Source organism: Equus caballus, chromosome 21, assembly GCF_041296265.1.
Source record: "Equus caballus isolate H_3958 breed thoroughbred chromosome 21, TB-T2T, whole genome shotgun sequence".
NCBI classification, from domain to species: domain Eukaryota; kingdom Metazoa; phylum Chordata; class Mammalia; order Perissodactyla; family Equidae; genus Equus; species Equus caballus.
This window is the reverse complement of record NC_091704.1, coordinates 8,839,087-8,911,175: the sequence shown is the minus strand read 5'-3', so window position 1 is coordinate 8,911,175 and position 72,089 is coordinate 8,839,087. Positions and strand designations below refer to the sequence as shown.

Below are 72,089 nucleotides of genomic sequence, written 5' to 3'. Positions count from 1 at the left end.
CTCCCCCCCTCGACCCGGGACCGGCCGGCTGTTCCTCTCCCAAACCCCTGACAGCGGGTAGCTCAGACGCACGTGGTGTGCACAGCAGGCAGCCTCTCTGAGCCTGAGACAGCCGCCAGGATGGCCCGCGTTGCTGGGGAGCGGGGATAGAGGGGACGGAGGCACCGAGGAGCCCCGTGCAGCCCGCGAGCCCAGCGCCCCAGCCCTCCAGTACAGCGCCCCGCAGGGCTCAGCGGACAAGGCGGGCCAGGGCCGCGCCACCTCCCGGAAGGCTGTCTGGGACCCGAGCCCGGGCTCAGGGTACGTCTCCCCTCCGAGCCGCCCTCCCGCTCAGCTGTGGCCCTGCCCGCTGTCCTTGCATCGATGAGGTCTGGCCAGGGCATCCCCCAGGTGCACTGGGCTAAAGGGGACCGGGTAGGAGGGGACAGCTGCGCGGCCCAGGGTTTCCCGCCGGTCGTCTCAGGCGAGCCGCACGTGGGTCAGAACCTGCCCGACCTCACTTTCCCCCAGCTCCACGCCAGGGCACGCCCCGCCTGAGGATGTTTGGCGCCTCCCTATAGGCTGGGGCGAGCAGGGGGGCGGAGTGAGAGAGGAGGCAGGTCCAGCGGGAGGGGTGTAGGGAGCCCAGGGGTGGGCCAGTGACGTGCTGGGCTAGCGAGGAGGCAGGGCAAGCAGGGACGCCGGGAGACAGAGAAGCCAGGGCTGCAGTGCGCCCCCACAGTGTGGGGAGGCCAAAGAGCATGAGTCTGAGTGACAGGCCTAAGAGGGAGGCGGGGCAAGTTGGGGTGTGGCGAGCAGGGAGGGGCGGGGCCACAGAGGAGGCGGGGCAGCGGAAAGCAGCCCTGCGTGGGGAGACAGCGGGAGCGGGAGTAACCGCGTGAGCAAGAGAGTCAGGCAAGTGCGCTGGCTGAGAGTGTGAGGATTCCTGGCCAACAGGATCACCCCCGTGGGGGCGGGGCCCACACCGGCCACCTGCCTGGTGAGAAAAGCCAGGAGCCATGCTCCTCCCGCCCACTGCCTGATGGGAAATGGAGTCTTTTTTTACTGGAAACCTATGAGCTGTGAGTCTGACCTTAGGCCTTTGGGAAATGTGGTCCACAGTTGCACCTTCAGATCAGATGCTGCAACCATCAGGCCAGAAAATCTGAAATAAACATTCTGGGTCATATGATAATTCTATGTTTAATTTTTTTTCTACACAAAATTCACCTTGAGGTGGAAAGTGACTCCATGAACTTGAGTTTTGTCACAAAAATAACTGCATATTTTCCGTATTCTTCCAACAGGAACCAAAACACACTTATTTGGGTAGGTTTCCCAGTTTTCCCTGTAAATCGAGATGAGGCAGTAGATATAGTCATGGGCAAAGACTGAAGAAAAGACACAAATCCATTTCTGTCATCCATGGCCTCTGACTCTGTCTTGACCCTGAAACAGAGGTTTTCAGCATATTGCTGCTTACGAAGACAGAGGCTCGACACAGGAATCTGAACAGCAACAACCAGAGAAAGCTTTGTGTGCTCGCCCCTGAGAACTTCCTCAGGGGCCTATTCTGTTTTTGGATTTTTCCCAGGTAGGAGCCATCCTTCTTTGTCTCTTTGTATGCCTTGGAACTTTTGGCAGAAAACTTACCATTTGGAATATTATGACATGACAACTAGGAAAATCATGTTCTCCCCCTCCCCAGCATTTCTGGGGGATGCTGACTGCAATCGATGGTGATAGTTTCTTTAGGGGATACTCTGATCCAACCCTGAAAGTTCTGTAGTGTTTGTCATGTGTGGCCACTGAACACTTGGATCTGTTAGCCTAAGGATCTTCTAGAGATCCTGAGTTCAATGGGTCTTCGGATGTCCTCCTGGGGAAACAGGGCGAGGGAACACTGTATGTGACAGGGAGAGCGACTGTCTGCTTTGGTGTAGAGAAAGAGCGTGGCAGACTGCATCCAGTTCTCCTTTCATTCTGGCACACAGAAGACTAGGTTTCCTAGCCCTCTTGGTTTTTGAATGGACGTATGGCTACTTCTGCCCAACAGCATCACTTTTCGGCCAAAGGAGAAATGAGGGTGTGTAAGGCCCCAGGTGCTCTTTGTGTCCTTCAGCAGCAATGGAAGAAGGTGTGAGTTTCAGATGGTGTAGCAACAAGGTCATGGGGTCTCCATCAGACTTGCCCAACAAGACTTGGGAAGCAGGGGTCCTTTCACCCCAACGACCAATGTTTGATGTAAATCTGAGAAGAAATACATCTTGAGTCATGGATTTCTTAATTGTTGCATTTAATTTCTTACCAGAGCTGTTGTCCTGAAGATTATAATGACCTACCCTCTCAGATTGTCTAAAAGGTGATTCTCCCAGAGCAGAATTGGCCGAATCTCATGTTGCTATGGTCAGATGTCATGTCTCCTGACGGCTGCTTGTCACAGATCGGGGCCCCACCAAGAGACTCTGAGTCTGATAGGGAGTATTGCATGTGGAAAGTGTATGGAAGTGTTCTGGAGAGATATCCCTATGGGAAGTTAGCAAAGCAGAGATGGTCGCAGGAGAAGCTGAAGCACAAGCTCGTTGCCACTGGGTCTCAGCCAACCCTCAGGGATCTCTGGAGCTGGGACGGCCCTTTGGTGTTGTCCAAAATTGAGACAAGGGAACCAGGCTTCTTACTCCCTTATCTGCCAGACATGGGGCCCTGGCTGTCCCTGGAGAGGGCTGTATCCTCGGGTTAGGTGGTTCCCTATGCTGTGGGGATGTCCTGTGAGGGAAAGAGCTGTGAGCTGTCCTCAGCCAATATTCCCAGGAGCTGTGGGGTGGATGCCTTGGCCTTGAGCATGAGTCTGGGCTGAGTCTCAATGTTTCAATGGCACTGCTCCTTCACCATGCTCTTCCTTCCCAACCCAGCTAATAATCTCCCGATCTGAGGAAGTCCCTGGGAGGACTTACGTAGAGCTCTGCCTTTCCCTGTGATTGGATGAGAGAAAGGCATTGGGGAAGACCAGAGTCTCTCTCTCCAGGATTCAGACCCTCTTCCCTGGGGGCTTCTGGTGAGCCCCAGAAGGATTCTGACCTCAGCTGACCGTGCTGAAGTGGTTCCTGTAATGGTAGCCACAGATTTGCGTAGTCGGGTGCTTGTAGTTAGGGAGAATCTGATTCCCTCCAGAGAGCCAGAACAGGGTGCTCTCCAAAGTCTTGGGGTCATGGGGACAGGCCTGGTAGACATCAAAACCCAGGGGCAGGTTGGCGAGTCGAGGGGCATTCTCTTTGGTCTCCTCAAGGGTGAAGGAGAGGCCAGCCCATGCTGGTAATTCTTCCAGACACACCTAAGCCCAGGGGCAGCATTCGGGAGAATGGTCGAGTCATGTCATTCAGGGACAAATCCTAAGCCAGGCCAAGGGAAAGGTCGGGTTCTGGACTCAGGTTACCCGTCCAGAGATGCTCCTGTCTTGGCAGATGGAGGTGGTGTGAACATGGTTCCCAGCGCTCTGGGACACCCTGGTATGGCTCTCTCACTGTGATGAGGCAAATCGTGTCCAAATCAGCAAGATGGGTTTGCAGGGCACTGTGAGTGGGAGGAGATGGCATTGAGCTGGATGGTGTGGCTGTCAACTGGACAGATTTTTTGTTAGCTTCCACAAATGGAAGATGCATCCATGCATGGACCACACAGCAAGATATTTTCGAGGTCCATGAGTGAGGAGTACAAACGCCGTCTCATCGACCACTTTGGAGAGACTGAGTTGAATTCCACCATGATCTTGTTTTCGCTTGCACTGGAAGCCAAGATGCAAGCATCCGTCCCCACCTTGGACCTGGAATAGTTTAAATGGCACCCGACTTACCAGTTCCTCAAACATTTTGAGCATTTCCTTCCAACACCATATTCACCTGAGGCATTTCAAGGGACTCACATTATTAGATTCTCTTCTCCTAAGTCAGCTCTTAGGAAGCCAGTTTTGGTAACTTCTGTGTGCCTTGAACAAGAAACATTTCATCCATATTTGCTAATTTCTTTCCTCGTGGACTTCCACAATCTACGTCGAATTTGGAAACCCAAAGATGGGATAAATGTGCCTCCTGTGTCCACAGCTGTACTCCCACAACAAACTAAATGTTTCTACGTGCCGGGTAGGCTCTCAGGAGCACCCCAGTCCTGGAGGAGACACTCTTGGGACACCCATGACATCATCCTGGCCCTGGACTAGCCCTGGGACCTGCCACAACTCTTTCTCCTTGGAGGGACAGCACAGCCTTCCCCACCTTCCTCTGGCAAGTCTCTTTCCTGGGTGGCTGTGCTGCATCAGCAAAGACCTGGGCTGCCGGGGACCAGGATTGATCCTCAGCTTCCCGCTGTGCTGAGATGGCCTCCCTGGCAGAGCCCAGCCTGCCGTGTGTCTGAGTGACACTTGCAGCCACCAGGAAGGAGAGGATGAGTCAGAAGTGCCAAGCGATTCACCCAGCCCTTGTCTTTCAGGCTGTTTCCAAGGGACGAGATTGCAAAGGCTGGGTGGTCAGGCTTTCCCTCCTAGTTCTGGAGCTGGTGCTCTGGTTGAGCTCAGAGCAGTGTCTGTTTAGTACCCAGATGGGAAGCATTTCAACATTTCCCTCGGTAAGGCTGTGTCCACGCACATCCACAGATCATCAGGTTGCTCTCATTCCCTGCAGGACCCCTGACTCACACCCTTCTTAGGCCTCCTCTTTCACACCCCCCACAGGAAAGGCACACATCCCCATGACAGAACCACAGCACAAGACTGTGGAAAGAACACAGCCAGCAGAGGGGCTACACGCTTGCTGGGCTCAGGCACAGCAATGACTTTAGGAAAAGTCACTAAAAATACTCCAGATTGTGTAAATTTGGGACTGTCCGACACCACGGGCCTGAGAAGCACACAGGCCCAGAAGTCACCCTCGGCAGTAGGGAGACTGTGGGGTCATTCCTGGTCAGGATGATCATCTATCCTCCTGGGAAAGCAGAGCTCACCTGGGATCCATCAGGCCCAGTCTGGGAGGAGTGGCCATGATGGATCTGGCAGAAAGGCTGGGGGCATCTAGGGAATTTCTGCCCTAAGATACAATTGTATGCAGGAGTGCAGAGACACTGAAAATCCTAGCTCACAAGGAGCACTGGGTTTATGGAGGGATACCAGGCTGAGGCCCTAAAAGCTGCATCCCACAGCTTTCCCCTTAGATAGACAACAAGCAGGAAATGGTATTCAGGGTTAGGGACCAGAAGCCCAGGAAGATCCAGCCTAGGTCAACAGTGAACAGGGAGCCCCTCAGTGGGCCCGAGAAGGCAGAGTCCTGCCTGCCCATGGTCCATCTGCACAGGACCTTCCTCTGGCCTTGTCCTCTTCACAGGCACATTTTGAGCTTTTGACGGTATTTTCCCCAGTTTGAGCTGAAGACATTCCAAAGACTGAATCAGAAAACAAGGTCCTAATCTGTGTGCCAGAGAAACCAGGAAAATGTTCCCTCTTCTGGCAGAGTGTAGAAATGCAGCCACTGTCCTGGGCAGGACATGTGCTAGGGACAGGCATGTGCTAGTTTGAAAGACACACCCAGCTCAGTGGTTGTCGTTCTGCCTGAGAAAATGCCTTCAATCTCTTAGTCCCAAGAGGTCGGAGGGGCCATCTCTTCTCCTGGACAGGGTGAGCCCCACTGCAATGATCCTGTCCTTGGAGGAAGGGGGACTTGGGCATGTCCTTCAGTAGCCAGGGAGGGGACTGGCACTTCTCCAGTCTCCACATAAACTGAGCTGATGACTCTGTGAGGTTTCTAAATTCGAGAAGGAATGTGAGTTTCTGGATCTGGTTTCCATGAGTGCAGGGAGTGAAAGGCACACACCTCCACTCCCAGGATTAGAAAGAAGCAACAATTTAATGTTATACTCAAATGCAGCATTTACCATTGACAACAAAACATGGCCCCTCCAAATAGGGAGATAGGTGCTGGGGAAAAGGGGGGAGGGAGAAGAGGGGTTGGTGCCTTCCATTGTGGTCTCCAGGGGACCCCAGGAAACGGATCACAAAGTTCTCATCAGAATCTGAGGAGATGACCCTGTGCACCCTGAGTGTCCCCACTGTGTACCCACTGTAGCTCAGCTGGTCTCAGGAGGGTCATGGACCACCACCACTGGGCCCTTGGTTGGGGGTCTGGTGTCTGGAGAAAGAGAGGCATTTCCTGAGGGGCCTGCCCTGGACCCACAGCACACACCCCCTCCCTGCCCCCACTGTGCTCTGTGCTCCAGCCCTTTGCTGAGTGGTCAGACAGCCAACAGGACCCCATCTGTCCCTGACACAGGGGCTGATATTTAACATCACCCATTTCACAGAGGAGGAAACCAGTCCGAGAAACATGAGTGCAATTGGCCAGGACAGGACTGCTCAGCAGTGGAGTTGGGACCCAGGGCCAGCTGTCTGCCTCCCCAGGCCCATGCTCAGCCTGAATGTTTCCTGAGCCTGTGGATTCAGCCACTGCCGGTGCAGATACACACTCTTCCCTGAGCTGTTCTTCTTGTCTTTGAAGAAGAGTCGAATCTTTCTGGCCCAGTGGTATCTGGGCTCCAGCTGGCAGGACAGGCTGTAGCTACAGGACAGAGTAGAGCTGGAAGCTCTCAGGAGCCACACATCACATGTGCATCCTGGACCCTGCCAGCAGCTGGAGTCCAAGGGTCCCAGGGTTGGCCATGCAACTAGATCTGAGGCTGACAAGGGAGCCAGGGCCATGGGCTCTGGAGCTGGTCAGCAGAGAGAGTCTGCCCTGCCCTCTCCCAACTTCTGACCTCCCTCCCCTCTCCTCCTCACTCAGGGGCTCCATGGCCTGGAACCAGGCCCCAAAGTGCTTGTCAGGCTGCACGGTGTACAGATTTGCAGCCTCCTGGAGCAGCTCGATCTCCTCCATCAGTTTGAATTGCTAGGACAAAGCAAGCACAGGATGCACACAGGACCTGAGTCGGGGTTCCTGCAGGGCTCTTGGAGGGGGTGACGAGGGGGACAAGGAGCCAGTCTGGGGCCTTTGCCCACTTGGGAACCCTGCCTCCCTGCAATTCCAGTCAGGACTTGCCTGCTCTCACACTTGGCCCGAAATAGCTCCTCATCCAGGAAGGTGTCTTTGATGCCAGCCCTACCCCCACCCACCAATGCCATAGGATCCCCAGCTCTGTATATCAAACTCTACAAATAAATGTGTGACCCTGGGGATTGGGCCAGAGGGGGTCCTGCCCACGGGGGGGTGTCTCTGATTTCCACACCCCCAGCCTCCCCACTGTGAGGCTGCAGCCGCTTACCTCATTCCATTTCTGACAGTTCAGCACATCCCCTGGAAGGCAGACAGCCACAGTCCATCAGAAACAGCCCCCTTACACCAGCACTAGCCCCTGTCCACACCTCTTCCAATGTTGCACTGCTGCCAGTGGGCAGGCCCTTCCAGAGACAGGACTTGGACCTGGGCCAGTCTCTGGGCTCTAGAGCAGGGGCACAGAGCAACTGAGGCAAGAGACCTTGTAACCCAACCCTCTCTGATGAGACATGGGGAGACTGAGGCCTCAGGCAGGAAGGGACAGCTCAGCCATTGATGTGCTTCCTGACTGGGAGGGGCCCAACTTCTCTTCCCTAATTGGCAGAGCCAGAGGGAGAGGCTGAGTCCAGCACAGACACCACCTCCTGCGGCCATGCAGTCAGGCAGCTCTGAGCCTCAGCAGCCCAGGGAACCTGGACGGTGGCTTCTGCAGAGCCTGCATTACTCACTGGGGAGATGGGCCTGACGCCCCGACTCTCACACAAGGTTGGAGGCTCTGCTGAGAGGACCTTTGCCAAATGCAGAGAGCTCAGGGCTCAGGGAAGGACTCTCTACTCCCAACCCTCAGGAGACTGAGCCCCCGGACCCAACTCCAGGCTCACTCATCTCCACATAATCCTGCATCATAGCGTCCAGCAGCTCCAGGGAACTGAAGAATGTCACCAGGGAGGGGACGACACCCTGTGCAGCCATCGGGGTGGGCTCCAGCTCTCAGGTGCCCCCATGAACCCTCCTCTGAAACCCCACACCCCAGCCCCCTGCCCACCCCACACTCCCACACAGAGCAGCCTAGGATCCTCGGGACACCCCAACACACACAATTCCCTCCTCCCCTCCCCTCCAGGAGCACCAAACTCCACCAGTCTAGTCCCAGGGCTGGCTGTTGGCCCATCCCAGGGGGTGTGGTCCCTGCCCCTCCCCACCCCAAATCTGTCCTGTTGCCAGTGCTTCCAGGCCTCCTCCTGCTCACTGCTATTGCAGGCAGGTCACGCTCCATGGCCAGAGCAGATGCAATGGAGGAGGAAGACCCCTCTCCTGAGGGAGGTCTCCAGCTGGAGGGGGAGCCCCCTCTCCTCTGACTCCTGGGACCCTACCCCACAGGCACCCTCACCTGCTGCCCCTGCCTCTCCTGGACTCCCTGGAGGGCCCTCTCTGCAGTCACTAACATGGAGGTCGGCTCCTGTTGGGGCCGAGGACATGGTCAGTGTGCCCATACTCCCCTCCACATGTCCCCCAAGGCCCCTGACCTCAGACCTTGGCCATCGGCTCCAGTGCCCTGCTGCCTCTGCTGCTCCCTCCTCCAGGGTGCTCTGATTCTAGACCAGTCCCGGCTCCAGGACTCACTCCTGTGTGACCTTGGGCCTGCCCAGGCCTCCCTGGACATCTTTCCTCATCTGAAAAATGTGAAGAGAATGTCACCTGCTTCCAGGAGTCTCCTGAGGATTCAGGGTCATCTGCGTGTCATCTCTGTTCTCCCCTCACCTCTGAAGGAGGAGCCAGCACAAATCTCCTCACATTCCTGTCCTCCCTTGGACAGTATCACCCCGCTAGGAGGCCCACACCACTGATCATTTCCCTCCACTTCCCAAAGGAGGAGACCCAGGCCCCCAGAGGTGCAGTGACTGGCCCAAGGACCCACTGAGGAGAGGCTGCCCCTCATCCCAGCCAGAGGCCCTGTCCCCGCTGCCTTCACCCCACCCCCAGCTCCAAATCTGATGAAGACCCCGACCTCTGGACTCCCAGGGTTTGTCCAGACCCCAGCTGAACAGACAGGGAGGGAGAGGCCAGGGTGTCTTGAGGGGCCTGGCCAAGTGGCTCCGGCCTGCCCCCCAGCCTGGGCAGAGCCTTGCCATAGCCTCACCTCCTAGGATCCCCTCAGGATGTTCCCCTCCCCTCTCCTTCTGGCCTCCTTCCAGATCTCCAGCCTCCAGGTTACCTGCAGGAGCAGCTCCCTGCTCACGCGCTTCTCTGCACCACTTCTTCCAGGTTCGAGAACTCTCCTCGTGGGGTTGGGAAAGAAAGAAAGAAAGAAAGAAAAACTGGGATGGCTGAAGGGTAATCCCTTTTATTTGAGAACCCAGCAGATCTAAACTGCCTGGGGCCTGGATGAGGAATTCACTGGGGTGCTCTGAGCTCTAAGGTCCCCATGGGACTGTGGAGGGGCCTCTCCTCTTGTCCCCTGAGGCCTGCATTCCCATATGTCCCAAACAGATCTCTTTGGAACAGTGTTGGTTTCAGCTGCATAGAGACTTCTGTTGCTGCAAAGGAAACACTTGAAAATCTCCACCTGGGCTCAAGCCAGGATGTGGTCTTGAAGGAAATGAATCTTTGGGGCAGAACTGCTGGCCTAAGGGCCCTGAGAGACTCAGAGACCCAGCACCCAGGTCAGTCCCTGTGCCCGGTGTTCGCTGGCTCCCAGGTGGTCTCAGCTGAATTTGGGGGACATGCCAGCCCAAAGCAGGCTGCCTGGTCCACCTCGCCCTCATGGTGCCTGGCTGGACAGCAGCCTAGCCACCTGGAAACTTGTCCCCAGGTCTCTTGGAGATGGGTAATGGCAGGGCTCTGCAGGGCAGAAAGGATGGTGTGGAGGGAAGAGAAGTTTCCCAGGTCTCGGCACTCCTGGGAAAGGGAAGAGATGGAGCCATGAGGGGGAGCTGGAGCTCTGCTACCTCTGGCTTCTGTCCCCTCACAGACTTCTCCTGTCCTGGAGGAGACAGATGCCCAGGGAAGCCAGGGTAGGCACACATGGCACCTGATGAGTAACACTGCCAGGCACAAGGATTTGTAGCTCAACACAAGGAAGGAAGTGAGCTTGTCCACACTGGGACCTCAAGTCAAAGTCAGTGTGGCCCTGGGAGGAGGGCCAAGGGACAGTCCAAGGACTCAGACCCCAGGCTTCAATCCTGAGAGCTGAGAAACAAGAGGCAATTCCCATGCCTCCAGACATGGCCTGCCATGACTTACCTCAGCCACCCAGACCCAGAGCTCCACCACCCTGGCCCTGTCCTGCGCTGTCATGCTCGGGTCCCCAAGGCAAGTGAGGAGGATGCAATTGGCCACGGTGTTGTCATGCATCACAGTGTCACGGACAGTGGGTGCGAGGTACTCGAGTTCCCTGTTGTCGCACTCAGACCAGATGGAGCCGAGGCAGTGGGCGGGCACCAACGTCTTAAACAGCTCCTGAAGAAGATTCGGAGTATCACCCAGCCCTGCTGCACCCCAGCTTGGAGTCCACAGTCCCCCATAGGCCCAGGCAGGGTGAGATCAGAGCTGGAGCTCAGGAAGCAGAGCATGTGGCTTGAGGCTTATGGGAGTCCCTGGGTTTGGCTGTGTTCACTGAATGCACCGAGTCCAGGATGACCCCAGACACAGTACTATGGGGAAGGGAGGGGACATTTGCTCCCAGCCTTGTCTCACTTCCTCTAAGCTCCAGAACGAAGCCCACCAGAAGGGCCATCATCCACCCATCTCAGCCCCCTAGGGTCCCACTCCCCATTCCCATGCACATTCCCCCGAGGCAGGGACAACCAGCAGCTTTGTTAGACTCTCTCCGCTGGAGTCAATACACATCACCTGCCTGATAAGTGCTGAGGTTGTCCAGGCCACCTGCGCAGATGGGGGATCCACCCAAGGACCTGGCAGCATCTCACTGAGTTCCCATCCCCCACCAAAGGGCGAGACTCTGCCCACCTTCCACTCTCTCCCACCTCATTCATCGGCACAGCCACCCTGTGCAGCAGGTGCTCTGAGTGCCCATCTCTACTGTCCCCTGTTCGCTAGGGGACAGCGAAGGCTTGGGGGGAAAGAAAGCTGCCCAGGTCACATTGTTGGTAAGGGAGGGAGCAGGGATTTGGACCCAGATCATGGGAATCGTGAGCAGGGAATGGCAGGTGTGGGGTGGTTCATGGCACCAGGAAGGCAGGGACCACCCGCCCTGTGAGCCCCGCTGCTCACTGCAGCCATACTTGTCAGCTTCTCTGCCACAAGCTGAGGAAGGTGGTCCAAGAGGTTCGGCTTCTCTTCCCACAGCTGGTCCTTGGTGGTCATGGCCCAGGGGCAGGTGGGCTCTGGGGCTGGATCTGGTGGGCTTGTGACTGGTGCAGATGGAACTGGAAGTCTCAGTAGAGCGCAGCGTCCAGTGGGCTCCAGAGCAGGAGCTGGTGCTGGGGCTGCCTTTAATGGTGGCCCTTGCTCTCGTCCTGGAGCAGCCAATTCAGGGGATGCTGGCTCCAGCTCTACCAGGGGTGGCGAGACTGGAGATTCAGCTGGCTCTAGCTCGGGGACTGGCACTGGCTCTGGCTCTGGAAGTGACAGGAGCTTTGGAGCTGGCTCTGGAGCAGGATAAAGAGTAAGTTTCACCCACACACTTGACAGTTCCTGTGCCTTTCCCAAAACAGGAAAGACTCCACTGCCTTTAAGAGAACTCCAGCCCATGAACCTCAGCACAGGCAGTTTTCCCAGAAAGCAGTCCCCTCACCTTTCTGTTCGGCCTCAATGGCCTTGAGATGCTCCAGGTGGTCTGGCAGAAGGCAAGCATGGCCCTCCAGGTCTGAGCCACCAAATATGATGTGAACAGTGGCCAGCTTCACTGTCAAACAGGGAAACTGCAGGGGCTCCCTGCAATCCTGCCCTTGGTCCAGCCAGCTTCCCAACATCAAATAGATAGCACTGGGGGAAGGCAGATGGACCATAGGGTCAGAGGCCTGGCCTTTCCTTCCACATTGCTGTCCTAAGGCACTCTCATTTGGACTGGGACCCTTGTGCCTGCTCCATCCCTTCCAGGGGAAAGCCCCATCCCAGCCTTGCACCCTGCCTGGCTGTCCTGGCAGTGGCAGGCCTGCTCCTGCAGCAGGTTTAACACAGAGTCTGTGGCAGTCTCTTGTTCCCACTGATACTCTTCTCCCAAAGGGCTCAACGTCCACCCCAGCTCTCCATGCATGTGGGTTAATGGAATGAAGAGTCAGGCAGATTTGTAAGCAGCTTGCTCACGCACCATCTGCTCTGGACCTGATGGTGGTGGTCACAAGGGGTGGATTTGGAGAAAGGGTGGCCAAAGGAGCTGGGACTCTGGTGGTGATGGGTCTCTAGGGGACAACTCAGCCCAGACTCCCTTCTGGTTCTCAGGGGGCCTGAGACCCATACAAAGCTCTCTTATACTCCTGTCCTCTTTGAGAAGAAGCTACCAGAACTTAACCCTCCCAGGGGAATCAAAATATAATTGAGACACAGTGTTCTTCCAGGCCTGGCAGAGCCACGGCCCCCATGTTCTTCCCCTACCCTCTCTGCTAGAGACAGGAAACCCTCCTTCTGGACCCATAGACCACTCACTTATTTAGGTCGGTCTGCGGTCCATCCCACTCACAATGGGGGAAGATGCCTCCAGATGCCCAAGAGCATATGAGGACGTCACACAGGATGTATGGTGGAAGGGACCTATTAATGATGTCAAGAGTGACTCTCTCTGACTAGAATTGAGGCCCAGACAGGGTGTCTGCTTCATTCACTGAGTTACGCTTAGTGTCTCCAGAAGTTTAATATGGAGTATGTGTTTAATGCACATTGTTGAGTGAACTCCAACTGTAACCATCCCAGGTATCTGAGTGGTCCTGGGGCCCCTTTGCTGCCTCAGAAATCCCTCATTGGCTACGTGAAGGGCAAGGACCAGGACCAGCTGGATGGAATCTCAAACTCCTTGACAGTGTGCTCTCCAGGTGCTTTATCAAACTCAGAAAGGCCACAAGTCAGTGATGAAAGAGGAAGAGTAAGTTTTATGGGAGACAGAGAAGTTAATCACCATGAGCAACCACAGCCTGTCCCACAGCCCTCTCTGTAAAGCCAGGCACCAGGAACCACTTGCCATGGCTGATTTCATTCATTCCTGGGAGAACCGTATGATGTTCATTGTCTCCCACCCCACTTTTCACAAGACCAAACTGAGGCTCAGAGAGATGTGCTGACATTCCCAAAACTTACAGCTGGCAATGGGCAGAGTCACCACAGTGCTGAGGATGAGGCGGGCACTCACTTAGTAAACAGCTGGTCCAGGACCTGGTGGAATGTGCTGAAGGCCGAGTAGTTGCACACGAAGGTGGTGATGTTGCAGATGATTCTACCCAGGAAGGCTGGGACCATGGACTCTGACAGCTTCTCTATCACAGCTACCTGGAGAGCATGTATCCTGCAGGCCTCGTTTGGATAAAAAGTGGACTCATCTTCAGGCTGACTGGGACCAGAAGGGACATACTGTCAGTGGCACCATCTCAGGGTCCTGGATTAGGAGACCCTTCTGTGCCCAGTCACCTCAGACCAGCCCTGGTCATTGTTGGTGGCCTGTTGCATCTGCTCTCTGTCCAGGGAGATGGAGAAACTGAAGCCATCTGCCATCTCTTTGGCCATCTCCTGTGTGCAGCTCTGCAAAGACATTGCCCCAGGGACAGGACAGAAGGTCTCGGGGGAATGCCTAGACTTGGCTATAGGGAAATTCCCACCACAAATCAGGTACAGAGTGCCTCCCGTCACAAATCCATTGTGAAAGTAAACTTCATTCCCTATTTCCTGAGTCTAGTTTCCCCAAGAACACCAGGAGCCATTCCCTATTCCTGTAATGCAGCATCAGCCCCTACTCCCACTGCCAGAAAATTAGCACCCAGTTTCAAACACCACCAGATCCTGAAGTCAGTTCCTGCTGAGGCCTCCCATCCATTCTGTAATTCCACGGTAACCCCTGAGCTCACCTTTCCCCTGAGACCCAGCTCCCAGCCTGCCCTTGGCTTCTTAGAGGATTTCCTTAGTGGGATTTCTTAGGATTTTCTTAGTGGGATTTCCCAGAAGCACTCCCAGCCTGGGCAAGAAAGGTTCTGAAATGTTCTCTATGTATTTTCCAGGACATGGGATATTGGTAGAAGTCATTTTGGTGTATATATGCAACAGTTTTGATGTAAATAATATCTTTTTCAGACAGAGATCAAAGAGTGGGGCTACTGGGTGTAACAAGGAAATGGATACACTGATCCAATGTTTTCATGGTGTGAAGACTTAGAGAGGAAATATCATGGTTAAGAGCAGAGAATATGAAGCCAACATCTTATGTTCCGATTCCAGCTCAATCACTTCGTAGATATTGGTAGTTGGCAGGATACTTATCTCGTCGGGGCCTCAGTTTCTTTATCTGTTGTTGGCAAGAATGATAAGTGTACCTAATTTGTAAGGACGTGGAGAGAATTAAAGGACTTGATGTTTGAAAAATGCTTGGAACACGTAGCACATTACAAGCACTGTACCTATATATTATAAATGAAAATTAATTCTTCTGACAGTGTAAGATCCAGAGGGGAGAATAGTGCCTGGGTGGACGTAGAAAGCAGTCCATGATATAGGATGAATCAATGAATGAACAGCACTGTTGAAGGCATTACCAATGACACATACATCTTCCTATGGACATTCCCAAGCATAGTCACACCCAAGCATCACTCCTCTGTCCTGCATCGTCTTCTTTGATTCTTTTTTTTTTTTTTTGAGGAAGATTAGCCCTCAGCTAACTACTGCCAGTCCTCCTCTTTTTGCTGAGGAAGACTGGCCCTGAGCTAACATCTGTGCCCATCTTCTTCTCCTTTATATGTGGGACCCCTACCACAGCATGGCGTGCCAAGCGGTGCCATGTCCGCACCCGAAATCTGAACCAGTGAACACCGGGACACTGAGAAGTGGAACGTGTGAACTTAACCGCTGCTCCATCGGGCTGGCCCCTTCTTTGATTCTATCCAGGAGTCATGGAGGCTTCTTGAACCCTAGTACCCACACCCACTAAAGGTTCTCTTCTCTCTGTCAGCAAACCCAAGTGCTTGTCCTAATGGCTGCAGCTCACAGGGTCTGCAGTCTGATCCTGATTTTAGATTTACAGTGGTGCCAAAATATCCTGGGTTTTTTTCCTCCTCACCAAAGACCCACAGTACCTAGGTGTATACTCTAGTTTTGAGCACCTCTGGTCGTGCTGTGTGGGACACCGCCTCAGCATGGCCTGACGAGCAGTGCCATGTCCATGCCTGGGATCTGAAGCAGTGAAACCCCGGACCGCCGAAGTGGAGCACATGAACTTAACCACTGTGCCACAGGGCCAGCCCCCAAAATATCCTGTTTTGTCATAAAATCATAATACCATCAGCAGCTAAGGCATGGGAAATAATCAGATCTTCTCAGGTTGAAGTTTTACAAGGCAGCTATGATGAGCAGTAAGAATATTTGGATGGTTCCAAGCGAATTACTGAGGTCACCGTCCATGGATTCCAGGAACGGTAGGATAGGAGAAGAGAAATTAAGCTGAGGGCATGGTGATGTGGCATCACTTCCGATCTTGAGGAACGGGTATCTATGGTATGAGAGTGTGGGTAAAATCTAGTCATCAGAGATTTTTGGCGGGTTAATATGTTTCTGAATTATTCATTATTGAACATGATCCTTTGGGTTGATGGAAACACCTGGGACAGGGGAGTCAGCCCCTCAGAGTTGGACGGATGATAATGCCACTACTGATTCAAGCTCTAAAGGAGCTACCAACATCAAGTCGCCAATGAGAGACACTATTTGCAAAACATATCCCTAGTAAAGCACATATATTTATAATATAGCAAGAGCTCTTACAACCCAACAGAAAGAAGCCAAACGACACTACCCTGCTTACCAGGAGACCGCAGAGCAGGCGTGTGATGAGCACCAGGAGCCCTGCCAAGTAGATGAGGATGATGGCCCAGAAGGGGAAGTCTAGGGAGATAAGCGCTGGGCTGACCCAGCTCCTGTCATTTCCCCAAGGCTTCTGCTGTCCCCACACTGTCTCACGGTCCTTGACATGTGTTGGCCAGCATTCATCATCATCCAAGACCCAGTGTGCACGGTTCTCTTTGAGGCACAGCATCAAGATATTCCCTCCCCACCCTGGACTAGGGCTTCCTTGACGCTTACCAGAGTTATCAGTCAAGGCATTGTTTCTGTTGGGAGAGTACCCTGGAAGTCAATAAAATGGAATACATGTGAACGTGCTTTACTTTTTTAAATAAAAGTTTGCAAAAACACAGGAAAGTAGAACAGTATTGGAAACATCGATTGACTAGATTTAACAATGTAAACTTCATCCAATTAAAACAGTATTCCATCCAATGTGTAAATTACCCACACTTGCCACCTTTGCTTTCTCCCATATTTTCCTTTAAAAATGTTTTTTATTTAATTATTTTATTGAGGTCATATTAGCTTATAACATCGTGTAATTTCAGGTGTACATTGTTATATATCAGTTTCTGTATAGATACAATACTCACCACTAATAGTCTAGTTTTTTTCCATCACCATAGATATGTACTCCTTTGCCCCTTTTTGCCTCTTCCAAGTCCTTCCCCTCTGGTAACCACCAATCTGTTTTCCTTTTCTATGTGTTTATATTCCACATATTGGTGAAATCATAACGTGTATGTCTTTCTCTGGCTTATTTCAATTAGCATAATACACTCAAGCTCCATCCATGTTGTTGCAAAAGCACAATTTTGTCTCTTTTTATGGCTGAGTTGTACACCATAGTGTGGGCATCTATCTATCTATCTATCTATCTATCTATGTATCTACAACATCGTCTTTATCCATTCATCTGTTAATGGGCATTTGGGTTGCTTCCACATGTTGGCAATTGTGAATAATTAATAAATCTCTGAATTGTTATTTTATGTTCCTTGGATAAATATTCAGTAGTGGGATAGCTCTATGTGGTATTTCTATTTTTAACTTTTGGGGAAATCTCCTACTGTTTTCCATAGTGGCTGCATCAGTTTCCATTCCCAGCAGCAGTGTCTGAGGGTTCTCTTTTCTCCCCATCCTCTCCAACATTTGCTATTTTTGTCTTGTTAATTGTGGCCATTCTGACAGGTGTAAGATGATATCTCGTAGTTTTGATTTGCAATTCCCTAATAATTCGTGACACTGAACATCTTTTCATGTGCCTATTGGCCATCTATATATCTTCTTTGGAAAAATGTGTGTTCATATCCTCTGCCAGCCTTTGTTTTTATCATTTTCTTTTATTTTGGTCACATTGGTTTATAACATTATGTAAATTTCAGGTGCACCACTTTAGGTGTTTCCATTTCTGTGTAGATTCATCATGTTCAGCACCCAAAGACTAATTACAATCCATTACCACACACATGTGCCTAATCACTCCTTTCCTCCTCCTGCCTCCCCCCTTCGCCTCTGGTAACTACCAATCCAATCTCTGCCTCTATGCGTTTGTTTGTCATTGGTTTTACATTCCACTTATGAGTAAAATCATACTGTATTTGACTTTCTCCCTCTGAAATATTTCACTTAGTGTAATACCCTTAAGTTCCAACCATGATGTCACAAATGGCAGGGTTTCACCATTTCTTGTGGCCAACTAGTATTCCATTGTGTGTGTATATATATATATATATATATATACTATATCTTCTTTATCCATTCGTCTCTTGATGTCATCTCAGTTGCTTCCAAGTCTTGGCTATTGTGAATAGCGCTGTGATGAACATGGAGATGTATGTACCTTTCTGCATTTGTCTTTTCATGCTTTTTGGATAAATACCGAGCAATGGAATAGCTGAATCATATGGTAGATCTGTTCATAATTTTTTGAGGAATCTCCATACTGTTTTCCATAGTGACTGCACTAGTTTGCACTCCCACCAGCAGTGTATGATGGTTCCCTTCTCTCCACATCTTCTCCAACACTTATCGTTTCCTGTCTTCTTAATTATAGCCATTGGGATGGGAGTGAGGTGATATCTCTTTGTAGTTTTGATTTACATTTCCTTGATGGTTGATGATGTTGAACACCTTTTCATGTGCAGGTTGGACATATTTATATTTTCTTTGGAGAATTGCCTGTTCAGATCTTTTGCCCATTTTTTAAATTAGGTTGTTAGTTTTTTGTTGTTGAGATATATGAGTTCTGTGTATATTTTGGATATTAACCCCTTATCAGATATATGATTTGCAAATATCTTCTTCCAATTGTTAGAATGTCTTTTCGTCTTGTTGATGGTTTCCTTTGCTGTGCAGAAGATTTTTAGTTTCATATAGTCCCGTTTGTTTATTTTTTCTATTGTTTCCCTTGCCCTGTCAGACATGGTACTTCAAAATATGCTGCTAAGACTGATGTCAAAGAGTGGACTGCCTATGTTTTCTTCTAGAAGTTTAATGGTTCTGGGACTTACCTTCAAGTCTTTACTTGACTTTGAGTTAATTTTTCTATGTGGTGTAAGATAATGACCTACATTCATTCATTTGCATGTGGCTGTCCAATTTTCCAAACACCACTTATTGAAGAGACTTTCCTTTCTCCATTGTATGTTGTTGGCACCCTTCTTGAAAATTAGCTGTCCACAGATGTGTGGATTTATTTCTTGGCTCTCGATCCTCTTCCATTGAACTGTATATCTGTTTTTGTGCCAGTACCATGCCATTTAGCTTACTATAGCTTTGTAGTATATTTTGACATCACGGAGTCTGATACGTCCATTTTTGTTCTCTTTTTTTCAGGATTCCTGTGGCTATTCGGGGTCTTTTGTTGTTCCATATAAGCATTAGGATTCTCCATTCTATTTATCTGAAAAATGTTGTTAGAACTTTGATAGAGATTTCAGTGAATCTGTAGATTGCTTGAGGAAGTATGAACATTTTAACTATGTTAATTCTTCCAATCCAAGAGCACGGAATATCTTTCCACTTCTTGTGTCATCTTCAATTTCTTTCAACAATGTTTTATATTTTTCATCATACTGCCCTTCCTCCTCTTTTATTGTTTAATCCTAGATATTTTATTCTTTGTGATGCAACTGTAAATGGGATTGCATTCTTAATTTCTCTTTTGGCTACTTCGTTGTTAGTGTATACAAAGTCAACTAATTTTTGGATGTTGATTTTGCATCCTGCAACTTGGCCATATTCATTTATTATTTCTAAAAGTTTTTGGGTGGATTCCTTAGGGTTTTCTACATATGAAATCATGTCATCTTCAAATAGTGACAGTTTCACTTCTTCCTTTCCAATTCGGATCCTTTTTATTCCTTTATCTTGCTTGATTACTCAGGTTAAGACTACCAATACTATGGTAATAAGAGTGGTGAACGTGGGTATTCTTGTCTGGTTCCTGTTCTTAGAGGGACAGCATGCAATTTTTCTCCATCGAGAATTATATTAGCTGTGAGTTTGTCATATATGGCCTTTATTATTTTGAGGTACTTTCCTTTTCTACCCATTTTTCTTCAGAGTTTTTATCAGAAATGGATGCTATATCATGCCAAATGCTGTTTCTGCATATATTGAGATGATCGTGTGCTTTTTATTCTTCACTTTATTAATGTGGTGTATCACGTTGATTGATTTGCAGATGTTGAACTATCCCTGCATCCCTGGAGTGAATCCCACTTGGCCATGGTGTATGATCTTTTTAATGTATTGTTGTATTTCATTTGCTAGTATTTTGTTGCAGAGTTTTGCATCGATGTTCATCAGTGATACCGGCCTATAATTTTCCTTTTCTGTGATATCCTTGTCTGGTTTTGGTATCAGGGTTCTATTGGTTTTGTAGAATGAGTTAGGTAGCTTCTCCACCTCTTCAAGGTTTTGTAAAATTTCGAGAAGGATAGGTATTAAGTCTTTGAATGTTTGGTAGAATTCACCAGGGAAGCCGTCTGGTCTTGGGCTTTTATTTTTTGGGAAGTTTTTCATTACTGTTTCGTTCTACATACTGGTGATTGCTCTATTAAAATTCTCTAGTTCTTCTTGATTCAGTTTGAAGGTGGTATGTTTCTAAGGATTTATCCAGTTCTTCTATATTATCCAATTTGTTGGCATATAGCTTTTCATGGTATTCTCTTGTAATATTTTGCATGTGTGAGGTGTCCATTGCAATTTCTCCTTTTTCATTTCTGATGTTATTTGAGCCTGCTCTCTTTTTTCTTTGTGAGTCTAAGTAAAGGTTTGCCAATTTTGTTTATCCTTTCAAAGAATCAGCTCTTGGATCCATTGATTTTTTTCTGTTGTATTTTAGTCTCTATTTCATTTACTTTTGCTCTGATTTTTATTTCCCTCCTTCTACTGATATTGGGCTTTATTTGTTTTTCTTGTTTGTTGACATAGACCTGAATTGCTATAAACTTCCTTCTTAGAATTGCTTTTGCTGTATCCCATAGATTTTGGCATGTCATATTTTCATTTTTATTTGTTTCCAGGCAATTTTTTATTTCTCCTTTGATTTTTTCATTGACCCGATTGTCGTACAGTTGCATTTTGTTTAATCTCCACATATTTGTGGCTTTTCTGATTTTCTTCCTGTAGTTGATTTTTAGTTTCATACCTTTGTGGTCAGAGAAGATGCCTGGTATTGTTTCAATCTTATTAAATTTAATAAGACTTCTTTTGTGGCCTAATATGTGAGCAATCCTGGAGAATGTTCCATGTGCATTTGAAAAGAATCTGTATTCTATGGTTTCTGGATGGAATTTTCTCTATATATCTACTAAGTCCATCTGATCTAAAGTGTCATTTAAGGCTGATATTTCCTTTTTGATTTTCCATTTGCATGATCTATCCATTGGTGTAAGTGGAGTGTTAAAGTCCCTTACTATTATTGTGTTAGTCTCTATTTCTCCTCTTATGTCTGTTAATAATTGCTTTATATATAAGGGTGCTCCTATGTGAGGTGCAAAGATATTTACAAGTGCTATATCCTCTTGTTGGATTGTTCCCTTTATCATTATGTAGTACCCTTTTTGTCTCTTGTTACAGTTTTTGTTTTAAAGTGTATTTTGTCTGATATAAGTATTGCCACCCTAGCTTTCTTTTCTTTGTCATTTGCATGGAGTATTTTTTCCCATCCCTTAACTTTCAGGTTGTGAGTGTCTTTAGGTCTGAAGTGTGTCTCTTGTATACAACATATGCATGAGTCTTGTTTTTTTTTAATCCAATCTTCCACCCTATGCCTTTTGATGGGAGCATTTAGTCCATTGACGTTTAAAGTAGCTATTGGTAAATATGTATTTACTCCTATTTTGTTATTTTTTCTGGGTGTTTTAATAGTTCTTCTCTATTCCTTCCTTCTTCTCTTGCTCTATTCTCTTGTGTTTGGGGACTTTCTTTAATATCATGTTTGGGTTCCTTTCTCTGAATTATTTATATATTTATTACAGGTTTCTGGTTTGTGAATACTATGAGGTTCGTATGTAATAATCTACATATATAGCAATCTACATTGAGTTGCTGATCTCTCTAGTTTGACTTCTTGTTAAAAACTTGACTCTTTTACACCCCTCCTCCCACATTTTGTGCTTTTGATATCAAATCTAACCTCTAATTTTGTGTGTGAGTATCCATTATCCTATTATCATTGAAATAGGTAATTTTAGTTCTTTTGTATTTTGACTTCCATATTATCTTCATGTGTGGTTGCTCTGCTACATTTACTGTATTTTTGCCTTTAACAGTGATTGTATTGTCTTTTTATTTTATTGTAATTTCTTATCCCTTCTTTTTATCTTCTCTTTCCCACTTAAATAAGTTCCTTTAGCATTTCCTGTAAAACTGGCTTCTTGGGGATAAACTCCTTTAATTTTTGCTCGTCTGGGGAACTCTTTCTCTCTCCTTCCATTCTGAGTGAAAACCTTGCTGTGTAGAGTATTTTTGGCTGTAGGTTTTTTCCTTTCAGCACTTGAAATATATCCTGCCACTCTCTTCTAACCTGCAAGGTTTCAGCTGAGAAGTCAGCTGACAGCCTTATGGGCTTTCCTTTGTATGTCACTTGTTGCCTTTCTCTTGTGGCTTTTAGGATTCTCTCTTTATCTTTAATTTTTGACGTTTCAATTACAATGTGTCTTGGTGTGGGCCTCTTTGGGATTATCTTGTTTGGTGATCTCTGTGCTTGCTGTGCTTGGATGTCTCTTTCCTTAGGTTAGGAAAGTTTTCAGCTATCATTTCTTTGAATAGATTCTCTCACCCCTTTGTCTTTCTCTTCTCCTTCTGGGACACCTATAATATGAATGATAATGGGCTTAATGATGTCTCAGAATTAACTTAGATTGTTGGTTCTTTTTAGTTCCTTTTTCTTTTATCTGTTCAGCTTGGGTGATTTCCCCTACTCTTTTGTCCAGCTGGCTGATCCATTCTTCTGTATCATCTACTCTGCTATTGAGTTCCTCTAGTGAATTTTTCATTTCTACTACTGTATTCTTCCTTTCATTTTTTTTTATATTTTCCAATTCTTGGTTGACGTTCTCACTGGGTTCATCAAATCTTATCCCAACATCAGTGAGCATCGTTATGACTTTTTCTTTGAAGTCTTTGTCACGTAGATTGCTTATTTCCACTTCATTTAGTTCTTTTTCTGGGGTTTTCCCTGTTCCCTTGCTTGGAATGTATTCCTTTGCCTCCTCATTTTGCCACTTTCTCTGTCCTTATATCTATGTATTAGGTGGGTCAGCTATGTCTCCTGATCATGGAGAAGTGGCTTTATGTAGGACATGCCTTTTGAGGCTCAGCAGTGTGCTTCCCTCTCATCACTAGTTCCAAATGTTCAAGGAGTGACTCCTGTGTTGGCCACATGTGTCCTTCCCTTGTTGCAAGGTTGCTTTTACTGCAGGTTCCCAAGGAGTCCATGCTGTCCCCCTGGTTGGCTGGTTGTAATTCTCAGCTCTGTGTGCTGCTGTTCTGGACACTTCAGTCACTTTGTTGCATTTGGGGACAGGCAGCACCACTGGCTGTAATATCTAAGAGCACATTCCTGTTGCAGTTTTTCTGTTAAGTGAACAGGACTCCAGTGTGACTGGTTGCTAGGCTCAAGGGGTTACAATTGCTGTAGGATTCCAGCCTGCAAGACTGTTGTCAGCTCTCTCAGGTTTGCAGCTGAGTGGGGCTGGCCCCAGGAACCAGAGCACCCAATTGTTTCAGGCTTGGGAAGGAGGGGCTGATCCCATATGTGACTTTTTGCAAAGCACAGGTCTTCTGTTGCTGATAAGCCCCATGGCCCACAGGTCCACACACACTGTCAGTACAGTCCTGGCCTGTGAACACATCCCTGCTCCCTGGAGCAGACCCAGTCACCACACTGCAGAGGCTCCACACATGCTGTGCCCAATGCCCAACCCACTCCAATGATCCTCACACGTCCTGCCCTGCAGAGGCAGAGCCACTTTCCTGCCTGCAGCAGATCCTGGCACACAGCCTATGCAAGTCAAAGGTTGCTTGAGGGCTTGCTGTTGGTTGGGGCCAGTCCCTAGGGTGGGCTGTCTGCCCTGTCTGAGTTGGATTAAATACTTGCTGTAATGGGTGGGGCAGACTCCAAGACTAACAGGCCAGAGGAAGAACTCCAATGGCATCAGCCAACATCTGTGTCTGCACTCCTGTACTAGGTCATGATAACAGATCCCACCAATTTCTCAGTCCTTGGAGAGCTCTCACATCTCAGAGAGATGCACCCAGAGCTTATCAAGTGAGTCTTTCTTCATCAAAGGACTTTGCACCTTTCTTTCTGTTGATTTTAGGTTGCTTTCTGAAACCTGTGAATGTGTGTGTGGGCCCTTTAAGAGGGCTTTTTCAGCTTATGTCCAATAGCTTTCCTAGGGGTGTTCCCAATTCCATTTACTAGCCAGCAAAGCCAGATATTCTGAGACTCACTTCAGTTATACGGAGTCTGATGGGTGCTTATCACAGTAATGCTTCCCAGTTCAGATCCCCCACTCCTCCAGGGAAGGCTGTGTAACTTAGGGTTTTTCTCACCCAGATGTGAAGCTCCATGGTTCATGAAGGTGACATTTTTATATCCAGAAGGAGTTCCTCCCTCTTCTACCTTGGTCAGAACTCTCCCCTGTTTTGGGGATCCTTTTTATCCAGTTTCCACTTCTCTCTCAGGCGTAATTGTTCAAAAAATGGTTGTAGCTTGGTTGTTTTCATGGTAGGAGGTGAGTTCAGAGTCTTCCTATGCTGCTATCTTGACACCAACTCCTCACTAAAATATTAAAGGCAAGTAGACATCCTGATGTTTCACCCCATTTCAGTTTGCATGTCTGAAAAATTTGGACACTTTGCTACATAGTCCAAGGCCATTATCACACTACAGGAGTGTAACAAATTAAATTAAATTTATACCTCTGGGCACAGAGGACTGAAATTCTGCCAAGCCATCTTATGATGTGGGGGGGGAGCAGAGCACACGTCATTAGTTGGCAAGCCCATGGGACCTGTGTAAATTTGTAAATTCCCATTCAAATGATTTCTTCTCTGCATAGAAACACATTCGTTGCCTTCTCCTTTACCAAGTTGTTTTATATTCATATGCCAGGATTCACCTACAATGGAATTTCCTTTAGGAAACCTTCTCTATTACAGCTCCCAAGTATGGACTGGTTCACATCATATCATTTATAATTTCAGTCACCTATTCTTGTTATTGCCAGCTACACCATCAACTCCACAGGTTAGGGACACAGAGCACTCACTGGGCACTGAGGAGGGTTACAAATCTCACTGCATGTGCAACCTCTCTCCAGGCAACTTCTTAGTGATGTGTTGTCCAATATGGAGTATCAAGTGCCTTTTTAAATAAAAATTAATTTTAATTAAACAAAATTAAAAGTCAGTTACCTTAGTAACATTAAAAACAGTATTGATATAAACCAGTCACGATGCCACCCTTCAATTACTCGGTATCCACATGTGGCTTTGTACTGGATAGCACAGATATAGAACATTTCCATCATTACAGAAAGTTCTAGTGCATCCTTCTGATCTATAGCAGGACTTGGCAGAATATAGCCTATGAGCCATCAAGCCCTTACCTATTTTCATACAGCCCATGGATAAGAAAACAGGCCCATCTTGTCACATCTGCCAAGGCTCATTCACACACAGCTGAAGGTCCTCAATGATCATCTGACCAAGTGTATTCAATGCAGAGATAATGTAGCAGGTGTCCTGACAGGGGAAGTGACTATCCTGAGGCCACAGAGCCATCTGAGAGAAGGCAAGTGCCTGCTATATCCCACTGGGAGTCCTTTTCTCTCCCTCAATGGTGGGCAAAGCCTGGGGGACTATGTCATCTTCTGCCCGTCTGAGAAAGTCAAATGCTGTCCCATCCCCAGGCATCCAGATTCCCAGCAAGGACCCCAGGTGTGGAAGTTGGAAACCACACTCCACCCCAATGTGGAGGGAGTCTTACCATCCATGAGGACACTGTTCTTGTCCAGGGAAAGGCTCAGCAGCTGGGTACCATTCTGGGCAAGATACAAGAATTCCTCACAGATCACAACTCTATCCATTCTGTGTCCCAATGGTGAGAAGTTACACAGGGAGGCCGCCCTATTGTGGTTACTGCAGGGGACAGAGCTGGAAGGGCACAAGGGGTGAACAAGATTGTCTGGAGTTCTACCCTGATTCTAGATGCCCTGCTTCTAGGCCCTGTTTAAGAGAACTTTCAGCAAGGATGTTAACATTTGTGTCCGCACTATCCAATAGAATCATTATTAGCCCCATGTGGTTTTTGAGCACTTAAAATGTGGCTAATGTGTGTGAGCGAAGAACTAAATTTCTCATGTCATGTAATTTAACGTAATTAATTTATAAATAAATAGCCACAGGGAGAACATTTCTGAAATGTTGGAGTAAGGACTTCTGAAAATCCATGCAAACAATGAGGACACTGGTGAAAATGGTAAAAATCAACTTTTGCAGAAGTCTAGAAGTTAACCAAATGCTTGCCACAATCTGAGGAGTGTCTAGTTAAGAAAGACAGTGGAATCTTGGTAAAGGGAATAATCTCAGTGGCATTAAAATTTGTGCTGTTCCCATCCTACTCTGATCATAGCCTTAGTAACTTGGAAAACCATCAGTCTCAGAACCATGGTAGATGTAAAAACCAGCAGCCTAGAAGGCATAATGAGTTTGGAGTTCACAAAGACCCATCCCCATTGAATTTCACCATCTGACCTACCTGTCAGCTCCTTGTAAATGTCCAATTTTAGGGGCTTCTCTTGAGTTGACTCAGAGCTTGCTCAGTGAGGAGAACCTCCCCTAGCATGCTTACCAGAACAATCAGTGGTAATTATTTGCTATTGTAGCTACCTGAGCGAGCTATACTAGTTGAGGCAAGTGAGAGGTGAGCGAAAAACTGAAAAGAAAAATTAGGAGAATGACATGTGTATGAGGGCTCTGAAAAGCTCCAATGTATTGGTGAGGATCTAGAAGGCCACAAGTGTGCAGGGCTCTGTGCATGCCCAGGAAAGACTAGAGAAAGTCTCAGTCTCTCACCTCTAGCTGATAGTGTGGCTTCCTATCTGGAAAATTGATTCATGTAACTGGCCATATTAATAGAATAAAGGAAAAATGCCACTTGACCGTGATACAGACATACAAAAGAGAATTTCACAAAATACAACATCCTTAATAATTAAAAAAGAAAAACAAATAACACTCAACACATTAGGAACAGAAAGGAACTTTATCAATCTAATAAGTAAAATCCTTGAAAACCGACAGGTAATATCACAGTCGGTGGTGAAAGACTGATAATTTCCCCCTAAGACCAGGGATGAAACAATGTTCTTGGCCCTCGTTTTATGTGTTATTCACCTTGAACTAGAGGTTCTAATGAGGGCACTTAGGCAAGACAAATTTTAAAAAGGCATCTAAATTCGAAAGGAATATGTAAAATTATTTCCTTTTGCAGATGACTTGATAATTTATAGAGAAAACCCTAAGAAATGCAAACACATAGTATATGAATCAGATCTAAAATAACAAGAGAGAGTCTCCCTTTGGAGGTTTGAGGAAGGTGTCCCCCAACCAGAACTTGGGCTGATTGTTAAAGAGGAAATAAAATAGAACACTATAAGTAATGATCATTGTAATTCTAAGCTCTGCATGAACACTTACCACTGACAAAAAGGCTGTCCCTGATCAGGTGGTAGAGGTCCCTTGGGGTGACATGGTGGGTCAGCTGTTTCAGCTCCCAGGAATGCTGCTCTTGGTCACACGTGGCCTCTGTCATGAGCCATGGAGTGAGCATGGTAGGTGCAGACAGAATCCACACCAGTGGCTGCCCCATCCTTCTGAGGCCCAGGGAGAGGGGGACTGTAGAGAGATGTCCTGAAACCTCTGATAATGGGGGCCAGAGTGAGGGAGGAGCAAATTGGCAGTCAGTGTGAAGATTGAAAATTGGGGTGGTCACCAAAAGTGGTCATGACTGGCAAATTCTATGAAAAGAAAATTACCTGAGGTAAATCAGTCCAAAATCCATGTACAAGGGGACCAGGCTACTCTTCTTGAACAAGGATCAAAGCTGTGGAGAAAGGAGGAGGAGGAGGAGGAGCAGGAGAGACAGTACTTGGGGAGTGGCTGGCTGGGGCTCATCTTACCAGGAGCTGCAGGCACCAGGGTCTCATCAGGTGCTGCAGGACTCTCCCAGTGGAGTTGAACGTGCCTGAGCCCTTGCTCATGTCTGTTGAATACTGGAGGTTGGAGATGCTGAAGTTGAGGGTGAGGGTCTTCAGGTCGTGCCTCAGCTGCAGTAAGTGGGGGGGGGAGATATGGCCATCACTGAGAGCTGGCCTGCGGCCAGATCAGAGGCCCACATTCATTATAATCATTTATCCTCTCTCCCAGTGGTACCACCACCCACTGATGTGGTCATCCATGTTGAAGCCAGCATTTCTGCTCAGATCTTTCTCCCTCACTTCCTAGTAACACCAATTCCACTTGCAGAATGGTCCTCATTACATTTCTTCTCTCCATCCATGTCCCAGCCCTGTCTTGTCTTTTCTCACCAGAAACAACACCTTAACAGACTCATTGGATGCTCTGTCTAAAGGATGTTCTCTGCCTTGAACATTAGAAAAAAAATTTGAAATGAAAATCTCACTAGGAGCACTCCTGCTCTAGTAACACCCATGCTCTCTAAGGTCTTCAGAATTAAGTTCACGTTTCTTGACCTGGAACTCAAGGCCCTTCCAAATCTGGCTCCTGCTGACTCTTCAGCCTCATTGATTCATTCACTCTGAGTTTGGCTTTGTGCTTCAGGCAAACCAAATTCCTATCAATTCTTCCATACACTATGCTGTTTTTGGATACTGGGCCTTTCCTCATGGAATTCCCTCTGCCAGGAACACTTACCATACCTTATTTTCCTCGGTAACTCTTACTCATTATTAAAGATCCAAATTAGGCAAAACTTTCTGCAGAAAGTCCATCCCCTTCAAATGTTGCCAGATGCCTCTCCTCAAAGCATCCCCCCTTATGTTATATTTGTTTCTTAATTTGACAAGACTAGGGGCTCAAGGACTGGCATCAGATTGAATTATTGGTATAATCTTTGTGATCAGTAGGACGGCCCTAAAACCAGAATTCCATACCTTGGCTTCCCAGCTCCCGAGTAATAATTGACTGGTGGATGTGTGGGGCTAGAGGGCTTCTCTTAGGAAGGAAGAGGGGCCCCATATACTTGTGGTGGCTTGTGGTGGGTCTGGTCATGAGGAAGTAGGCAGGAACATGGTGCCAGGCTCAGAAGCTGTGGAAACAACTGTCATCAAGGGTGGGGGGCCAGGGCTCCACACAGAGTGAAGAAGCCCCCCAGGCTCCTCTGTGTTCCACTAGTGGCTGTTCCAGGACAATCATTCACAGGTGAGCCATAAACATGAGTGACAGAAGGAGTGATTGTGTGAGTAGAGGGAAGAGCAAGACTGTGAATGAGATGAACCTAAGAGAGTGAGTGTGGTTGAAGAGAGAGACGGAAAAAAGAGATAGGTAGAGGCACAGACAGAAAGGATACTTGGATGGACAGAGGAAGAGTGGACAAATGGAGGGTCAAAGGGAAAGCAGGAAGAATAAAGACAAGGAAGAGAAGTTGGAGCTATGGGAGGAAAGAGTATGGAAGGAGAGGAGAAGGATAAACAGGTGAACACGCAGAAGGACAGTTGGATACATTGATATCTGGACAGATGGTTGGATGGCTAGATGGAAGGAAGGAAGGAAAGAATGGATGGAGGGAGCGAGAAAGGGAGGAAGGAAGGAAGGGAGGAAGGAAGGAGTCTGAGAGGAGGGAGAACTGGGAAAATAACATGCCCAAGTTCAGAGGGTGCTTTAACTGTTGGTTAAGCCTGAGAATACATGACCCCTAACTCCCAGGCTTGTGTCCCCCTGTCCCAATGCTGCCTGTTATTACTCATAGAGATAAGCATGTGGATATAGAAGAAACTTTGACCCCTACCCTCACAACACACAAAACTCAATTCCTGGACACTTTCACCTAAAGGTGAAAGGTAAAATAATAAAGCATCGAGAAGACAACATAAGAAAACATCTTCAGGATGACAGGGTAGCAAAAACTTCTTAAAGAAGACCCCCACACACATACACACACAAACACTCTCTCTCTAAAAAAAAAAAAAGATTGGTAAACTGGAATTCATTAAAATTTAGAATTGCAGTTCGTGAAAAGACACATTACAAGAGGCAATTGGCAAGTTGCAGGATGGGAAGAGATGTTTCCAATTCTAGTAGTCAAAACAGGATTCACATGCAGAATACATACAAACTTCATCATTACAATAAGAAAAAAGGGAAACAACCCAATTTGTTAAAAATGGGCAAAAGACTTGAATAGGCACATCACAACACAGCGTGTCCCAATGTCTAACAAGCATATGTAAGTCTAACAAGCCTATGTAAAGGTGCTCAACACTAGTTATCAGGGAAAGGGCAATACAACCACACTGAGATCTCATACACAACCACAGAAGGGTTAAAACCAGGTATTAAAAGTTGAACTATGGCAGCAAGAGGAGGTGAGGCTGCAGAGCAAGTGGAATTCTCACACATTGCTGGTAAGACTATGAATTTGTACAACCACTTTGGAAAACTGTTTGGCAGGATCTATCTAGTGAAGCAGAAATATACATACAAGGTGACCAGCAATTGTACTCTTAGATATGCAGTCAACTAAAATGCAAACATGTGAACCAAGAGAAAGGAGCAAGAATGATTAGAGCATCATTCTCCTTATTCCTCCATAGTAGAAAGTACCCAAATATCGATCTACAATAGAATGGATAAATCAATTCTGGTATCTACTTCATGGTGGTTTTAAAAATTGGCCACAAATTCTTGGAGACACATGCCATAAATATGTGAGGTTTAGGTTCCCTCCTCTTGAATCTAAGCAGGTGTTTATCTACTTCAATCAACAGAATAGAAGTGTTGTTCTGTGGAAGTGGTGTTATGTGACTCCCAAGGATGTGCCACTCTCAGGAAGCTTGCTCAGGGAACCCAGCCAACAAGCTGTGAAGAGCTAAGACCTCACGGAGAATCTCCTCATGGAGAATCTGCAACCAGGGCACAGCCACCTTCATAGCAACTGCTATGCTGGCAATCAGGTGATAAGACTTAGTTCCCAAACAGAAGATGAACCATATGCACTGAGAAAATAGACCACCAACACAAGCCCTGACACACACCATGTCCATTTATACTTGGTATCTCAAGACCAGGGGCCAGGATGAGGAGGCAGGAGTTCATCCCCAAATTCTTGTGATTTTATCCAACACCAGACAGACTATGCTCACCAAGCATTTCCTAAACCTCCTCCCTTCCTCAAAGGAATCTCTGCTTCTAGATACCTACATTAAGTTTCCTCTGGTCATATATGATCACCAACCCCAGTACAGCCTTTGTATCAGCAATATCTGAACACTATTTGATCAAGTCACTTGGGACCCAAAAGTAGCAAAGAAGGAGAACAACTTTCAAGTAGAAGTTTCCATCTCCATTGAAATTGCACTTGAGATGTACCATTGGAAAAATAAAACAGCCACTTTTCAAAACAAGAAATGTAGGTGCCCTTGTGAATGATCCCAGAGGATTTTGGTCTTCAAGACATCCCAGCCAAGGTACCTTCATGTGAGTGAAAGAGCCTCTAAATGATTCTAGACCCTAACCATAAGAGAACAGGGAAATGTCTCCCTCATAAATTTCTAACCCACGGAATCTGACTAATAAAATGTTTACTGTTTCACTCCACTAATTTGGAGTTCCATGTTACACAGTTATCAATAACCAAAACTAATGTGTTATGCAATAATAAATAATCGTATCTACAGAGCTATATAAAAGCCAACAAATTACCTGCAACAACATGGATTAATCTCAGACAGGATGTTTAATAAAAGGAGCCTGGTAGAAAGGAGTACATAGAGTATAATTCTATTTACATGAATTCAAAAACTGGAAAAACTAAGCTACAGAGATAGAAGTCAGAGTAGTGGTTACCTTGGGTGGGAGTAATTTCTGCAAAGGGGCATGATAGAGGCTTCTGGAGAGCCAGAGTAGTGAATGTCTTGATCTAGGGGGTGGCTATTATAGTGTATTTACATTGTTAAAGAAAGTCATTGAGCTAGATACTAAAGATTTGTGTGCTTTTCCCAGTAAGTATGCTATAATTCAAAACTATGTTTTGTCAGTAAAACGTGGTTAACCCAATATATGCGAGATTATGAAGGACAAATAAAAGATGACTACAAGTTTTCAGGCACGATGGACTAGGTAGTGCCATTAAATGAAGAGCTGAACCATGGAGCAAATCAAAACAGGAGCAGAGGCAGAGATCATGTCCTTTTCATTATGTATTCAGGTGTCTACCATATCCTGAATACACAGTCAGTCCACCTTCCAAGATACTCCTCTCCTTTTCACAACACACTATGGCCCACCCCTTCTTGGTGTCTTCTGTTGCCTCCTTTCTCCCAGCTGCCTCTTAACATTGGGATTCCTCAGGCTTCCATCCTAAGTCCTCCTTTAATGCATGCATGCATGTACACACACACGTTTCTCCTGTATTTTTGATCTCAGTTGATGGCATAATCATCTACTCATTTTTTTAAGCTAGAAGCCTTAGAGTCAACCAAAATTAGGATTGTAGTAACCCAATCAAAAGAAACCTAACAGGATAAACATAACTTCCCAGGGTTAGCCCCAAAACTAATGCATAAAAACAGGATGAATGTATAGTTAGACAGATCTAATGTTTTTCTTTTTTCTTTAACTCAATGTATGATGTAGTCATCACTGTATGATGTGGTCATCAAAAGGATAGAGTTCATAATCATATACAGTATGTACAAGAAGAAAGGGAATATTCTTACCTATACTGATAGCAGAAAAGTGCTCTAATATGAGACATGGGAATCTATCTTTTGCTAATCAAGCCATGCCTAGAGTAGTGCATTCCCTTCCAAATCCTACTGTTTAAAAATTAATTGAAACAAAAGAAACTACCAATGTGGTGACCTGACATGAAACCATGTTTTTTAAGGGATGGCTGATGAACTGGAGATGCTTCAACTCAAAAAGTCTGAGAATACTTGACCATCTTCCCATTTTTCTAAGGATGTTCCATGGAACTGGGATCCAGACTCTACTTGTGTCTCCAAAAGACAGGATGGGTAGGAGAAGTAAGAAAGTACACTTCCACTCAATGCAAGAAAGAACTTACTAACTAAGAAACAATAGTGTATGAAAAACAGGATAGGCTGGAGGAAAGGGATGGAACCTACTTAGGCTAATGGAGAAAAGAGGCTGTGAGAAAATAGAGAATCTCATCTATGAGATCTTTTATGCAAATGTAACAGTAACGACTAAACAAAAAATCAGAGCAGAGCCACAATTCATAAATAAAAAGAAAATCTGCAAAACCACCAAAGAAAACCTCCAAAGTGAAATGGCAGTCAGACGTACAAGGGAATGAAAACAGTGGAAACATAGAACAGCTGGAAAACAAGAGATAAAATGAAAGCATTAAGCTTTCAAATATCAATAATAACTCTAAATGTCAATGGATGGAATTCTCCGATCAAAAGACACAGAGCAGCTTAGTGGATTAAAAAAGAAGACCCAACAATATGCTGCCTCCAGGAAACACATCTCAGCTCTAAAGACAAACACAGGCTTAGCGAAAAGGAATGGAAGACAATACTCCAAGCAAACAGCAAATAAAAGGAAGCAAGTGTTGCCATACTTATATCAGACAAAGCAGACTTCAAGATAAAAAAGACAAGGAGAGACAAAGAGGGGCAGGAGACAATGATAAAAGGGATTTTCTGCTAAGAGGACATAACACATTAATATATATGCACTTAACACCGAGATGCCAAAGTACATAAAGCAATGATGAACAGACCTTAAGGGAGAAATTCACAGCAACACGATCATAGTGGGGGCCATCAACACCCCACTTACATCAATAGATAGACCATCCAGACAGAAGGTCCACAAGGAAATAGTGGATTTCAATGAAACACTTGAGCAGATAGGCTTAATAGATATATATAGAGAGAACATCCCATCCTCAAACAGCAGAATACACATTCATCTCAAGTACACATGGAACATTATCAAAGATAGAGTATATGCTTGGACAAAGGGCAAGCCTCAGTAAATTTAAGGAGATTGAAATCATGCTAACCATCTTTTCCAATCACAGTACTATGAAGCTGGACATCAACCATACGAACAAAAGTGAGAAAGTCAGAAATATCTGGAGACTAAACAATATGCTATTTAACAACTATTGGATCACTGAATAAGTCAAAGGGGAAATTACAAAATGATTAGAGGCAAACAAAAATGAAAATACAACATACTAACTCTTATGGGATGCAATAAATGCAGTCATAAGAGGGAAATTCATACCAGTACAGGCCCACCACAACAAACAAGAAAAATCTCAAATAAGTAATCTAAAATGCGCCTAACAGAGCTAGAAAAAGAAGAATAGATGAAGGTCAAAGTCAGAAAAAGTAGGGAAATAATAAAAATCAGAGCAGAAAAAATGAAATAGAGACCAAAAAAAAGGATAGAAATGATGACTGAAACTGAGATGGTTCTTTGAGAAGATAAACAAAATTGACAAACTCTTAGCCAGACACACCAAACAAAAAGAGAGAAGGCCAAATAAATAAAATATGAAATTAAAGAGGGGAAACTACAACAGATATTGTAGAAATACAAAGGATTATAAGAGGATACTATGAAAAAGTATATGCCCACAAGTTCGATAATGTAAAAGAAATGGATGAATTCCTACACTCATACACACTCCCAAAACTGAATCAAGAAGAAATAGGGTATCTGAGTAAACCGATCACAAGTACAGAGGTTGAAGCAGTAATTGAAAACTTCCCACAAAACAGGAGTCCAGGGCCAGATGACTTCTCTGGAGAATTCTACCAAACATTCAAAGAAGGTTCGTATCTCTCCCTCTCAAACTATTGAAAAAAATTGAAGAAGATGGAATGCTTCCTAACACATTCTACGAGGCCAAAATCGCCCTGATACCAAAAGCAGACAATGGCAACACAAAGAAGGAGAACTACAGGCCAATATTGCTGATGAACATAAATGCAAAAATCCTCAACAAAATATTGGCAAACCCAATACAGCAATAAATAACAAGGATCGTACACCATGATCAAGTGGGATTTATTCCAGGGCTGCTAGGATGGTTCAACATCTCCAAATCAATCAATGTAATACACCACATTAACAAAATGAGGAATAAGAATCACATGATCATTGCAATAAATTCACAGAAAGCATTTGACAAGATCCAACATCCATTTATGATTAAAAAACTATCAATAAAATGAGTATAGGAGGAAAGTACAACATAATAAAGGCCATATATGATAAACCCACAGCCAACATAATCCTTAATGGTGAAAAACTGAAAGCCATCGCTCTGAGAACAGGAACAAGACAAGGTGCCACTCTTGCCACTCTTATTCAACATACTACCGGAAGTATTGGCCAGAGCAATTAGGCAAGAAAAATAAATAAAAAGAATCCAGATTGGAAAGGAAAAAGTGAAACTTTTGTTATTTGCAGATTATATTATCCTATATATAGAAAACCCTAAAATATCCACCAGAAAACTATTATAAATAACTACAGCAAAGTTGCAAGGTACAAAATCAATTTTAAAAAATCAGTTGCATTCCTATACATTAACAGTGAACTAGCAGAAAGAGAAATCAAGAATACAATCCCATTGAAAATTACAACAAAAAGAATAAAAGACCTATGAATAAACTTAATCAAAGAGGTAAAGTGTACAGTGAAAACTATAAGACATTATTGGAAGAAATTATAGAAATTATAGAAGATATAAAGAAATGGAAAGATATGCCATGTTCATGGGTCAAAAGAATAAACATAGTTAAATGTCCATACTACCTAAAGCAACCTACAGATTCAATGCAATCCCAATCAAAATCCCATTGACATTCTTCACAGAAATAGTACAAAAAAATCCAAAAATTTATAGGGAACAACAGAAGACTCCAAATAGCCAAAGCAATCCTGAGAAAAAAGAAAATAGCTGGAGGCATCACAACCCCTGACTTCAAAACATACTACAAAGCTGTAGTATTCAAAACAAACAAACAGATCAATGGATAAGAATGGGAAACCCAGAAATAAAATCACACATCTATGGACAATTAATCTTTGACAAATGAGCCAAGAACATACAATGGAGATAATAAAGTCTCTTCAATAAATGGTTTTGGGAAAACTGGACAGCTACATGCAAAAGAATGAAAGTAGACCATTATCTTGCACCATACACAAAAATTAATTCTAAATGTATTAAAGGTTTGAATGTAAGACCTGAAACCATAAAACTCCTAGAATAAAATATAGGCAAAACAGTCTTTGGCATTTGTCTCAGACTCATCTTTTCAAATACCATGTCTACTCAGCCAAGGGAAACAAAAGAAGAGGTTAACAAATGGGACTACATCAGACTAAAAAGCTTCTTCAAAGCAAAGAAAATCAGGAACAAAATGGAAAGACAACCCATCAACTGAGAGAAAATATTTGCAAATAATTTATCAGACAAGGGGTTGATCTCCAAAATATATAAAGAAGTCATGCAACTCAACAAAAAAAACCCCCAAACAACCCAATCAAAAAATGGAGAGAGGATATGAACAGACATTTTTTCAAGGAAGATAGATAGATGGCCAACAGACAGATGAAATGATGCTCAACATCACTAATTATTAGGGAAATGCAAATCAAAACTACAATGAGATATCACATTCCACTGATCAGAGTGGCTAAAATTACCAAGGTAAAAAACAGCAAATGTTGTAGAGCATGTGGAGAAAGGGGAACGTTGCATACACTGCTGGTGGGAATGCAAACTGGTGCAGCTACTATGGAAAACAGTATGGAGATTTCTCAAAAAATTAAAAATAGAAATAGCATATGATCCATCTATCCTACTACTGGGTATTTATCCAAAGAACTGGAAATCAAAGATCCAAAGAGACTTATACACTACTATATTCATTGAAGCATTATTCACAATAGCTAAGGTGTGAAAGCAACACAACTTCCCATCTATAGATGAATGGATAAAGAAAATGTGGTATATATATACACTGGTATACTACTCAGCCATAAAAAAGACAAAATCATCCTATTTGCAACAACATTGATGGAATTTGAGGGTATGATGTTAAGGGAAATAAGCCAGACAGAGAAAGACAAACACTGCATGATTTCACGAGTATGTAGAAGATAAGAAATACATGGATAAAGAGAATAGATTAGTGGTTACCAGAGTAGAAGGGGGTTGGGGGGTGGACGAAAGGGATAAAGGGACACATATGTGTGGTGATGGAGAAAAACTGGACTACTGGGCGTGAGTATGATGGAGAGTATTCAGGAATTGATAAACAACAAGGTACACCTGAAGTTGCACAGTTACAAATCACTATAATCCCAATAAAATTACCTGGAAAAAAAAATTGGCTACACTGTTTCTGTCATAAATTACCTTTCTCCAACATGTGACTGGTACGTGCTAAAGTCTTATTTAATCTTTCAAATAAATGTTTACACTCAAAAATTTACCTCCCAGAAGACAACAAACTGAGTTTTACCTGCTAAGCACAACTGATTTATTATTCACCTCTACTTCTCCCTAACAAATGATCTTTTCACTTCTTAATCTTTAAGTTGGTGTTTGATTTCATTTTTTCTAATGCGTGAACATAATTGTTTTTACCATTATTATACGACCATACCCAATGGTAGTTTTTCAAATCATAATTCATTTGGTCTGATTGTCATCAAAAGTTAATCACCCATAAGCTATACCAGGCACTGGGGTTTTAGTGAAAGAAAGCAATATTGCTTTTTTTGGTGTCTGATTCCAGTGAGGAAACATCTCATTACATAAAAATACAAACAAATAGAGAGTCCAGAAAGTAATTTGTCTTAAAATAAATTAGAAGAGAGAAATCTGTAATACTTATCTCTTTCTCCAAATATTAGATGGAAAGATAAGACGTGGTATTAAAAATCAGAAGGTGTCTTAACACTTGAGACACCTTATCTTTTTTCATACTAAACTACCTACTTGTTTGGTATCTCCAAAATAACTTAGTAAAGTTTGCACTAGCTGGTTTGTGTTGATTGAACTAGATAAATAGACTCTTCCCTTTATGTGATGAAATTATAATTTTGAAATTTTCTTTTTTAATTTGTTTTTTCTTAATGTACAAGTCTTATAAGGAATTTATAAGACAAGAGAATTTTCTTATAAGGAAATTTTAATTATGGAGTTTAAACCACAGTCATGTACTGGAAGTAAACAAACATAGATAAGACCACTTGATTCTTAGTTAGAAATGAAGACCGCTTCTGCAAATTTTAGAAAAGTTATTTCTGAATAAACCCAGGTGTTCTTTAAAACAAACGAACACATAAATATGGCTGACACATTTTTGAAAAGTTTTTACTATAAAATTTTTGGAGTGAGTCTAATCTCAAACCACCTCAGATGTAAGATATGACAAATCCCTATTGGAAAATTTACAAGTGAAAAATATTATGGAATTACAAATAAAACATTAACTAGAAATGAAAGACTCATAAGATAGGTGGGTTACTTACTTTATATTATGCTGCCAATTGTTTTAAAAAAAGAAAATATGCATCTCTTAAAAATTGAAAATAATTGTTTTAGTTGCGGGATTACAAATTATAATTTACTTTCAAAATCATATTACGCCTTAAAAATGTTATCCAAGTGTTATTTATAAAACCTTTGGGAAACGTTGAAGTAAACTTAGTTATATCATTGAATTCTAAATCTACTTCCTAAAGTTAAACATTCATATTTGCATGTACTTAAATTATTACAGATACTCATATATTTATATTTATATTTATAGCTCTATCTACCTATCTATCTCTCATCACCTCTCTATAACTATATTACTCTAAGTAAAATGGTACATGTGTGTTTATTGTTTGGTATAAAAATGCGAAAGGGATTGAAAAAAATAAGGATGCTAGAACAAAAAGTAAGATTAATTGATTTATTTTGTATTCCTCAATTTGCTCAGTGCCACAACACAAAACTGCTAGTCATAGTGTGGTTAGACAGCATTTGATTCATAAGAAGTAACATCATTTTTTACATTGGCAAGGGAGCAGACTAATATTCAAGTGAGAGTAAATTATATTTCTTATAAATTATGAGTAAAAAAGCTATATAAACGTTAAGGTAAAAACTATTTTCTATACATATTGAGAAATTTTAGCAAAGGCTGATAGCTAGATTATTAATATAGGTGACAAATAAATATGGGTGAGCAATATTTAATAAATACAGTGATATTTAATATTACTACATTTGTGACAAATTTGTTTTAAATATCAGTCACTGATTATTTACTAAGGAACTATTTATTGCATATTAATCTATTTACATACAATATATTTAACTGCTTTAATGCTCAATCTTGACAGAATGATCAAGCCACTATTTATAAGAATAACCCATAATCCAGCACTTTATTTTTAGTTTGGGTATATACCTTTATGTATAAATCCTTCGTCTTTAAATACTAGAGGCTATGTGTCCTCTTTATTAATATCCTGTAAGTGATGAATGTATTGAGTTATCTAAAGCTGATGCCAATAAACACAGGTACTGTGAATCCTTTATTTTGGATCTATAATAGAACAATTTAATTTCAATTATCCTTTGGACATCAAATGATAGTTGGCAGAAATCAAAGAACACAATTTTTATTTTTTTGAGGAAGATTAGTCCTGAGCCAACATCTGCTGCCAATCCTCCTCTTTTTGCTGAGGAAGACTGGCCCTGAACTTACACCCTTGCACATCTTCCTCTACTTTTATATGTGGGGCGCATACCACTACACGGCTTGCAAAGCGACGTTGGGTCTGCACCCAGGATTCAAACCAGCGAACCCCGAGCCGTCAAAACAGAACGTGTGAACTTAACTACTGTGCCACTGGGCCAGCCCCACAAAGAATACAAATTTAAAGCTGTTATCTTTTTTAACTCATTATTTAGCCTTGTTCAGTATACCTGATATATTTGACCATCACACATGTGTCTTATTTGAAATGGTTAATATGTTAGCTAATGTGGGGTTTTATTAATAATTCAAGTATATCAGGAATGGCAAACTAGCAGACATTGAGCAATATTCAGAAAGTTCGGTTAGTGAGACTGAACCATCTTTACATACAATTGGAAAAGAAGGAATCCAGTCCTATAGATATACCTCTAAAGTCGTCCACTTTAACTGTGTATACGATAGTGAAACATTCTCTTTATATATTTCAACTAATCTCTATGTTATTTTTTATTTAATATTGATATTCTTAGTCTCTTCTGTAACATCTGCACAGATAGTGCTGCACATTTTCCTAATGAATGGTAAATAAAGATTATTTTAAAATACTGATTCTTGAATCAATGAAAACAGCATAAATAAATAATTGTCAACCATTTGTTATATTTAAACACTGGAAATGAGCTTACTCACTGCCTGATATTAATATTATTACCTTTGATATTACAGCAATGTTTATAAAACAAATTATAAAAAAAAAACTTTTGTGATTGCTATTTTCTTCAAAGAACTATTTGTTTACTTGGTCAATTAATGAAATTATTAATTGCTCAACAAAAATATGTTGGGCTATTGCATTAACATCCTTCCATAGTTTCAATTCAAATGTCATGTCCATCTCTAAAGAATTTTGTTTTTAAGTAAATCAAAGTTTGCAAGGAAATGATCATTTAAGGGAGAATGAGGAGAAGGGAAACATTAACCATGATAGTAAGTACAAATTAGTCACTCTTGAAAATTGTGTGCTCTTAACCTGGAGAGGAGAGCAAATGTTTCACTTGTTAGCTTCTCTAAATTAAGGGCTTCAAGATGATTTAACCAAATTTACCTATACAGACAGTGTTTGTGAGTGTCTTTAGATGAACCAAAGACCATTCTTATGTTGTGTAAACATGTCAGTCACGTTCTGCCTTATCTAAAAGTGTAGACATACCCCTGCCACCACCAATAAGGTCTCTGGGGACAGAGTTTTTACCATCTACTGATGGCCAGTTTCCCAAGGGTAAATAAACATGTAGTAATTTCCAGAACACATGTAAATAGGACCCAGTTAAAATACAAGATGTTAGATCCCTAACACTTGATAGTGGCGACTGAGAATGTAAAGCCATGTGATAGGAACCATCACTAATGTTTTGTTAAATTAGACTATTTAACTAATAGCACAGGTACAAATACCTGTCCTGGGCCACTTCCCAAGAATCTCTCCCCAGTTCTCTGCACACAAGTTTAGGATCCTTACATCCTGCTGGTGGAGTGGCCCATTTATCACTCCGCAATGTCCTTGTTCCCATCGAATTTTTCTCCCGTCAGCCAGCGTTGTCTGAAATTGGTGTACTACTCGAGTTTTCTTTTTAGCATTACTTATACAACGTATACATTATCCTTTCAACTTGTACGGATACTTTAAGATCAACCTAAGAGCGCATATTTTGATTTTATTTTTATTCTAAGAAACTTTGCCTTCTAATGGAGTATTTATTCCATTTACATGTCACAAAATCACTGATATTGGACATCTAGGCACCATTATCACTGTTTGCCACTGTTTGCTCTTTATTCTGCCTGTTCTGTGCTTCCTTGTTGCCTTCTTTGGGTTTATTCATCCATAATGATTCTCTTCCTCCCCCCTCCCTCATGAGCATCTGATTAATATTCTTTCACTGTTTATGCAGCCTTTATAGCATGCTCTCTTGTTTTATAAAGTCCATATCATTTTCCTTGGACCCCTTCATGGACAATGTGTGGACCTTAGAAGCCCCTTTATTTTTCCTGCCATTGGTGTTATTATTGATGTCTTTTTAAATTTCATATGAGCATAAACCCCCAAAGCATTACCATATTGCTTTATACTTTCAATAGGTATTTAGATGTGCCCTCATATTTATCTTTTCCTTCAGTCTGTGCTCTACTGGCAACACTGAGCTGCCACCTGTGGTCAACATCTGCCTTTTGTTGTTGGTACTCAGGTGACAAATTCTCTTAGTTATCTGCGTGGAGACAGTAGTCCAGGTTGGCAGTTCCCAGTGTCAGCACTTTTGTGTACATTTTCTTCTGCGCTTCATTCTACTTGGTAAGAAGTTGGGGGTCGTCAACTTCTGTTCTTTGACACGAATTGTCTCTGCTCTCATCATGCTCTAAGATTTATCTTTGTGTTTCAAAGCACTGAGGTAGTTGATGGGCCTTTCTTTGGATCCATCCTGTGTCATGTTCTTAATGCTTCTGAAATCATTCACTTGGTGTTTTTTTTCTTGTTTGAGAACATTCAAGGCTTCTTCTGACATGTGGCCTGTTTCCTCTCTCTCCTTTTTCTGGGGATCCAGTTACACCACCCCTGATATTCCCTCATGCCCTATGTGTGGGAGGCTCTTTCCATCACCACCCATCCTTGGGTTTCTCATGCATCAGTCTCAGTATTTCCTCTGCTCTGTTTTCCTGTTCACTAATTATCTCTTCAGATGCACAGAATTTGTTTTACAATCCACCTATCATGTTCCTATTTCCAGTTAATATATTTTGTTCTAAATTCTCTTAGAATTTTTCATAGTTTCCAAATTATTTTTCATAGTTTCCAAAATTGTCTGACAAAATTCTCAAAAAAGTTAATTCCTTGAACAAATAAGTTGTAATTATTTTAAAACCAGTGTCTTATAACGACTTGTAAATGTAATATCTAGATCTACTCTAGCTTTTTTTTCTTGTCTTTGTTTTTGTACAATTCTTTTTCTTTGTTCACCTGGTTATTTTTGATGAGTGCAGGGCACTGTGGTGAAAACGTAAGGAAAAATGTGAGGCTCCAGGAAAGTCTCGTCTTCCCCCAGGGTTTCCTTGCCTGTGGTAGGCAAATATTAAACCAACAAGGTATTCTGATGGTGTGACTTAATGGTCCCACCCCTATTGGAACTGGCTTATTTCTGGGACAATTACTTGTAGGATGTCAGGGTCCCCATGAAAGCTTCAGGTGCTCTCAAGACCTTCCCTCTGATGGACGCCCCCTGCCAAACTCACAAGAAGGCTTCTCAGATGGTCCTTTCAGAACTAGCTGCTACCAAAAGGCAAATGTGGATCCATCTCCAGGCCCATGGCTTGGCTGCTCTCCTCCCCAGGTGCTGACCTAGAGGCTCTTGCTGCCAAAGTAGCTCTCAAAACCATCAAATATTTCTTTTTTCAAATTATGTTCAGACTTTCTACCATAAGTAGAATAACCTGGGTGAGTCAGAAAAAGAAAATAAAATGTGAAGCTCTTCCAACCTGGATACCTAGGGGCACAAAGTGGTAGTGATCCCTTTTCTTGTGTAAAAGATGAGCCCATTGGCATCTCCCCAGCATCTGCTAGCCACAGAGAGAGCTGTAGGAAGCACGGCATGATGCACCTGCCTTGTGGAAAGGAGGAAGTGTGTCCTTCCTCTGCATCTGTGATTCATGCCCAAAACCCATTATGCTTCATCTTTAATGGGTTGATTGTGGACTCCCTTTTCATTCATTAACCAGAGGATACAGAAGGAGGTTAATAAAACCAGGGTCAACACCTGCAGAGATGGCCACTGGTGGTGAAATGGAGCTGCAAGACTGGAAATTTCTCGTGCATTTCAGTTTTCCAGGTTTTTGCTGCAGTGACGGTCCCCACTGCACATCTGTGGACAAGAACTGGACCTTTATTATCCTGATGCTGATGAACGTGTGAAAAGAAAACGTGTGATTCACAGAGCAGCTACCCTCAGGCTGCAAGGCTGACCCAGGACGGGCTGGAGGAGACGCAAGCCAGTTCTATCCAGTTCTCAGGAGGCCACTTTCCACAAGCTCACACCTGATCAGCAAGTTTCCAGTTTCAAATTTTTGCTTTAGACCTTGTCCAATTGTAATATAGATTGAAGAATTGCCATAAGCTTTGCACAAGCTTTGTAAATGAACTTTGACATCCTTCAAAAATGTGCATTTGTATATTGAATTCTTTATTCTTTCAAGTATAAATTACCTCTGTAGTTGCAAAAACTTATTAAACAACTTGACTTCTTTTAGTTTCATCTAATTTATTTAGCCATATATGTGCATTTCTGCAAGACTAGATAAGTAAAAAATGAAAAATTTGGAAGGCCTCAATTCACAAAAACTAGATTTTACAAAATAATACAATTTGAGTTCCTCCTGAGTACTATCAGCTTAATTTGAAACTATGTTAATTTCTCTAGAAATGAAATAATTAAGAGTTAATAGGTAATTAATTTGAAGTTATATTCATTGGTGTTTAATGATAGTGATAAAAGATCTATTAATACTCAGTATTTACAGTTTCATTTGAGAATATTAAAAAGATAATCTGGTGTATTATAGTTGGGGCAAATTTAGTAAAAGGTAAAAATTAAATAAAAGTGTTGGCATCTTTAGGAAGTAAAGCTTCATATATAGATTCTCAATTAGTTTTTACTGGACATGAAATGAAACACTTGTTTTCAACTTTAACTTCTTTTTAATAAATCGTCATCAGCACCTGGGCAAGTTTCCCAACCACTTACCTGAACACAGGTGGTTCTGGGCACGGGAGGTCCTGTTCACCGTCCTGTAGGTCTGGGCCAGTGGTGGGACTCACTGGGGCTGCTGATGGAGTCTATGGCTGCTTCATGCTCTAAAATACTTGAATTGAAGTAAAAAATCATCAATTATAAAAGCTTTTCAGACTGTTCCTAATTGATAAAAGTAAGATCAGGAAAATCAATATTTCAATTAAGAAAATTTGAATATGTATTTATCTAAACATAAGTCTATGTCTATGTGTATTTATGAATGTTTATTAAATGTAGAAAATTCTGGGAGACACGGAAAAATGTGTCTAGTGGGTAATGGGAGGATTATGTTGATTTTTAAAAATTTTTCCAGTTTTCTTGCAATAAGCATATGCTATTTTTTATTTAAAAAATCTGCAACTTCTAAAAATAGTTTATTGTTCATTCTGAGCCTGAGGTCATGGTCAGTGTGAAAGTCCTGGGACTGAACCAGAAATGGGGATAACGTAGGATCAAGGCATCTCCAGAGAAAGTACTCTGGTGGAGGGGCCATCTGATGCTTTCAGAGGGTTCTGGAAAGTTCTAAGAAGGCAGTAGGATTTCCGTGTAAAGCAGACAACTCCACAATCCAGGTGTTAATGTGAGGCCACCGAGGCCCAGGGAGTCCTCCAAAATCCTTCCCTTGCTGTCCTCGGGGCCACCCTCCCTGGCCCTCCTCTGCTCTGGGCCCCACCGTGACTCAGTTTCCCTCCCTGGTGTCAGTACAGAGACTCAAAACACCAGGAACAGCTGCCCACAGCTGCTGCAGAGCCTTGGCCACCACGGGCTCTGCAAGACTTCAACCCAGCATCTTGCTGCCCCACAGACCATTGCACTCATGTGAGCTGGCACCAGGTTCCCTCCTTGGGGCCCTCCGACAACCCCCATTGTGTACCTGCAGCCCAGGGTCACGGGGTCAAGGTTGAAAGGCCTGACTACTACAGATGCATTACCCAGCATATCCTGAGGCTGACGGACTTGCTGGACAGTGAGTGTCCTCTGCAGACAATGTGTCCACTCTGTTCGACAGAGAGAGATGAGCCTGCATTTGAGGCCCTACCCAGCTGAGGCCACTTGATCACTGGGAGGGGCAGAGAGGGTGTGCCAGAGGGGAGAAGCAGAGGTTCAGAGAGCTTCCTCCACCACAATTCTTCTTGTTTCCTAAGAAAAGCTGATGGAGAGCACACATGTGGTGTGATGCCCCCAGGTTAGCTGCGTTTGAAAAAATGCAAGACAGAGCCCTGGGCTCTGTTGTTTCCTCAGTGAAGACTCTTGACACAGTCTCCTTCTGGTGTTGAGTGTGTGACATCAGCCTGGGTCTGCCCGGCACATTCCCAGCCTCCAGTCTGCCATCCCCACTCCCTGCTGAGGACCCACTCAGTCTTCTTCTCAAGGGCCATGAAACTTGCTCAGACATGTTCCAGACATCACAGCTGGTGCCTGTTTAAGGATGTTCTACCTGCACGAGGATGGGTCACAGTCGATGAGGTGCATATCTGGCTGCATTTTCAAGTTGTATTTGTTAAGGATCATTTCTTAAATTTCATGTGTAGATACAGCTGGAGGTCACTGTGGTCTAAGACTGCCCTGATCCCTGTGCATCCTGCCTTTCTGAGGTTTTACAAATGTGGAGGACATCACAGACTTCCTCGGGAGTTCACAGGCTGGCCCGTATTTTGGTGTATAATGAAAAAGGCCACTTCAGATTTTGACCAATATCACCAGTTGTCTTCCAAAACAGTTTAAAACAATCCATAGTCCAGTCAAAAAATATGAGCACATGCATTTCCTATACATTTGTGATGTTTTAATATGAAATGAGAAACTATATCTCTTTTATCATTGTTTATAAATTGATTAGTGAGGCTGAGCCCCTTCACACGTTAATTGGACATTTCTATTCCCTTTACTCTGAGTTACACAAAAATATACTTTATTCAATTTCCTCTTGGAATGCTTGTGTGTTTCTTATTGAAATACAAAGATTTTTTGAACATCTAAATATTAATCCTTTGTGCCACTTCTTAGTGAAAGTGTGTCTATTTTATTTTTCTTTAAAAACAATTTAAGGGGCAACCCGGTGGCATAGTGGTTGAGTTCACATGCTCAGCTTTGGCAGCTCAGGGTTCATGGGTTTGAATCCCAGGTGCAGACCTACACACCTACACACCAGTCATCAAGCCATGTTGTGGCAGCGGCACACATGAAAAACAGAGGAAGATTGGCCCGGGTGTTAGCCCAGGGCCAATCTTCCTCAACAGCAACAACAACAGAAAGAATTTAACTTTCAATTTCCTGGATAACGTTCCCATGTCCCTTCAGTCAGTTTCTTGGTCCTAATTCCTAATCAAACACTTGTTCCATTTGCTAGGTCTGTTTGTCCCTTCTCTTTGCTTCTCTTTTTCCTCTTGAGGTGACTTGACCAAGGTCTTGTTTCTCCTTGGTGTTGTTCCATGTGTTTCTGTTTCTCTTGTGGTTGAAATGTGTACATTCCAGGCTTTTTCTTCCTCTGGTTATTCTAAGTGTCTAAAACCAGGTATATTGTAAACAAATATCCTTCACAACCAAGATTGGGTAATTGCCACTATATCCCCTGAGCTACAGAATCACTTCTGCATGATTTGACTCCACATTATTTACCATTTTGAAATAATCTGGGGATTCTAGTCCCGATTGTTTTCTTTTATATCCAAAGTATTATGCTATAAAGAATTTAAGAAAAATGCGCATTTTAGGGTTTTATTACCATGTCCTCCCATTCTTTCATTCTTCTTTATTTTCCTGTGCTTCAGCATTTTGCCTTTCTTGCAATACATTCTGCTATGATCAACCTCTGAAAGGCCTCTATCCTCCTTTCTCTTTGCATGATGGTTAGGTTTGGAATCAGCCTTAAAATCCTAGGAGGTGATGTTGTGTATTCCTCTGATGAGCTTGGTGATTTAGCAATTGAACCTGCAGTCTTGACCATGGTCAGATCGATAGTTATGACTTTCCCTGAATTAATCAAACATCTACTCACTTCTCCATGTGCATCAGGCACAGTGCTCCAAGGGTCATGGAAACCAGATCAATATTTCACAGTTCAAGTCCCCCTGACTTCACAGTGTCAAATCTTTACCACAGATGACTCGTAAAACAAATCTGCTTACAGGGGTTTTCAGGTCTAAAAATTAATACCACATTTCACAAGGAGAAAGGATGGGGGAGTTTAAAAGGCTATTTAAAATTCATTAGCTAAGTTTCCTTGTTGACAAAGTGCAGGTGGCAGAGAGAAGACAAGGTGGTGGTGGACACCATGCCTGAGAAAAAGTGTCTCACCTAAATTTTCTTAGAAAACCCTGGATCTCTGCAGGCCACTCTGTGAAGGTCCTTCCTCTGCAAATCGGGACCTACAGCAGAATATACTAGGCCTGCTTTAGGGCCTGACAAGGCACCCAGATGCTTGTGAACTGTGAGGCTGTGTGGAGCACATTTGTCAAACTACACTCTTTCAGGAGCCATTTATTCCCACACAGCAGGCACGGTGGACACTCACTGATGTGTGTGTTAGATCCGCTTTGCCACCCCCTTGTGTCTCAGCTTTGTTTCCTCTCACCCAAGATCCAGATGTCCTCCAACAGGAAGGCAGTCTCTGGTGATCTGAAATCCAGTGCCTGCTCTGCCCTTAGCAGCAGCTGCAGGTCTCAGAGAAGCTTCAGAGCTGCTTCCATTGACCTGATGTTTAACTTTGGTTCATCAACAGCAGACCCTGAGCTCTGATCCTTCTTTCTGTCTCAGGGCAACTGTAAAAGTCACACAATGAGCTCATGTGTGGGCTCACCCACATCCCAGATTTTGTTGGGGCACTTGGTAGGAGATGGTAGCCTCCATTTATAAACCATGACCATCTCCTCCCTCTTCGTGGAAGCAGAGGCTCCCATCCATGGGGTACCAGGAAGCTCTGTGGGATGTTACACTCAGCCTGAGGCCAGGCCAGGTACATGTCACACTGACAGCAGGTCTAAAATGACAAGTGATGTGTCTGTTCAGAGAACAGACAGTGACAGTCATCTCTGGATTCTGCATCACATCCAACTGTCATGGCAACATCAAAGTTCTCCCAACCCCTTTTGTTACAAGAAATGGTGGTATGGCTGCCACTTTTCCTAACTGAGATTCAATCCTATATGGGGAAAATTATGGAGGCCCTGTGGACTGACCATAACTCCTTTCTGCCTGACAGAGGAGAGCAGTTAATCTCCAGCAGCCGCAGGAGTCAGGAGGCAGCCACTTGGCCACAGTTGCTCCATAAATTTGCAACCTGTCCATGAACTGATGTGCAGCACCCCATGTAGGTGAAGCAGATTTTCAGTAAATCCAGATCAGGGGTGTAATGTAAGGTCTGATGAATCCTTAAAGGGACATCTGGAGAGTCTCTGACTTGGAGGAGGTGTCTCTGAGAAGATTTACACCCTGGATGGGGCTGATCTCCACAAGTGCATGAAAAATAGCTCAGGATCCTAGCAGAGTTGCATTAAAATTCTGTAATTATAGCAACCCTCTCAAATACACCCTATCTGCATGTTGTAGAGTTGTATTTCCTGGAGATTCCTGAAAATGCCATCAGTTGCAACCCCCACCAGTTAATCCTTGTATCTGATACACTGCATAGAAAAGCAGGCCAACCCAACAGCAGCCTGGGACAAGGCTAGTTCTCTGAATTTGCAGTTTTCACCAAATGCTGCTTGACAACAGAAGGAAATAAGAGTTAGAGGCAGCAAGTCTGTGGCCTGACCAGAGATGCCCCTTCAGAAAGAAGGAAAGACAGCTTCCCAGCACCCAGCCTCCTTCCCAGTGGGTATGTCCCAATCCTACACTCAGAAGAGAAACTTATGAAGGGTCAATTCTTTGTCAAGATGACTAGACTTATGTCGATTAAAAACTACTAGTTTGAACAGTATGCAATCTATCTGCTTACCTTTCTCTTCTGGTAAACTCAACTTGCTTTTGAGTTTAAAGAGCACAAATGCTCACGGAAATAGACAGAGCTTAGCACTAATGAAAAATGAATTCATAGAAAATCATCCATAACAAGCAGACAATGTAGGCCTACTGTTAAGTGAGCTGAAAGAAAGCTTTAGGATTACAGAGGGGAAGGGAAGTTGTATTTCAACAGTTTCCAGGAGTTCCTACTCACCAGAGATACGGCTTTAAATTCACTTTGGGTTGAATGACTTCTTTGAGGAATGTCAGTTGCATGGGCTCCTGAGTTTCATAAATATTTAGGAGGAGGTATTATTGATCATGGTCCTGTTTCTGTGGCATAAAGGCCAGGTGAGGCAGGGAAGTGTGGTGGTGTATCCAATAACTGACCTCTAACAAACGTGGTGATGACTTTGTGCTTTGGGGTCCCTTGGAAGTCTGAGGTTGGCCTGTAGGTCATGGAGTTACCAGGGAGTCTACAAAGGCTGCATGTGTGTGAGGACATGAGTCCCAGGCTGTGAGAGACAAAAGGACCCAACACCCAACACCCTTGTGCAGGTTGGCTTCTCTTACGAGTCTCTCTGTGGGACTGTCCAGAACACATTCTCAGGGTCATGGGGTAAGTCTGTCTAGTGGGTTTCAGAGTGGCTGAGTACCCTCAGTGTGCTCTTTGGCTTCAAGTGGCATTCCCTCCCCTTGTGCGTTTGTGCACAAGTTTGCCTTTTTATAAGGACATCTGTCATGTTAGATGAGACTGGATGATCTCATCTTAACTAATTACATCTGCAATGACCTTGCATCCCAATAAGGTCACATTCTGAGGTCCTTGGGGCTATGACTTCCACACATGAAACTGAGGGGCACAAGTCAGCCCATAGGGTTCACCCACACAATGCTGTGTTGAGGTGTGTGGCCTTTGCGGAGCTGATGTGTGAAAGAGACAGTTCACTGTATCACTTTAGTTTCACTGAATTTCTGGGTAAACAGTGATATTTTCTGCTAATAAGTATAGTTTTGCTTCTTCCTTTGCAATGTTTATTATCATTTTAAATGTTTTTTCTAATGTCATTGGCTAGATCTCCCACAAGCTATTTCATAACAGGGATAATAATGGACATTCTTATTTTGTTGCCAAGTTTGGTGGTGACACAACTGATGTCTCAACATCAGCTTTTCATTCCTGTGTATGTTTCAAATAATTCTAAGAAGGTATCCATTTCAGTTCATTCTCACTTAAACAACTTTGTTTAAATAAAAATGGAAAGCTGATTTTTTTTTCCTGAGGAAGATTCCCCCTGACTTAACATCTGTACCAATCTTCCTCTAGTTTGTATGTGGGTCACTGCCACAGCATGGCTGCTGACAAGTGGTATAGGTTCAGGCTGGGAAACGAAAACCAGCCACTGAAGCAGTGTGCTGAAGTTAACCACTAGGCAATGGGGCCAGCTCCAATAGCTGATATTTAAAATTGTTTTTCTCTCTGTTTAGAAAACTTTGCAAGTCCCTCTTTTAAACTACAAGGCCTTCTACCAGTTACTCTCCATCAAGCCAGACTATTTTTCCCATTATTGTCTTTCTGTGTTTATTTATTTATTGACAGCCTCTTGAATTCACTAGAGTGCAGGAGGACAGGAACTTTGCTTCTTGTTCTGTCTATTTATTGCCATCTGGGGATGCAAACCATCATTAAATATGTTTAAGGGCTGAGTGGATGACATGAGGAGTGAGGAGACCTTATAGAGTGAAAGGAGCATCAGCCACCGTGACACATGGCTGAAGCATCTGCAGTGAAGCCAAATCTCAGTGCTTACTGCAGTACTGGTTCAATCATTTAAATGTTGTAGCTTAGGCCATTTGAAGTGAGAAGAGAAATTCGACTAAGACCGCACAGTTATTTAATAATCAGCACACCAAGAGTAGCCTAAGGGTCATCTGCACATCCGAATAGTCCAGCATGTGGAGGCTCTCCTCACATTAATTGGAAGCACACAGGAGATGCTCCCTTGCTGTTAATCAGCCTGGGAAACCAGGTCTTATCAAGCACAGGAGAGGCGAGAAGCAATGCTACTGCTTAGAATAAGGTTGAACTGCAGCTCAGGCAATGACATGCATCCCCAAGAGAATAATTATAAATTCTGGAAAATATTTTTAAGAGAACAATTTGCAGGCAGATGAGGACAAAAGCAGGCAGAAGCTAGAGTGTCACCCTGCGGAAGAAGAAGGCCACGTGGGGCAGGTGTCCCTTTAGGTGGCTTCCTCTTAGATTCCTCCAAAGTTTTAAGGTGTGGAGTAGCCAGAACATGAGCAAAACCCAGTTTTCTCACCTGGAGATGTCTGAGAATGAAGTTTTGACTTGCTAGAGTGGCTGGAACCTGAGGGGGAAAAGGAAAACCATATTTGGGGGCTTCAAATTTTCTATAGGCTTCCCACAAATCCTTAGCTGACCTCTGAACTTTAAACACATGAGGCTGAGTCTGAAACCTGGGTGCAAAGCAAGATCTGGAGGCCTAGGCCATCTGAGCTGAGATTTCAGCTGGTGCCCACCACAGAAGGGTGGAAATTGGAGTTTGAATCCTGCCAAGTTAGAATGGTGAGTAACAACCCAGCTTTGGATGAAACACTGATGGAACTGAGGAGCATGAAGCTAAAATTCAAGAAAAAAATGATCCTTATCTTTTTTAAGTCCAAGGTGATCAGCCAGAAACTTAAGTGCCAGCTATAATAAAACAATGCCTCATCGCTCTTCTCAGGGAGATAACAAAATTCAGTTTCTTCATCAAACCATCCACAATGGTTAACTTACAGTAAAAACAATTGTTAGACATAAATAGACACAGGGAAAAAATGGCCCATGTCAAGAGAAAAAATGGTCAAGTAAAACAAGCCATGAGATGTCTCTGATCTGCAGTTAGCATGTACTAAGGCTAAGCGGCTATTCCAAGTATTTTAAAGGACTTAACAGACAAGATGTCATGATGAATGCTCAGATGAGGAATCTCAGCACAGAAATAAAAAAATTAATAAACAACCCAATGGAGATTTTAGAAAAAAGTTGCATATAACAAATTAAAAAAAAAATTACAAACTCAAAAACCACTTGGAGGTGACAGGTGAAATTGACAGTGAATTGAAGCAGATCAAGAGAAATTATACAACCTGAAGAAGACAGAGCAAGGAAGAATCACAAGCAGAGCATGAGTGACCTGTAGGACACTATCATGTGGTTGCCATGCATATTCTTGGAGTTCCAGAAGAGAAGAGAGATTTGGGCAAATAATTTTTTTTAAATAATGTTTGAACATTTTCCAGTTTCAGTGAAAAATATCAACTTATAGATTCCAGAAACTCCTCAGCAAAACCCATGCAGGTTTAATAAATAGAACAGCATGCCTGGCACATGGTAGTCAAGTAGTGGAAAATCAGATAAAAAGGGGGCATATGAAAGCTGATGGAATAAAAAGACCATCACAAACAAGAACCATGATGACAGCAGATGGCAAAGGAGCACACGTTCAAGTGATGAAAGAAAATAAAAGCAAAATTGAAAATGTGAAATTCTGTATCCAGTAAAAATTCTGTGTGCATTCTAGAAGAAGGCTTAAGGGAAATGAATCCCAGTGGAAACTGGGATCTGCAAGTAGGAAAGAGAAGCACCCAAATGTTAAATATAGAAAACATATAAATAAACATTCTCTTAATTTCTTTAAAGTCAAATTTCTGTTTATGCAAATATAATCATATCACACGATTTATAACATATGCATATATAGAACAGATGACAACTATAGCACAGAACAAATAGAATTCACCATTGCAAAATTCTTAAGTTTACATTGAATAGTATATTAATAACTCTAGGTAGCAAACACAATTTAAAAGGTTGTAGGTAATAGGTTTTGGAGGAACTGAAACAGAATTTTTAAAAAATACCCAAAATGCTAAGAAAGAGAAGTGGAAAAAAAATTAGATGTGTTGAATTGTAACACATAACAAACTAGTCCAGTCATATCAATAATTCATTTAAAGTAAATGGTATAATCTCTTTAATTAAGAGCTATATTGTGAGAAGGAACAGAAAAGAAAGACACAACTATATCCTACCAATTTTAAATACTAAGACAAAGGTTGAAAAAGAGAGAATGGGACAGATACACCGGGCACACAGTAGGCACAAGAAAGCTGGTCAGCAGTGTCGATATCAGACAAAACAGACTTCAACACAAGAGTATTACTGGAGACAGAGACATATCTAATGATGATGAACCATCAATTCACCAGGAAAACATACAAATCTTAAACGTGTGTGTGCACCTACTAATAGAGCTTCAACATATGTGATGCAAAAACTGTCATGACAAAGGTTGAAATAGACAAATACATGTCACAGAGGGCAATGCCAACAGCCCTGTCTCAGTAATTAATGGAACACACAGACAAAATTCAGTGAGGGCACAAAATACATGAACAAGACTATCAATCACCTTGACCTAATTGAAATATTTAGAACATCTCATGCAAAACTGTAGAATACTCATTCTATTAAAGTAAAAATGGAATGTTCCCCAAATAGACCATGTGCTGGGCAATAAAATGTCTCAGTAAATTTGAAAAGGCTGGAGAAGTACATTGTATGCTCTCTGACTATAAAGGAATTCCTATGAGTCAATAACCATGAAACATGTAGGAAAGTACCCAATACTATAAAGTTAAAACATGCAAACGCACATACACATACTCACACACTCACACGCACACCCACGAGCATGCACATAGATGTGAACACACGCAAACACATTCCATCCATATGAAATCTCAAAGCAGGCAAATGAATCTACAGTGATACATTGAGAACAAGGATTAACACTGAGAGTTGTGTTTTCTGGGAAAAGCCAAAACAAAACTTTTTAGGGTAGTGAGACATTATGTATCTTGATTGTGGTGCTGATTAAATGAGTGTATACGTTTTCCCAAACTCATCAAATATATCAAGTTGTGTAATTTGTTGTATGTAGATTTTAATTCAATAAAAATATGAAGGAAACAAACTGAAATAAAAGATGGTTAACTACCATCTCTGCTCCTTTCTCTGTCGGTAATAGAAATAGCCCTTTGTGAATCACAGCTGCAACTGTTTGCCACCAGAAAACAAACTCCATCATACTTCCAGGCAATGGCAGGGGCCAGTCTTGGCTATTGGAGTCACATGTCACTTTCAGTTTTGGGGACAGTAACCAAGGAGTATAGAAAAGAGAAAATACTTTGGCTAAAAAATTCCCTTATCTTCTTTTTCAGTTTTGATTTTTCAATAGAGTTTTAGTATAAAATGAATGAAAATAGTACCTCCACAAAATCTGCTCCAAGTGATTAAACACCTTCTCGCATGTTTCCTGGCTGGGCTTCAGGTTGACTTTCCTTTGCTCTAACCGTCTTCAGAACAAGATCCACATCCTCATGGATCATCCCTTCTTTAAGTTCTAACCCCTCAGATTTCAGCCCAGTGCAAGATTGCTTTCACTTCCTAGATGCTGCTGTCTCTCCAGAATCAAGATAATGTCAGTCCCTAAACTGAGGAACTATAACAAGGATATTGATGCCACATTGTTATGTTTGAGGAAGCTACTTATTCAACCCTGAGATTCCTCAATGTTGATGGAACATTTACCACACTCTGAGTAAGTCAAGGGATGAGGGAACAAAAATGATCATTCTGTGCCCCACACATAACAGAATTTGCCACAAAAGGCAGGTTCATTAAAGCTTATTTTATTGAATGCTTACATCATTATTAATGCTTGAGGAATTTATACCATTCATAAGATTTACTTAATAAACTTACCATAGGAGGGCTCCTGATCAAATAACAACTACACAAATGTTAGCAACACTAATTGATGTTGGAAAACCAACACCTGTTAGTAAGAGAGATTTCTGAGGTCCTGGGTTCAACCCAGTATTCTCGTATATTCTAAAATTTTCCTAGTACTCAAAAATCTCCAAAATTTCTGTTCGAATGGAGAGAGCCAGTGATGTCAGATTTTGCCTAAAGTGAGTTCCCTAGATCTCAAGTACTGAGATGGGAACAGGTCAATCCCAGGATCTCATTCAGTATGTTCCAAGGGTGAGTTACACAGAGTGAAGTCAGTAATTGTAAGTTGATATGGTTCTTCAGCTGGCCCAGCAATTGGTGATCCATCTCAGAATGACCCAGAGTCAATGAAGTGTAGGATTCCCAAAAATGCCCTGCACTGATCATTCCGGTATTGGAAAAGCCAAGTGCTTGGGGACAAAAGAATCATCATATGGCTGACACACGGGCTTGAAGACACTCCTACCAGCCAGGTAACTGTCACTGATGCTTTTCATTGATGAAGCCACCTTAAAGAAAGCTGTTTTACAGTGATCCTCCAAGAAAGTAAAATACTAACAGGAAAGGGAGTAAATATGTAAGTGCTGTATTCTAGAGAGAAAAGTTTGTTGGCTTTATTTGCTGTTATTATTTTTGTTGAGTGTTGGGAATTTATACAGGGGTAAAATGATCATGCTAATGATATTCTTTGTTACTATTCAACCATGAAAAGTACAAAATAAGTTCCAGGGCCAGCCCCCGTGGCCTAGTGGTTAAGTTCAGTGTGATCCACTTTGGTGGCCTGGATTTGGTTCCCAGGTGTGGACCTACACTGCTCTGTTAGCAGCCATGCTATGCTGGCAACATGTGTACTAAAAGATGGAGGGAGATTGGCATGGGTGTTAGCTCAGGGCAAATCTTCCTCAGGAAAATAAAATAAAATAAAATAAGTTACAAATTTCTATAGCTACACACATGTTAACTTGTTCCAGGGTATGGAATGGATTAGAGGATGTACATTTGCATCTTCCAAAGAAAGGCAGGTAAGTCTATAAAAATGTAAGGGCATTTAAATTTCTGACAATGAAAGTAGACCCTTTAGATGGGTCTTTGTTTTCATTGCAAATCTCCTTTGCAAACCAGCCCCGACATTAATTTAAACAGATCTAAGCTTTGAAGGCAGCTTTGTTGAAATGACTTTGAGACAGATGCTACTTTCACCAGTGGAAGCAAGGACAATACAAATAGGCTCCAGCAGACTTCCTTTGTCCACACAAACCGAATCTTCTTTCTCTATTCATGATTGACAGTCTTAGACAAAAAGGGTAGAGCGGAAATTAAAACACATTTTGATAGCAAATGAGCTCCAGTATGAAGAGTGTTGGTGTATATCTGACCCACAGTCTGCAAGTTTCCGGCAGGATGCCGTGCAGCATCATGTGGACTCAGAGCTCCCTCTCACCTGCCGATGGTCACACAGCCACTTTTCTCTCTTTAATCAGAGGAGTCTGGAAGGACAACGTAATCCATTGTCAGTGAAATAATCTCACTCCATTCTAGGGGAAATCAGGAGTCCTGCCTAGGAATCACCTTGCCATGATATGTGGAGCTAACATAACACTTTTTTTAATATTATATTTTTAAGAGAGAATTTCAAACAATCTGTTTCATTCTCTGAACAAAAGAAAAGAAAAAGAATGGAAGAAAATACTATTTTCAAGGAAATAAAGAAATGGCCATGTGCATTCTGTGCATGATATGCCATGAAGAACCACTAGCAAAGGTGCAACGTGAACAGACGCCCTGAGGCAGAGGTCGCACAGGCTCGGGGAGGGGCTTAAAATAAAACGAACCCAAACAGAAGCCTGAGTGATGGACTTGACACTGCCACCTCCATACCCCACACACCACTCTAAACACTAGCAGACAATAAAAGAGAATTAGGTGAAAGTAACAGATAACTCAACAGCAGTGGATCTCTGCATAACTAGCCTCAACACCAACGGAGGGGCAGAACGCAGGGAGGTAAAGAACATCTTCCAGGGAGACACCAGGTGAAGCATCCGGGGACCAGCTCCCAACAGTCTCACACAATAGTGTCTCTAAGTACTGATCAAAAAGAACCATATGCATTGAAAGACAAGCTTATAGAACCATAGAAAGAGATGAAACGGGAGCCCACAGACCTCAGGAAAGAGTGGGAGACAAACAGAAGCTGCAGAGGAAAACGCTGCATTTATTGATTATGATTTAATGATTATAAAAAAGATTGTTGATGTTTCTGAAAAACATGGAGTAGAAAACAATATTTAACGATTTCATTGAATAAATGTTTTGTGAACTAAATTATGTCTCCAAGTCAAAAGGGCATACCTCTTCCCAGGAAACAAGCCATACAACACTTTCAACCCAACAACAACCTGGATGTGTGGCTGAATTAAGTGGGGAAATAATTGTAAAATAAATTTAGAACTCAACATGCAAATGGGAATCCCTGGCAAGTCTAGACATCCCTGCAGCATCCATGACAGAAGAAATGAGAGCATTTTAGACACACTCAAGTTTCCCTAAATTATAGAGGAATTAGATTCAAGCTATACAAACCTGAGAATCTTTGCTAAAATTACTCTAAAAAATTATGTAATAAATAAAATAATAACTAAAGAATAGTGAAATCATGTAAAATAATTGCAAACAAACGTGCACCCATCACTGTGAAGTAATTTAAAGTACACTAAGACTAAACTGTATGAATAATCAGTGCAGGATAAAAATGAAAATGAGAAGCATCTTGAAATGCAAAAATAAAAATGCCAAATGCACAAATCAGAAAAGGAAATAAAGGTTTTGTGGGGGTTGCTTTTTAATGTCCTCACCTGTTACAGAAAATAATCAATAGGCACTTTCAAAATGAGAATCATTTGAAGAAAACAGCTCTAATCACTTAATATTTTGCAGTATATTTTCTTAACTATAGTGAGACCTTTCAAGAAATAATACCTATTAGGGTATTAGGGTAGATGGTTTTTATCAGAATGTCACCAATTTTCTTTTTCAGAATTATTTCATTTTATTTTTTCTGTTAATTCAATTTGAATTTGCAAATTGTATTGAAAAACAAGCCTTAAAATCACATCTCAAAGGTATCTCTGAGTGTTCACCAATCTTTCTATTTAAGCTTGTCAATATCTCTCTGTACCCCCTCCCTCTCCCCTACCTCTTTCTCCATAGACACAGGAAGAAGCCCTGCAGACCTCAGGTCAACTTGTCCAACAACAGAATCAAGAGCTAAATAAAAAGGAGTTTTAAATCACTAATTTTTGGACTGGTTTGCCATCTGGAATAAACTAACTAATGGATCATGTAACTATGCTTTTCCTCAATTCCTCATCTATGAAGCATGGGGTGAAATAGGCTCCCTTAGAGTTGTTAGCATTAAATAAAATGTGCACCCACTTAACATGGTGCCTACTACAGGTGGGGGCTCATTACAGTTTAGTTAGGATTAAGGAAAAGAAAACCAACTGCTTTACTTATTTATTTATTTCACTATGTTATTGAGAACACGTTGGTTTATAACATTGTGTAATTTCAGGAGTATATTATTATATGTCAGTTTCTGTATAGACTGACTTGTGTTCATCACCAATAGCCTATTTTTTATCTTTCACCATACATATGTTCCCTTTTATCCCCTTCACCCTCCCTTCACCCCCTTCTCCTCTGGTAACCACGAATCTGTTCTCCTTTTCTATGTGTTTGTTTATTGTCCACATATGAGCGAAATCATAGAGTATTTGTCTTTCTCTGTCTGACTTATTTTTCTTAGCATAATGTCCTCAAAGTCTATCCATGCTGTCACAAGTGGCGCGGTTTTGTCTTTTTATGGTTGAGTAGTATTCTATTGTGTGTGTGTGTATATATAGATATACGCACACATACGTATACATATATATGTGTGTGTTTACATATATGTACACACACACATCTTCTTTATCCATTCATCCATTGATGGGTACTTGAATTGCTTCCATGTTTTGGCTATTGTGAATAATGCTGTGGATGTGTAAATCTCTTTGAATTGTTGATTTCATGTTCTTTGGATAAATACCCAGTAGTGGGATAGCCAGATAATATGATATTTCTATTTTTAATTTTTTGAGAAATCTCCATACTGTTTTCCATAGTGGGTTCACCAGTTTGCATTCCCACCAGCAGTGTATGAGGGTTCCCTTTTCTCCACATCCTCTCCAACATTTGTTATTTCTTGTTTTGTTTTGTTCATTATGGCCACTCTGATGGGTGTGAGGTGATATCTCATGGTAGTTTTGATTTGCCTTAATAAATGCAGAGAAAGAATTTGACAAGGTCCAACATAAATTTATGATGAAATCTCTCAATAAAATGGGTATAGAAGGAAAGTACATAACAAAGGTCATATATAACAAACCCACAACCAATATCACACTCAACAGTGAAAAACTGAAGGCCATTCCTCTAAGAACAGGAACAAGACAAGGCTGGCCACTCTCACCAATCTTATTCAACATAGTACTGAAAGTTTCAGCCAGAGCAATTAGGCAAGAAATAAAAAGAATCTGAATTGGAAATTAACAAGTAAAACCCTCGCAGTTTGCAGATGGCATGATTCTACAAATAGAATACCCTAAAGAATCCACCAAAAGATGGTTAGAAATAACCAACAATTACAGGAATGTTGCAGGGTGCAAAATCAACTTACAAAAATCAGTTGCATTTCTACACTCTAATAATGAACCAGCAGAAAGAGAAGTCAAGAATATAATCCCATTCACAATTGCAACAAAAAGAATTAAATATCTAGGAATAAATTTAACCAAGGAGATGAAAATCTATACAATGAATATTATAAGACATTATTGAAAGAAATCAAAGAAGACACAAAGAAATGGAAAGGTATTCTATGTTCATGGATTTATAGAATATACATAGATAAAATGTCCACATTCCCTAAAGCAATCTACAGATTCAATGCAATCCCAATAAGAATCACAATGACATTCTTCCCATAAATAGAACAAAGAATCCTAAAATATATATGGTACAACAAAAGATACTGAAAAGTCAAAGCACTCCTGAGAAAAAGAACAAAGCTGGAGGCATCACAATCCTTGACATCAAAATATACTACAAAGACCAACTTCTTTGTGTTATGACCTCAAAAACATGAGGACTCAACACTCGTGTCCATGAGAAAAATGTTCTAACATCAGAAAGATTTACGCAAATCTCCAGTCTTGAACCTATAACTTCCTCACCTAGAACTAGTTTGTAAGTGAGCCCAGAACAAGAGAGAGAGAGGAATGAAGAGACTCCCAGGGAGCAGGGGCAGTGGAGGGTCACAGAGCTTCCTCACCCACCTCTGTTCCCCATCCTGGCCAACCCCCTTCCCAAACTATAAACAAAGTCAATCATTGTTATTTTCCTTTGATATTTTTCACACAATCCTCATCTACAAATGGACTTTTGACTGAGGCTTCCCTAAGATCCTAGGCTGGCATTATTTTATTTTTTAATTCAATTTTATCTTCCCTTGATTACATTTTATTTAACATCATTAGTTAACATATTTTAACTTTCATCAATTTTGTTAAGCAAACATATTCATGGAAGAAGGCAGGTTGACAGCCAAATGTTCATCTTTAGTTTCTACACATGTAAAGATTCATGCTATCAGTCAGAGCCAGCGGTTCTGAACAGGAAGGTGCCAGTTCTCCAGAAGGAAGAAAGGAAGTTTCAGGGACAAGGCAGTAAACACTTGGAGGAATGAACATCCATGACTGTTTCTATCCTCGTAGCCTGTTCAAAGAGAGAGAAAGGAAGAGAGAGGGTTTGGCTACAAGAGTTGTTTTCAGACTCTTGGCTGTGAAGGACTATTTTTAATTGATCATGTAACAGGAAGGGGGAAAAAAGCTGTAACAAGTAAGAAATTGTAACATTGGAAAAAATTAAATCCTTCCAGTGGCATGTTCTTCAAATGCCAACTAATTACAGATGTTAGGGAAAAGTTGAGGAAGCAAAATCGCACATCTTCTGATAAATAGAGCAGAATCTGGCTGCATTAAACATGTTTGCACACATCCGCCCACCTCTTCAGCTGTAGAGCAGGGACATCTGTCAGCCAGCATTGCTGCCCGTGAGCTTCCCCAGGCTGTGAATTCAGCCTATCATTATTTTATATATTTTATATATGTAGGTTATTTGACTTGCCCCCTGAAAATTTTTGGTGGAAGCACCTTATGTGTCTGCTGTTGGGAGAGGTGTATGCTTGCTCCCATAACGAGTTCCTTTTGAGGCTTGTTTTATTTTGTTGAGATGAAGTGTCTCCATGGGAGCCATTTCTGAGATTGACAGAAGCAGGTGCCTTCCTGTGTACCATGGGAGTAGTACTTGTTCCTGACACGAATGGCATTGGTACTCATGCTGAGAGTGATGGGAGTGAGTTCATTCCTGACATTGGCAAGGGGAGCCATTCCTGAGAGCGAATCTGCTCTTCTGCAGAAAACTTGGATAATATTGGCATTTAGTGAGTATCTAATTATTGGTTATTCCCTGTTAATGTAATTAATAATTATTCTCTGGAAACAATTCTCTGCTTCCTCATCAGTAGGGATTAATTTATGATCCGGCCTTTCTGAATTGAAAGACAGCATGTTTTGCTTTTAAGAAATGAAATCTCCTTTATATTTTCAAAGTAATAAAATATTTTTCACCTGTGCCTGAAAAGCTAGATCCAAGGGCACAAAATTGAGATTGATCTAAATCACCAAATTCAGATCTGTGAGGAAATGCAGGTTCTAACTCCCAGCTGAGCCATAGCCTTTCACAGGTTAACGCCCTCCTCTCAAAATGAAAGCAATCTTCCTGCTTTTTAGAACCAGCCTTCTCCAATAACGCAGAATTAAATTTGTGTGGTTGTAGGCTTTTGTGTTTAAAACATTCTTCACTATACCCATGGATATACCTATCAGTTCAATTCAAGCTACATATTTCCAGCATAAAGATCCATTCCTTCCATCAAAAACACCTGGTGTGAAGGAAGTCAGTCCTTTCATGTTTTTCTGTTTATTTGAATTAACTTGTTTCTGATGTCTTATGTAGAACAAATTCAAACTTCAGAACTTTGTCGCAATTGTACACAGAACGCCCCTTTGCCCATCACTTAGACTCACAAATTGTTAATATTTTACCACATTTTCTTGATTTCTCATTCCCTCACCTCCTAATCTATCTACACATTTTGAAAGATTTTTGCTGAGTAATTTGAGCATTATTTGTAGACATTAAGACAATTCCCCTAAATGCTCCAGCACATATCTCCTAGTAACCAGGACGTCCTCCTATGTGTCCCAGCTCCTCTGGGCACCTTCTCTTCTCCAGGATCCATCCCAGACCTGGTGTCAAGTTCAGCCTCCCGTCCCTGTGGTCCTCAACCTGATGAGTCCTGCCGTGTCCTCTTTCATTACATTGACATTTCTGAAAAGTCGAGGATGGTTGTTTTGTGTAATTCCCCTCAATTTCGAGTGATTGTGTGCTTCTTCCTGGTGAGAGTCCAAGTAAACAGTTGGGGCAGGAACACTGCAGAAGCAGTCTTGAGTTCTCCTCAGGCACCAGGGAACAACAGGATGGGATTCCCTCAGAGGTGGTGCTGATGTTGCACATTTGGTTAGAGTGGTGTCTTCCAGGTTTTATCTGCTTCCAAGTGCCTTTGACTCTGAAATTAGTAGGCAATAATAAATATACATTGATTATATGCATATAATAAATATGCATGGTAAATATCACCTGTGGGATGATATTTGGAGAGTGTGTGTTTATCTTATTCAACAATTGTTCACGCAGTGGTGGGTGAGTTAGGGCATGCAGGGGGCTTGCGCAGTGATGTGTGGGAACAAATAGTGCTTACTTCATCAGGGGAGGAGCTGTTGTGCTCAGATCTGAAGCAGAGGCCTGTGGGCAGGGATGTCTACTCATGGAAGGAAGACCCACCTCATCACATGACACAGGTGAAAGCTATCATTTCAAAAATTGGGCATTTTTCCTTTTATAAAATTAGGACTGAATTTGCCTATTTAACTATTTGGCCCATGTGGATCCAAGTTTATTTCCTCCTACACATTCCAGTTATTAAATTCTATGTAAGCAAATCCTTTTCATGATACTTCAGTTGATGACAGGTGAAGCCATTCATATAAAAGAAGAATCAATTCAAACCAACAAATAAAAACTCTTCTGAAGTTCAGCATAGTTCTTTAAATCACCATATGTCTCTGAGGAATATGACTTCAATCAATATAGGCAATGAAAGCATTTAGCTACCAGGAAGGATAATAGATTACAAAGTCTCTGTCTGAGAACTCTCATGCTTGTGGCTAAAATGCCAGGAGGGCTTTATGTGTCATGGTAAGTGGTTTACTCTTGTAGAAATAAGGCAGAGAGGAATTCCACTTGCCTCTGCTTGCAGAGAGAAGGGAAGGGCTTTGCTCCCATCCTGACAGCAGCCACGGTGGATAAACTAGAGTCACCCGAGTCCACTCAAGACCCAAGGTGACAAGGAAAGCAGATGGCCAGAGATCTGAGAAAGGTTGGCCCTCCAGGAGGGTGAAGGCACACGCACATCTTGGAAGTGGTGAGAAGATGAGCTGAAATGTTTGACCCCTGGCCACAGACCACATGGGCCCAGGAGAGGCTTTACAAACCCTGGGGGCCACACATGGGGGGGTGTGCAGCCACTTTGGGCTCTTCTACCAAGACTCAAAGGAGCCTGTACCACCTTGGGGCACGTGGGGCTGGAGGCACCTCCACTGGCAAGAGGCCTAATGCCCCACCCCACCCCCTCTCCTGTAGGGACATCTGCTAGAGAAAGAGAGAAAGAAAGCTGTTACCTGACACCAATGGGTCAGTTCCCTAAGGATATTAATTCCAAATGCATGTGTGTAACGACAGAGCTTCTGACAGCATGGAGCAAAAACAAGGACTGATGGAGAGAGAGGCGAATCAGTTACAGTTGGAGCTCTTAGCGCCCTATTGCCAATCAATGCACCAACTGGATAGAAAACCATCAGGGATGGAGAATAAGTGAGGAACACCATCAGCCAACTGGACCTCCTCATCTGAAGGACTTTTCCAGAACAACCCACCAACAACAGCACTTCCTCTAAGTGCACTGGATCTACTCCCAGGATACACCACCTTCAATGCCATAAAACAAAACTCAGCAAATTTTACAAAGTTGAAATCATACCAAGTATGTTCTCTAATCAGGACGGAATTAAACCAGAAACTGGTAACAGAAAGATATCTGTAAAATCCTCAAATGTTTCAAAATTAAATGACCCTGTTCTCAATAATCCATGAGTCAAAGAGGAAGTGAGAGGGAATAGAGAGCATCTCAGAGGAGGAAACCTGAGGACACAGGTGCCTCGCTGCTCAGAGGACCATGTCTGCACCCACTGCTTACAGTGGAAAACTTGCAAAATCAGTTCTTGAAGATTCCACTCTCTGCACTAGTAGAAGAGAAGAAATTAAACCCAAAGTACCAGAAAGAAGAAGTTAACAGAGAGAAGAACAGAAATCAATTAAATTGACACAGAAAGGTACTAGAGAAAATTAGTGAAACAGAAAGCTGATTTTTTTATAAAGATCCATGGAGCTGAAAAATGTCTAGCCAGACTGATAATGAAAATATACGAGAGAAGGGACAAATTAACAATATCAAGATTGAAAGAAGAGGTTTTACTAGATGTCTTAACAGGGGTTTTCAGATGAAATAGGGCACACCCAGGTAAATTTTAACTTCAAATTACAATACATATGGGACAAACTCACACTGACAAAGTACTTGTTTTTGTATCTGAAGTTCGATCATCATTATTATTATTATTATTATTATTATACTAAGTCTTGCAACTGTACATACTATGGACATTTAAAGGACAGTAAGTTTATATTATGAAAACTTTATGCTAATACATGTGGTGATTTAGACAAAACATACAAATTCCCTGAAAGACAAAACTTTCCAAAGTCCACTTACAAAGAAACATCTCTCATATCTGTTAGAGGAACTGAGTTTGTGCTTAAAATCCTTTCAACTAAGATGCTCATGGTCAATCTGGTTTCACTGGAAAATTCTAATAAATAATCATAGAAGAAAGAAAATCAGTGCTTGAGAAATTCTTCCAGAAAACAGAAGAGACAGGAATGCTTCCCAATAACTTATGGGGCCAGAATTACCCTGATTAAAAAAAAAAAAACAGACAAACACATTATAAGAAAATTACAGACATATGTCCTCATAAAGACAATTGCAAAATCTTTAATGAAATATTATTAAACAAAACCTGATAATATATAAGAAACCTATGACCAAATGAGGTTGATACTGAGAATGTAAGGTTGTTTTTTAATTCATCATATTAATAGATTAAAGAAGAAAAATAACGTGGCTATTTTGAAATGTAAAGAAAAAGCATTTGAAAAAATTCAATATCCGTTTATGACAAAAACATGCAAACTAGAAAGAAAAGGGAAGTTTCTTAACCTGAGGAAGGGCATCCATGAAGTCCCACAGCTGACCTCATGTGCTGTGGTGTAAAACCAGGACCACAAAGGACGTCTGTCTCACTCTTCCTACCAAGCATTGTACCATGAGGTTCTAGCCAGTACAACACGGCAAGAAAAAGGAATAGCAGGCATTCGGATTGGAAGGGGAAAATCAAAATTATCTATACTTGCAGACAACATGATTGTCTAGGTTGGAAATACTAAATTAGCAGTAGAACCAACAAGTGATTCTGGCGAGTTTTCAGGATACAAAGTGGAGATAGAAAAATTAACTGTAATTCTATATGGTATCAACGAACAATGTGAAATTGAAATTTAAGCATATGATTTTCAATAGTACCAAAAATACCTTGAAATACTTAGGTATAAATGTTAATAAAAGTATGTATAAGATCTGTATGCCAAAAACTGCAAAATACTGCTAAGGGATAACAAACAAAACCTAAATAAAGGGAAAAAATATTTTGTTCATGGATTGAAAGTTGCCATACATTGAAAACATCAATTCTCTCCAAATTGATGTATGGAGTCAGCACAATCACCATAAACATAAGAGTAGGATTTTCTTGTAGAAATTGACAAGTTCACCTAAATTTATACAACAAAGCAAAGAACCTAGAAAAGCCAAAATGATTTTCAAAAAGGAGAAGGAAGTAAGAGTGACCCTACCTGATTTCAAAACTTAGGATAAAGCTACAAGAATCTGTATGTGTGGTATCGGCAAGTGGGTAGACACACAGGGCAAAAGAGAATTGAAGGTCCACACACAGACCCCCCACAGAGAGTGGCGGCTGACTTCCGACAGCGACAGAGAGACGATTCGGGGAGAAATGGCGACACTTTCAGATATAGAAATCTACGCGCAGAGCGTCTGTCCAGATCTCCTAGGGTTGCGACTCCCAGTTAAGACGTCGGTGACATGCAGCAGTGTTCCCTCCCGCAATGAGAAGGGAGAAGGTAGGGGCACACAGAAAGAGGATAAACAGAGAGGAGGAGAAGAAATGGTGATGTCAGCTCTCACAGCCTGAGGCGGCTGCTTGTCCTCATTCGTGTCTGAGGTCCGTCAACCACCTGCAGGTCCTTGAGTATCAGGGGGCACTGGTGTCTAAGCATGTTTGATTTTTTAAAGGAGGTGATAACATACTAAGTAGATGCTAGCTCAGTTTATCCTTTTTGAGTTATTTTCAGGGTAGAAACAGGTCGACCATTATTAATGCATGCAAATCACATCATCTTTTTCTTTCTTCTTCTTCTTTTGTTTGCTTTTCCCTAGTTCTCAACCAAAATTCCTAACATCTCAAGAGGGTTGACTGGATATTTGCCACTCTTACATTATAGATTAAAAATACAAAAGTAAGATAAAAGGTCTGTTCGGTTATATGTGCTGCCTGGTGTCTTTAAAGTCTCTAATTCATCTGAAAATTATTTTAAAAGTAAACAGGGGAAAGAAACATAAAATAGCTCGTTATTTTCTCTATCCAGTCTACTCATGATTCTCTTTTTTATATTATTAACTAAAAGCAGGAAATACTATTCATTAACAAATACTTTAATTGCACAATTGCAGTTGAGGAGAAAGAGTGATTTTGCAGCAATGGTTACCGCCCTCAGATACTACTCTGGTGGTGTGTGGTTGGCTCTCTCCAAATGTTGCCACATAAAACACATACATGCATCTCCCACGGTGCCTGACATCATTGGTTCCCAGACAGCAAACCTCTGTGTTCTTGAGAGAGTATGTGGTATTTGCTTTGAGCCCTGACAACTGGCTCCTTTTCTTTAATTTTTGAACGGGTGACACAACCACACAGTTTAAAAACAATGAAATAGTAAAAATATCAAGAGTCACCTGTGGTGGGGCAGCAACTCGCATAGCCTTGTTGCTCCCGAGTGGGGGTGCCAAGGCAGGGACAGACGGGGGACACCTGCACGGGGTTATTGGTGCTGAGGGAAATGCCCACCATCTAGTGGAGAAGACTCGGGATAGAGAGGGCAGAGGTTGGAGTGTCCAGAGGTGGTGCTGTGGGAAGGACACGGTATTCTTTATGGAAAGGATAACCAGAATCCAATTATAAGGAAACATCTGGCACAAAGGAGGAACATTCTATGAAAAACTGGAAGAGTATTTTGTTCTACAAAAGTGGAAATGTCACGAAAGAAACAGACTGAGGACCTCTTCCAGACTGAAAAGTGAAGGGAGATGGAAGCTCAGGGCAGCACGAGATCCTGGGCTTGATCCTCCAAGGGAGAAAAACACGATGCGAAGGGCACTTGGTGTCGATAGTGGATTAGAGAAAGGAAGTGTGTGAATGTTGAGTTTTCTGAGGTTGGTACTGTGTGTGGCTCCAGAAAACAATGTCTCTCTTCTTAGGAAATACGCTCTGAAGTTTTAGGGGTGAGGAGAAGTGTTATCTGCACCTTATGTTAAAGTGGTTGTCTACCTAAATGCCAAACCATCTCTCCTCACCTCATTTGCTGACAAAGAATTTGGGTGAGGTGCCCTGGCATTCTTTCTACTCTCTTTAAATCTTCTCTAAGCTTGAGATTGCTTCCAGACAAAAAGGTAAGAGGTAACAAGTGCAATAATGGTTTTGGGGGTGTTCCGGTTCACTTATTTAGACTCAGATGTGGCGTCAAATTTGCATGTTCATTTTGGCGCCTAGTTTTGTCAATGGTGATTCAAACTGTGGTCAATGGTGTTTTTGAGAACTGGGTTGTTTCTTTGAATCATACAAAAAGTTGAAATTCAGCCCGTGGGTAGCCAGTACTCCTGGAAATTTCAGGGGAACCTCAGATCACTGGACAGCGTGGACTCCTCCTTGTCTCTTCACCATTACTTAGCCCACAGTGTGGCTGCAGTAGGTTGGCACAGCCCAGGAGCAGCAAAGGCTGGTGGGGCGAGCCAACCACATCCCCTGAGCCACTCTCAACTGGTGACCTCAGGTCAGATGAAGGTGACAACACCTCAGCATTCTAAACTCTAGCTTCAAAATGAAACAGCACAATGGAAAGACAATTCAACCCCATGTGAGTCCTTTCAGGGAGCAGACCCACTGTGTGTTCATTAGGTAAATGTCAGGCCCCACATGACCATGAGCCTCTTCTTGTCCTACTAGTTTTCCCAGGGGAGCAATGCTGCATCCCCACAGTGTGTTTCCTTTCCCACATCCAGCATCTGCGATTCCTCTCCTTTGGGTCCTAAGAGATCCGTCTGTCCCTCTCTGTGCAGTTATTGAAAGCTCAGTATCTTAGTGGTGGTCTTATTTTTATTTCATTTATTTTGCTTTATGATGATGGTCATGTCAAAACATTCTGGGGGACCAGGGCGTTTTATTCCAACCATGGAATTTGTCTGCCTCTCTGGAGGTCCACTCTTTCCCTGCTTCTCCTGAGTCAGGTGTGGCAAGTTACTGCTTCCTGATCATTACGTAGGAAGAGGAACTTCCAAGTATGCCCAGCGTGCATGAGGAAGGTTCCCAGGGAATACAGCTTTAGAGGAACGTCGAGATATTTGCAGCATTTTGCTCTTAAATTTCACCTCAACTGTTATACAGAACACAAGTAATGGGGCCACAACTTGGACCCACGTGCACTGCCTGAAAATCTCATTTGACAGCTGTCCTTGGGAGAGATTCCCCCAAATGAAGCTGTCTGCCTTTCAGGTAGATAGACATGGGTGTACATTTAGATAGATACAAACGTAGGTACAGGAGTAGGTTTACATTTAGATTTGCATTTGGACATGGGCATGGTTATGTATTTTCAGGTTTGGATTTAAGGTGAGTATAATATATAATGAACCTGTAACTTGCCTGATGATGAGACAGGAGGGTTAGGACGCCCTGGGAACCTGACAATGGGATTCGAAAGTTAGGATGCTGTGCTGTGGGCACCCTAACCTTATCTGTAGCCCTAGTCCTAGCCTTAGCCCTAACTCTAAGCCTAACCCTGTTGATGAGAGAGGTGGGTTAGGATGCCATGGGCCACTGGTGATGAGATGGGAGGGTAAGGACACATTAGGAATTTAACAGATACAATTATCAAATAAAATCTTGTTCCGGAGACAGATTAAGCTTCTCAAATCCTTCATTTAGTTTTGCCTGGGTAAAGGCATTTTCTGTTGTAATTCAACCTAAAGTAGAAGAAGAAATTTGAAATCACTGTGGAGATATTCACCCTCTTTATATGGTAGAGAATTTCTCATTGCATAAATGTAAATTTGCTTCAGATTTTGAACCCTTTGAGATGTTAAAAATAGAAAAATAATTCATAATTTAAATTTGTCTAAATTTAAATCTTTTTTTTAAAGGTTGGCATCTGAGATAACATCCATTGTCAATCTTCTTTTCATTTTTTTCCTCCCCAAGCCCCCCAGTACATACTTGTATATCGTAGTTGTGGTCCTGCTGGTTGTGCTATGTGGGATGTCACCCCTGCATGGCCTGAGGAGTGGGGCCCTGTCCACGCCCAGGATTGGAACTGGTGAAACCTTGGGCCACCGAAGTGGAGTGAATGAACTTAACCATTCAGCCACGGGGCTGGCCCCTAAATTTAAATCTTTCTGTTTAAATTTCCACATTCTTTTAATTATCATATTAATCCAAACATTTCTTCTTTTCATATCTATACTCTTCAATTTTCTCTTGTTTCCTTCCAACATAAAACATGAGTTTGTGCTTGTGTACCTATATGTGTGTGTATATTTATTTGAAATAAAAATGTATACACACATATACATACATGTGAGTTTTACTTTTGATCATTTTCTTTGGACTCAACAGTATATGGCCACACATTTTACTTATTTGTTGCAACATTTCTCTGATGTTACATTTGCTTTCCCAAATTATTTTCAGAAACAAGGAAGCTGGATCTGAGGGAGATTAAATTAGTAACAATTTCATTAAAAAGTCATTAAAATTTATTGTGCACTTTCTTGAATTATACACAAAATGACTACCATTTTGTACTTTTATGTATGTACCGATGCATTTGTGGGGAATGTGTGAGAGTTTACAAATTCGGTGTAGTCGAATCTATCAGTATGCTCTCCATTGCTTTTTTTCTTTTATTATTCTTACCAAAAACCTGAGCAGTCACTTTAATATTCTTCACTTGTGAATCTTTGTTACAAACAAAAATAAAATTGGAAATTTTCCTGCATCCAGTGGTAATATATCACCTTTTATACTTTTCCAATTTGTTTTCACATCTCCATTACTCATTTTATCTTTTGACCTTTTGTGACTAGATCTAGTGCTTTTTTTTTTTTTTTTTTGAGGAAGATTAGCCCTGAGCTAACTACTGCCAGTCCTCCTCTTTTTTGCTGAGGAAGCCTGGCCCTGAGCTAACATTATGCCCATGTTCCTTTACTTTATACATGGGACGCCTACCACAGCATGGCGTGCCAAGCAGTGCCATGTCCGCACCCAGGATCTGGGCCGGCAAACCCCAGGCCGCCGAGACGTGGAACGTGCAAACTTAACCGCTGCGCCACCGGTCGGCCCCATAGATCTAGTTCTAAAAGTCGCATTATGTGGGCCATCATTTGGGAGGTATTGCTCTTTACCATTTGACTAAACATCACCTTTGTATTTTTAAGCATATTTGAATTCATGTATCTTTATACAACATGAAATTCTACCTTAGATACTGCTGCTTCTCCTATTTTAAAGTCCTTCTGTTACATTCTTTTCTGTCCAAGTCTTTGGGAATTTCATCTTGGATTAGTGACTTAGGCACTAATTAGTGATTAGTATCATTAAGCTATTACTCTTTTATGTAGTTTTATAAATTAATTGTACATTTTCCTTCAAGTTTTTTACATATAGTTGTTTAGAAAACAGTATTCTTAACCTAACTTTATTTTCACTGCCCTTGTTTGTTCCATAAATTCTTAGCTTTTTAAAAAATTTATCTTTCTATATTGTGCACAAATACATATGAATACACTTTCTACAGGTGGTGAAAAGAGCCCTACTAACATCATTGATGCTTTTTATGATTTAGTGCAGACCTTTTTTCTACCTTGTGCGTACTTTTTCTTCTTTCTTAATAATGCTTTACAGACATGCCTCCAATCAACTAATATAATAATGACTCAGTTCAAAGGCTGTGTAAGATTCCTGGTGTGGCTGTACTACACATTTGGTGGTCTTTCATATTCTTTCTCAAAAAATTGCTATTACTGCCACAAAAATATTTGGGGGTTGTTAGGTTAAAACTGTGCATGTCTATCTGTGGCAATTTTGTTCCCAGGGCACACTGAACAATATCTTGAGATATTTTTGGCTGTCACATTGAGGAGGGGTGGGTAGAGTCCAAGGATGCT

The 72,089-nt window shown here is 42.6% G+C and overlaps 1 long non-coding RNA gene across 1 annotated transcript; it reads right to left on the bottom strand.

Moving 5' to 3' along the window:
* Window positions 1-27,215: 27,215 nt before the first annotated feature.
* Window positions 27,216-44,553, bottom strand: LOC138919886 (uncharacterized). Its single transcript, XR_011430432.1, has 3 exons — window positions 44,320-44,553; window positions 27,566-27,856; window positions 27,216-27,335 (listed from the first exon to the last, which is right to left on the bottom strand). It is a non-coding gene; the product is annotated as an uncharacterized lncRNA (long non-coding RNA).
* Between the last annotated feature and the right edge of the window lie 27,536 nt (window positions 44,554-72,089).